At 50.9% G+C, this 72,089-nt stretch overlaps 1 protein-coding gene across 1 annotated transcript; it reads right to left on the bottom strand.

The window, feature by feature from the left end:
* Window positions 1-38,298: 38,298 nt before the first annotated feature.
* Window positions 38,299-68,602, bottom strand: WDR90 (WD repeat domain 90). Its single transcript, XM_066576733.1, has 43 exons — window positions 68,535-68,602; window positions 66,994-67,085; window positions 66,595-66,771; window positions 66,300-66,438; window positions 66,047-66,217; window positions 65,727-65,850; window positions 64,256-64,320; window positions 62,269-62,378; window positions 61,998-62,183; window positions 61,854-61,910; window positions 61,703-61,771; window positions 60,897-61,007; window positions 60,172-60,317; window positions 60,007-60,064; window positions 59,301-59,419; window positions 58,931-59,092; window positions 58,724-58,854; window positions 58,518-58,634; window positions 58,185-58,420; window positions 57,968-58,107; window positions 56,985-57,115; window positions 55,754-55,884; window positions 55,308-55,469; window positions 55,098-55,226; window positions 54,879-55,012; window positions 54,692-54,768; window positions 53,368-53,496; window positions 53,112-53,294; window positions 52,877-52,953; window positions 50,789-50,891; window positions 50,442-50,563; window positions 50,212-50,371; window positions 49,345-49,535; window positions 42,736-42,904; window positions 42,547-42,658; window positions 42,187-42,358; window positions 41,982-42,104; window positions 41,742-41,907; window positions 41,534-41,664; window positions 41,305-41,448; window positions 39,157-39,276; window positions 38,959-39,043; window positions 38,299-38,609 (listed from the first exon to the last, which is right to left on the bottom strand). The coding sequence occupies exons 1-43, from the start codon at window positions 68,542-68,544 to the stop codon at window positions 38,452-38,454; spliced, it is 5,529 nt and encodes a 1,842-aa protein (XP_066432830.1). The 5' UTR covers window positions 68,545-68,602; the 3' UTR covers window positions 38,299-38,451.
* Window positions 68,603-72,089: the final 3,487 nt, after the last annotated feature.

Below are 72,089 nucleotides of genomic sequence, written 5' to 3'. Positions count from 1 at the left end.
GTGATATTCAGTGTCTACCGAACCGACTCCTCGTCTATATGATATCCACTGTTTACCTCCCGACTTCTGATCTATGTGATATCCAGTGTGTACTGCCCCAACTCCTCATCTATGTGATATTTAGTGTGCACCACCCCAGCTCCTCATCTATGGGATATCCAGTATGTACCGCCATGTTATAAATCACTGCCAGTCTGGATAATACATTCCTATTAGTTAATATATCAACCAGTGTGTAAAATAATGTATTGCAGATGTACTTACGCATTGATGTTCTCTGCTGCATCCATCATCGGGTTGTTGTTAATACCGATGGCCTGATCTTCTTCCTCCTCCTCCTCATCCTCTTCCTCAGACAACTCATCCTCAAATAGATCATAGTAGTCCAGCGGGACCCAATCGTCTGGACGGTCTTCATCATCAGGGCTCCTGTTAGAGAGTAAAGAAGATGGTGACGATCTTGGACATCGTCTCTACTATACAATACAGATACAAGCAGCCCTTCTGACAATGGTGAAGAATATCGGTGCCGTCCGCACCCCGTACCCGCACCGCAAGACTGACAACCCTCCATCCACATCACCCAAACCCATCTTGTACATGGTACATAGGTCTACATATAACTAGTCCTCCTAGATATAACATAGACTCCTCATCTATGTGATATCCGGTGTGTACCGCCCCGACTTCTCATCTATGTGATATCTAGTGTATACCGCACTGACTCCTCATCTATGTGATATCCGGTGTGTACCGCCCCAACTTCTCATCTATGTGATATCCAGTGTGTACCGGCCTGACTCCTCATCTATGTGATATCCAGTGTGTACCGCCCCGACTCCTCATCTATGTGATATCCAGTGTGTACCGCCCCGACTTCTCATCTACGTGATATCCGGTGTGTACCGCACTGACTCCTCATCTATCTGATATGCAGTGTATACCACCCCAACTCCTTATCTATCTATTGTGTACTGCTCCGAGTCCTCATCTATGTGATATCCAGTGTGTACCGCCCTGACTCCTCATCTATGTGATATCCAGTGTGTACCGACCCGACTCGTCATCTAACCAGTATGTACCGACCCAGATACTTATCTCTACAGTGTGTACCGCTGCGACTCCTAATCTATACATTGTGTACTGCCTTGACTGCCCATCTATGTGACATCCAGTGTATACCGCCCAACTCCTCATCTATGTGATATCCAGTGTGTACCGCCCCGACTCCTCATCTATGTGATATCCAGTGTGTACTGCCCCGACTCCTCATCTATGTGATATCCGGTGTGTACCGACCTGACTCCTCATCTATGTGACATCCAGTGTGTACCGCCCCGACTCCTCATCTATGGGATATCCAGTGTGTACCGCCCCGACTCCTCATCTATGTGATATCCAGTGTGTACCGACCTGACTCCTCATATACGTGATATCCAGTGTGTACAGAGCCAACTCCTCATCTATGTGATGTCCAGTGTGTACCGCCCCGACTCCTCATCTATGTGACATCCAGTGTGTACCGCCCCGACTCCTCATCCATGTGATATCCAGTGTGTACTGCCCCGACTCCTCATCTATGTGACATCCAGTGTGTACCTCCCTGACTCCTCATCTATGTGATGTCCAGTGTGTACCGCCCCGACTCCTCATCTATGTGATATCCACTGTGTACCTCCCTGACTCCTCATCTATGTGATATCCAGTGTGTACAGAGCCAACTCCTCATCTATGTGACATCCAGTGTGTACCGCCCCGACTCCTCATCTATGTGACATCCAGTGTGTACCGCCCCGACTCCTCATCTATGTGACATCCAGTGTGTACCGCCCCGACTCCTCATCTATGTGACATCCAGTGTGTACCGCCCCGACTCCTCATCTATGTGTGATATCCAGTGTGTACCGCCCTGACTCCTCATCTATGTGATATCCAGTGTGTACCGCCCCGACTCCTCATCTATGTGATATCCAGTGTGTACCGCCCTGACTCCTCATCTATGTGTGATATCCAGTGTGTACCGCCATGTTATATAATACTGCCAGTCTGGATAACACAGTCTTATTAGTTAATATTTCTAACGTTGTGTAATATATGGTGTGTAAAATAATGCATTGCAGATGTACTTACTCATTGATGTTCTCTGCTGCATCCATCATCGGATTGATGTCATATCCGATGGCCTGATCTTCTTCCTCCTCGTCTTCCTCACTATTGTATAAACACATAACATATATAAAGTGTAGTTCAGACCCGCTGCAACTATGTAACGCAGATTTCTGCTGTGGATGCAGTGGGGATGAGCTTAAAATTGTATTTAATTGCATGCGGGTGACATGCAGATGCCGCCCCCATAGAGATCAATGGGGACCATCCGGAGTGTGATCCGCACTTAAATGGAGCATGTCGCGTTTTTTTTTCCACGCACACAAAATTTTAAAATCACTTTAAATACCATTCGCGGCTATTCATATAACCGCGGGGGGTCATTACATTCCTACGGGACATTTTACATGCGGATCACGCTGCGGATTTGAAAATATATTTTCCCCGTGGACATGAGGCCTTAGACTGCTATGGGAGCCGTCTGGCAAAGCGAAGGTGTGGGAGGCGTAGGAAGGTAGAGTGGCATACTTGTGAAAGCTAGCCGCAACGTGTTTGCAGTTGGTCTTATTGCACACGATGAAACTCTCAGATAGTTGCAATATTTTAAGCCCTCCCTCCGTCTCCCGCTTAAATGCCACAATGGGTAGGAGGCACGGTACCAGCTGGGTTGTCAGTAGACAGTCGCCACCCGACCTGCTGCTGCTAGATTATAGGAGCTTTAAGCCCGCACTGTAAATTTACTATAGAGCAGGTGTGAAGCCCAGAACCAAGCATTGTGTATTTACAGTACTTGGTCACTAAGGGGTTAAACAACATCATCTGCATCATTATGAATATAATCCTGCTATATCTATATACTTACGGTATTGTCTCGAGGGTGGTATAATATCGAGGGGTTCCAAATTCAACCGGTCTAGAAGAGAAAACACAAAACCAGTTATAATGGAAGAAATGGCGGCTACCAAAATATGGTGTATAATATGCCGGTCCGAGATAAACCCGCGGCCGGAGGGTCTGCGATCGATAAGTATTCCCGTAGATGATAGGAGTGATTGTCCTTTATGTGGACATACTAGTGCTCACCCCAGGAATACTCCGACCCGTGTAACAGCGCTAACTCATCTCGCTAACGCAGCGCGGCTACGCTATTTACAGGGCATGGCTGCTATTCAGACTGAACGACAGCGGCCGCGGTACCCAAATAGTGTAGTGGCGCCTGGAGAGTAAATGTAGCATGCCATCCGTGAAGCATGGCGCTGCTACATCTATGTACCCTCTGCACGAGATCCAACCCCAAAGACCTTATGGTACGTAGAAGATACTTACGGGAAATACACCACCCAGTCTCGAATTGTCTGAAGCCATCTGTGGAAGAAGGAAGAGAAGAAACAATTACAAACATGACATTTACAGGGTATAAAGCACTCCGGGAAAGGAAGAGTTCATTAAAAACTCTAGAACTATGACTGGGGTCCGACAATAAAGACCAGACTAAGGGCACCAAAGGGTGATGCCACACGGGGCAGCATGCAACCCTAATCCCCTGATGGTGGGGGTCCTACAGGAATACTTACATCTCATCCAGGATGTCATCAAGGTTTTCTTCAATCATGTAATCATCATCGTCATCAGTGAGATCCAGCGGGACCCACTCTATCTCCTCCTCCGATGTTCTAGTAGAGAGTAAAGAAGATGGTGACAATCTCAGACATCTCAGAGCCGTCCGCACCCCATTACCGCACTGCAAGGCTGACTGCCCACAGTCTGCCGTCCACACCCCGTACCCGCATCACAAGGCTGACTGTCCTCAATCCGCCATCCACACCCCTTACCCACACTGTAAGGCTGACCGCCCACAATCTGCCATCTGCACCCTGTACCTGCACCGCAAGGCTGACCCAACCACAAGCTGCCATCCACACCCCGTACCCACACTGCAAGGCTGACCCCCTAAGACATTGCGATCATAGCCAATGGCAAAGCAGAACGTCTGTAGCTGGTGTCCTGTTGCCATGGCAACCCATCGGTCTTTCAATGATGTCACAGAGGAAGCACCCTCCCTCTGTGAACCCTTTATATGCTGCGATCTACATAGATCACAGCATATAACAGTTAACAGTGGGGGCTGCTGTCCTTATACACCCCTACTGTTAAAGTTGGAGGTTGGCTATCAGTAACAGTCAGTTCCACTGCGGATGGCGCGGACGCTCAGCTTCTGATCCTGCGCCATCCACATGACATAAGGTCCTGCGGTGTTAAGGGTTTAAAGGGTTAATGAAGCCATTCCAGTAGTCCTGATCCTTGTAAGGTGGTGGAGGGGCTGACTTGCTCCTCCACTAAAGAAATGATTCTCCAACGGTTGCTTATAACGCCAAACACAAGCCCAGCCCCAGGTGACATGGGTAAAAGAAGTCCCACCTCCAAGATGACATAGGTAGGGGAAATCCCACCCCCAGGTGACATGAGTGAGAGAATTCCCGCCGCACAGGTGACATAAGCAGGAGAAGTCCCACCCCCAGGTGACATGAGTGAGAGTAGTCCCACACCTCAGGTGAAATGAGTGAGAGAAGTTCCACTATCAAGGTGACATGGGTAGGACGAGTCTCAACCCCCAGGTGACATAGGTGTAAGAAGTCCCACACCCCAGGTGACATGGGTGTAAGAAGTCCCACCCCCAGGTGACATGAGTGAGAGTAGTCCCACACCTCAGGTGAAATGAGTGAGAGAAGTTCCACTATCTAGGTGACATGGGTAGGACGAGTCTCAACCCCCAGGTGACATAGGTCTAAGAAGTCCCACACCCCAGGTGACGTGGGTGTAAGAAGTCCCACACCCCAGGTGACGTGGTAGGAGAAGTCCCACCCCCCTCGGTAATGAAGGCCTGGTGTAGCCAACCTGCTAGAGTTGTTCAGGCTTATATTTGCAATATTAAACGTTTGTGTTCTCTTGTGGAGTGAAGGAATGTATTTAATGTACGGAAGTAAAACTTTTTGTATTGCTGTACCCCATTACATTCTGACCAAGCAAAATTAGTGGATCTTAGACCTTCAGCCCCATTATATATACATATGTATGGGTGGGTGGTGGTTATATGGATTGGGAGCTGAACCTGCTCTATACATGGTGGGTGCTGGCTGTCTGACATCTAACACCCTACAGCAACAGCCATGATCAGCGTTCATACCAATCATGTCTGTTAACCCTTTTAATATCTGATTGAAGTTTGGGAGTTCAAAGGCCCCGCCCCCACGATAAGAAAATTCCCTTGCTAACCGGAATGCATCCTTTAAGCCTTATATCTTCTGCTATTTGGAATATAAGCATTGCTTTAGGGTGCGTTCGCATATCCATGATTTTTCACAAATTTTGGTGCAGATCGGCAGCAGATTTCACCCTTCAAATTCAATTTTACTGAAAGGGTCAAATGTGCTGCAGATCTGCGCCAAAATCCACACAAAATCTGCAGCCAATCAGCGATGCGTGAACGCACTCTTAGGGCTTTTGCCCACTAACAATTTTTTTTCGCTGCGTTTTTTTTTTACCAAATGCCAATGGGACTTTCTAATGTTACAATCGCATCGCACAGAAATCGCAGCAACGCAAACTTGTGATTTTTGTGCGATTTTAACATTAGAAAGTCCCATTGGCATTTTGAAAAAAACACAGCGAAATCGCAGGAGGAAAAAAATACTAGTGGGCAAAAGCCCTTAGGGTGGGTTCACACGGGACTGAAATCCCGCAGAAAACTCGTGGAATGATCGCAGGAAAATACAGCGACATTTCCACGGGAGGAACGCAGCTTCAGAAAACGGCAAATCTTTTTTGCAAATCTTGTCCACTTTGCCAGCTAATCCCAGGATTAAAACCGCGGGCGGAATTTTTGTGCAGAAAGTCAGCACGACGTTCCGCAGCAATTACGCCCCGTTAGAACCCAGCCTTATAGCAGTCATGGGGTCATACAGTAAACTACTTACATCTCCGCTGGGATCTCGTTATCCATATCTAGAACTCTAGAACTCGCTTTCGCACAGTGTTTTTCTCTCCAAACTATTAAAGAGTAAATAAAACAGTGAGATTTTTAGGATCAGCCATTATTCTATAACAACCCCCCCATGAAGAAAGATAATGATGGAGACAACAGGAGCTCCACATCCAGTGAACCTACCTCCAACCACTACAACACTCAAGGGAATGTTGGCACTGCAGCTCCTTATATCATGCTCGTGATGTCATAAAAGCCATGATGCCATAATATGCATGATGCCATAATATGAATGATGTCATACAATGAGGGGGAGGAGCCAACAATCACCACATTCTGTGACATCACAGGCTGCAGCCATCTGAGACCAGACAAGGCCAAGCAGCCAATCAAATTCCATATAGATAAAATAGTCTCTATAGTCTCCCCCAGCCCACAAAACCTTATACAAGTGGCCACATTATCATTATGTGCATCAGTCATGTTAAAGCCTCTTGTACCAAAGACACAAGTATTATAAACCAAATAAATGATATATGATCCCTGCAAGCCATCCAGGCCACTTAATGGCCTTCAGTAACAGTATGGCGGTATTATTCCATCACTATGTGCTCGTGGTGTGGTGGGATTATTAGGCCTTCTATAACGGGATTATTGCTAATATTGGTTATTCAGTAACGCTGTAATCATTTTTGGTCAGTATTAGTAGTGATCGCGGTGTGGCGGTATTATTTGGACTTTGTATAGTAGTATCATTGGTCATGTTGTCCCCTGTATAGCACATTTTGTTCATTAACCCCTTAAGAGCACGGCCTATTTTGGGCTTAAGGATGCAATGATTTTTCAGATTTTCATTTCCACTTTTCAAGAGCCATAACTTTTGTATTTTTCCATTATTACGGCCGTCTAACCGCTTGTTTTTTGCGTGGCGAACTGTAGTTTTTATGGGTACCATTTTTGGGGGTTTATAACCTATTGTACAACTTTAATTATTATATTGAAAGCAGGGAGAGAAAACACATGAATTCTGCCATTGTTATTTTTAACTTTGCTTTATTTGCACCAATACAATTGTACGGTCCAGAATGCAAAGAAGATTATCAAGAGTAGAACATTCAGCATAAAATTGTGTTATCCCAAAGGGTGAGGTGTGGCATCACCCCCCGGTAACCCTGTAGTCATTTAGCTTCCCTCCAAACACTAAGCGCCCACCTGTGTAGTGGTAAGGTTTCCGATGAATTTGTGCAATTTGGGAATTCTGAATAGTTTAGTACGTTTTTGCCTGTTACTTGCATTGCTAAGTATTGATCTGCAGTGGGCATCTCTTGGGTTAGAAACCACGATTGGATATTCCGTAATTGTCCTGCCAGGTAATATAGGCGGACGTCTGGTAGGGCCATTCCTGCTTGGTCTTTAGGTCTTTGCAGCGACGAAAGGCTTAATTTGGAGCGGGCAGAGTTCCATATAAATGATGTAATCAGGGAACTAAAGGATTGAAAGAAACATTTTGGGACCTGGAGCGGCATGTGTTGTAGATATATAAACATTTAGGTTGAATCGCCATTTTAGCCAGATTTATACGGCCAGCCACTGATAGTGGTAGTTTGGTCCGTTTTTTGAATTTATGTCTAAGCTTCTCCTGTAGGGGTACGATGTTGTCATCTATGGCATTATGGTGGCCCCTAGACATAATTAATCCCAGATATTTAAATTTAGTGACTACGGCCAGATCGTATTTAGATACCCAGGGGTCCTTTTTTCAGTCATGCAGCATAAATGACACAATACGTTTTTTCTGCGGGTCGGTATGATTACAACAATACCGTAAACATTATAATTTTTTATATATTTTTCCCCTTTTGCAAAATAAAACCCTTTTTTAAAAATTATAATTATTTTTGCATTGTTGTGTTTAAAATCACACATCTTTTTTATTTTTCCATGGATGGAGCCCGGTGAGGGCGCGTTTTTTGCGTCAGGAGCTGTAGGATTTATTTGTACCATTTTGGTCTTGTTACACTCTTTGTGTCCCTGAAGGGGACCTGAACCATAGCAGCTGTGATCGCTATGATAATGCATTGCAGGATTTATGTATTGCCATGCCTTATCGCTTGTTATAGCAATTAAAGGCAAAGCAGGACACCTGTATCTGGTGTCCTGTTGCCACTGAAACCCGTGGGCTCTCTGCAATTACATCACAGGGGTCCGGTGATGTATTAGAGGGAGCGCTCTTCCTCTGTGAACTCTTTACATGCCACACTCTACATAGATCGTGGTATGCAGGGGGTTAACAGCAGGGGTCTCTGTCCTCAAGGACCCCCGCTGTTGCAGTAGGAGACCGGCTATCGGTAACAGCCGGCTCCCACTGCAAATCCTGCACCATCCAAATAACATAAGGTTATGTCACGTTGTGTTAAGGACCCTGCTGCGATGGTATAACCTTAGGGAGGGGGTTACCAGTATGGACATATGCGTACCGCTAGGGGTTGCAATTGTGACCTGGCCCCTGCGCTGAGGAAGCCCAGAAGCCCCGCAATACACAAAATGCACACTAACTGCATTGCCAACCGGTCGCGCTGTTGGCCACATAACTAGTGCAGCAGCCAGTGTGTGGCTGTTGGAAGAGGAAAGGAAGGGGAGCCGCTGCCATGCACAAAGTAGAGCATAGCCGGATGATGACGTCATCATCCTGCTGCTCCTGGGGACTAAGTGCACGGCGTCTGCGCACTCTGCCCTCCTCTGACTGCGACAGAAGTATACAAGATGTGATACAGGTGGGCATGAAGGCTCTAGTACACTGCTATATTGTCTCTAGCTTGAATACAAGACGTGATACGGTTGGGCATGAGGGCTCTAGTACCCTGTTGTACCACCTCTAGCCTGGATACAATATGTCATACAGGTGGGCATGAAAGCTCTAGTACCTTGCTGTGCCCCCTCTAGCTTGGATACAAGATGTGATACAGGCAGGCATGGATGCTCTAGTACACTGCTGTATCGTCTGTAGCTTAAATACAATATGTGATACAGGCAGGCATGGATGCTCTAGTACCTGCTGGGCTGTCTCTAGCTTGGATATAAGATGTGATAGAGGTGGGCATGAACTCAAGTACCCTCTTGTACAGCCTCTATCTTGCAAACAAGATGTGATATGGGCATCCATGGACGCTCTAGTACCTTGCTGTACAGTCTCTAGCCTGGATACAAGATGTCATACAGGTGGGCATGAAAGCTTTAGTACCTTGCTGTGCCGCCTCTAGCTTGGATACAATATCTGATACGGGCGGGCATGGATGCTCAAGTACACTGCTGTACCATCTCTAGCTTCAATAAAAGATATGATACAGGCAGGCATGGAGGCTCTTGTACCTTGCTGTGCCACCTCTTGGTTGGATAGAAGATGTAATATGGGTGGGCATGGAGGCTCTAGTACCCTGTTCTACCGTATCTCGCTTAGATACAAGATGTGATACGGGCATGCATGGAAGCTATAGTGTTCTGTTGGGCTGCTTCTAGCTTGATTACAAGATGTGATACAGGTGTGCATGGAGGCACCAGTACCCTGTTGTACCACCTTTAGCTTGGATACAAAATGTGATACAGGCAAGGTTGAAAGCTTTAGTATCCTGCTGTACCACCTCTAGCTTGGATACAAGATGTAATACGGAAGGGCATGGTTGCTTAAGTACCTTGCTGTACCACCTCTAGCTTGGTTACAAGATGTGATATGGGCATGCTGGAGGCTTTAGTACCCTGTTGGGCTGTCTCTAGCTTGGATACAAGATGTAATACGGGTGGGCATGGAGGCTCAAGTATCTTGTTGGGCTGTCTCTAGCTTGGATACAAGATGTGATATGAGCAGGCATAGAGGCTCTGGTACACTGCTGTGCTGTCTCTAGTTTGGATACAAGATGTGATAGAGGTGGGCATAGAAGCTCTAGTAACTTGCTGTGTTGCCTCTAGCTTGGATACAAGATGTGATACAGGCAGGCATAAAGGCTCAATACCCTCTTCTACTGCCTCTAGCTTGGATATAAGATGTTATACGGGCATGCTTGGAAGCTCTAGTACCCTGTTCTACTGCCTCTAGTTTTGATATAAGATGTGATACAGGCAGGCATGGAGGCTCAAGTACCTTGCTGTAGCACCCTAGCTTGATTACAAGATGTAATACAGGCGGGCATGGAGGCTCTTGCACCTTGTTGTACCACCTCAAGCTTGGATACAAGATGGGATATGGACATGCGTACAGGCTCTAGTACCCTGTCGGGCTGTCTCTAGCTTGGACTCCAGTTGTGATACAGGTGAGCATGGAGGTTTTGGCACCCTGTTGGGCCGCCTCTACCTTGGATGCAAGATATGATGCAGGTGGAAATCAAGGCTCAATACTTTGCTGTACCACCCTAGCTTGATTACAAGATGTGATACAGATGGGCGTGAAAGGCTCTAGTACATTGCTGTACCATTGTAGTGCCCCAGAATTAAGGGGGCTCCTCCATAAATTTGAATGTATTTGTCTTGTGCATTTGTATTGTCAGTGTCTTTTAATGGGTCACTGTCTGGATTATGTCTGGAAAATGTATCTTGTTGTGTGTCATGTGACCATGATATATATATATATATATATATATATATATATATATATATATATATATATATATATATATATACATAAAATGTGTGTGCGTGACTGAAAGCTGTAGTGGAAGGGTCTTCTGCTTGAAAGGGTCTAGGACAGTGGTGGTAAACATATGGCATGCGTGCCAGAGGCAGCATGCAGAGCCCTCCCTGCTGGCATGCGCCACCGTGGGCCACTCACTACGTTAGGGAATATCGGCAGGGTCCACGGCTGCCCTGCCGGTGTTGACTCAGCTGCACTGCTAGTGGCGCTGATCCCGGAGCACACTGTGATGTCAATATTACTACTGGGGCCGCTGTAGGCTCTCAATATTACTACTGGAGGCCACTGTGGCATGTCACTATTACTACTGGAGGCCACTGTGGCATGTCACTATTACTACTGGGGCTGCTGTGAGATGTCACTGTTACCGCTGGGGCCACTGTGGGATTTCACTTTTACCGCTGGGGCTGCTGTGGGAAGTCACTGTTACCACTGGGGCCGCTGTTGGGGTCACTGTTACCACTGGGCCGTTGTGTGGGGTCACTGTTACCACTGGGCCTGCTGTGTGGGGTCACTATCACTGCTGGAGTATATTTACATGTGGCAGAAATGCTGCAGAATGTCCTCAGCGGAAAATTTCCTGGCAAATTCTGTAGCATTTCCGCATCCAAAAAGCAGTCAAAATCTGCACACTGTCTATTTTGAAACAGCCTTGTCCATTTTAGAACAACAGAAGTAAAATCATACGTCGTGATAAGTCCCGCCCCCTGACGTGTTCGCACTTTGCTATACATAAGTGGGTTTTGGGTTGCGGTTTGGGCACTTGGTCTCTAAAAGGTTCACCATCACTGGTATAGTCCATTTAAAGTAACAATAACATGAGTACGGAGGGGTATCATCTCTCCTTAGGGAGAGCTCCAAGAAGCTGAGTGAGAAGACTTATAAGGCCATGCCTACTCCTCTGGGTAATATGCAAATAAGAAAGATGGATGGAGGAGCATGGATAGTCTTATAAGTCTCCTCACTTATCTTCCTGGTGCTCTCCCCAAGGAGTGATGCTATCCCTCCCGACACATGTCACAGGCCTTTCACTAGCCAAGCCAGAATCCTACTGCACACCGATGAGGGGCAAAACCCTGAAACAGCTGTCTGTGTATGGATTCTGGCTTGGTTTTCAATTCTACTTTAGTCTCAATGCTCTACAAACCTGTATAAAGGGTCAATAATTGATTTGAAGGAATGCAGCTATCCAATACGTGGCGCTGCAGAGGTGTTGTTCCCTCTTCCTTATAGGAAAATGAGTAAACAACAGGGCTGAAGTGCATTTATCCCATTTTGAGGAAAAAAATCCTTCCCGCCTCCATAATGGCAGTCAGAATAATCTCTGGATCAACATTTGAAACTTCCTACCTGACTCCAAGACCGGCAGTAGGCCGATACCTGGATCAACAACCCTTCTGATTATTAAATGTCTATATCCTGTAATATCACAGCACCCTAAAAAGGCATCTAGGCCTCTTAAATTCCTCTATGGATTTTGCCATCACCACTTCCTCAGGCAGAGAGTTCCACAGTCTCACTGCTCTTACAGTAAAGAACCCCCTTCTATGTTGGTGATGAAACCTGCTTTATTCCAGATGTAGAAGGCACCCTCTTGTTACTGTCGCAGTCCTGGGTATAAACAGATCATGGGAGAGATCCTTGTATCGCCCCCTAATGTATTTATACATAGTCATTTGGTCTCCCCTTAACCGTCTTTTGTCCAGGGTGAATAATCCCAATTTCGATAGCCTCTCGAGGGTATTCCAGTCCTCCCGTTCCGTTTATTAATTTAGTTGCCCTTCTTTGAACCCCCTCAAGCACTGCTACATCTTTCCTGAGCACCGGTGACCAGAACTGTACGCAGTATTCCATGTGGGGCCTGACAAGTGCCTTATATAGTGAGAGGATAATGTTCTCGGCCCTCGCCTCTATACCTCTTTTAATGCACCACAAGACTTTATTTGCTTTTGCAGCAGCTGACTGGCATTGATTGCTGCAGTTAAGTCTACAGTCCACTAGTACCCCCAGGTCTTTTTCCATATCACTTTTCTCTAGCAGTACCCCATTCAGTGTATATTGGTGACATCCGTTTCTCCTGCCCATGTGCATAACCTTACCTTTATCAACATTGAATCTAATTTGCCATTTTCCTACCCAAGCCAACACAGGCCTTGTACACAAGGATACATCCTTGAAGGGACACTGCTCAACTCTGAGCTCCATAAACTACATTGTGGGGCTTAAAGATGAGGGAGTCCAGGGGGATTTTGTACTCACTAGGCACTCTGTTCCAACTTCGTGTCTCCTCAAAGCTGGTGTGCCAATAGTTTGACTCTTTGGTACACAAACCTCCCATAGAGATGAATGGGAGAAGCGTATGCAGAAAGAATCAAGTTGTTTGCGCGCTCCATCTTGTGGAGATACAACACCGGATGGAGACCCGTGGAGCAGGTCAGTATGTGGTTTGTCTTTATGTTAGTCATCTCTGAGCCACTGAAATGTTATTTGTAAGTCTTGGAATATCCCTTTCATTCATGTGATGTGATGGAGAGCATCCAGCGGGTCCAGGAAGTCTTCACACCTTTCAATTTTTTTCAAAAATTTTGTTATGTTGTGGCCCCATTCCTTTTACCCATCATGCTATGCTCAATACCCCAAAATGCCAACAAAATGTTAGACATTTTTATAGTTTAAGAAACTGAAAAGCTCCCATTTTGCATTGACATAACTATTCACACCCTGTGCTCAGTACTCATATGAAGCACCTTTGGCAGTGATTCCAGCTTCTTGGGTCTGATGCCACAAGGTATGTAGAGGATTGCCCTCTTCAGGGCAGAAGCTCCTCTTGATAGAAACCAGGCTAGGGCCTGAGAGGGTTATAATTAGGGATGAGCGAGCATACTCGTCCGAGCTTGATGCTCGTTCGAGTATTAGGGTGTTCGAGATGCTCGTCACTCGAGATGAGCACCACGCGATGTTCGAGTTACTTTCTTCTCTGAGACATTTGCGCGCTTTTCTGGCAAATAGAAAGACAGGGAAGGCATTACAACTTCCTCCTGTGACGTTCCAGCCCTCTACCACCCCCCTGCAGTGAGTGGCTGGGGAGATCAGATGACACCCCAGTATTAAAATCTGCCCCACCCGCGGCTCACCACCGATGCATGCTGACATAGATCAGGGAAAGTGCTGCTGATGCTGATGCTGCTATAGGGAGAGTGTTAGGTGTTATTTTAGTCTTCAAGAACCCCAACGGTCCTTCTTAGGGCCACATCTGACCGTGTGCAGTACTGTTGAGGCTGCTTTTAGCAGTTTTGCACAATATTTTTTTTTTTGTATATCGGGCGTGCAGACCATAGTGTCCTCAGTCTGCAGTCATTTTACAGAGTATAGGGGCAGTACTGGTGAGGCAGGGACAGTGGGAAAGGTGAAAGAGATATACTGGCTATATAGGCAGTGGGCTTTTTCCCAAAAAGTTCAAAAAAATACTGTATTTGGCCTGCCTGTCACTGCCTTCAGTTTACTGCGTCTCTGCTGGGGGGAGTAGTTGGTGAATTAATACCCAGCCTTGCGCATAATTGTATCCTGCCTCTGCAGTGCGTTACGTTCGCGAAGTCAGCCTCCAACAGGGAAATCGAAATACAGTGTATATCACAGGCAGTGTGGTTGTTCCCAAAAAGTTCAAAAATATACAATATTTGGCTTGCCTGTCACTGCCTTCAGTTTACTGCATCTCTGCTGGGGGTAGTTGTTGGTGAATTAATACCCAGCCTTGCGCATAATTGTTGCCTGCCTCTGCAGTGCGCTACGTACGCGAAGTCAGCCTCCAACCACAGGCAAATAAGCGGCACATTTAATTACAGCGTTCTGTTTCTGCACTACTGGTAATACAGCATGCTGAGGGGTAGGGGTAGGCCTAGAGGACGTGGATGGGGGCGAGGACGCGGAGGCCCAAGTCAGGGTGTGGGCACAGGCCGAGCTCCTGGTCCAGGTGTATCGCAGCCGACTGCTGCGGGATTAGGAGAGAGGCACGTTTCTGGGGTCCCCAGATTCATCTCACAATTAATGGGTCCACACGGTAGACCTTTATTAGAAAATGAGCAGTGTGAGCAGGTCCTGTCGTGGATGGCAGAAAGTGCATCCAGCAATCTATCGACCACCCAGTCTTCTAGGCCGTCCACAGCTGCAACTCTGAATCTTTTGGCTGCTGCTCCTCCTTACTCCCAGCCTCCTCACTCCATGAAAATGACACATTCTGAGGAGTAGGCAGACTCCCAGGAACTGTTCTCCGGCCCCTGCCCAGATTGGGCAGCAATGGTTCCTCTCCCACCAGAGGAGTTTATCGTGACCGATGCCCAACCTTTGAAAAGTTCCCAGGGTCCGGGAGATGAGGCTGGGGACTTCCGGCAACTGTCTCAAGAGCTTTCAGTGGGTGAGGAGGACAATGACGATGAGACACAGTTGTCTATCACTCAGGTAGTAGTAAGGGCAGTAAGTCCGAGGGAGGAGCACACAGAGGATTCGGAGGAAGAGCCGCTGGACGATGAGGTGACTGACCCCACCTGGTTTGCTAAGCCTGCTGAGGACAGGTCTTCAGAGGGGGAAGCAAGTGCAGCAGCAGGGCAGGTTGGAAGAGGCAGTGCGGTGGCCAAGGGTAGAGGCAGGGCCAGACCGAATAATCCACCAACTGTTTCCCAAAGCGCCCACTCGCGCCATGCCAAGCTGCAGAGGCCAAAGTGCTCAAAGGTGTGGCAGTTTTTCACTGAGAGTGCAGACGACCGACGAACAGTGGTGTGCAACCTTTGTTGCGCCAAGATCAGCCGGGGAGCCACCACCACCAGCATGCGCAGGCATATGATGGCCAAGCACCCCACAAGGTGGGACGAAGGCTGTTCACCGCCTCCAGTTTGCACCACTGCCTCTCCCCCTGTGCCCCAACCTGCCACTGAGATCCAACCCCCCTCTCAGGACACAGGCACGACCGTCTCCCGGCCTGCACCCACACGCTCACCTCCGCTGTCCTTGGCCCCATCCAGCAATGTCTCTCAGCGCAGCGTCCAGCCGTCGCTAGCGCAACTGTTTGAGTGCAAGCGCAAGTACACCACCACGCACCCGCACGCTCAAGTGTTAAACGTGCACATAGCCAAATTCATCAGCCTGGAGATGCTGCCTTATAGGCTTGTGGAAACGGAGGCTTTCAAAAACATGATGGCGGCGGCTGCCCCGCGCTACTCAGTTCCCAGTCGCCACTAATTTTCCTGATGTGCCGTCCCAGCCCTGCACGACCACGTCTCCCGCAACATTGTACGCGCCCTCACCAACGCGGTTACTGCCAAGGTCCACTTAAGAACGGACACGTGTACAAGCACAGGCGGGCAGGGCTACTATATCTCCCTGACGGCACATTGGGTGAATTTAGTGGAGGCTGGGACCGACTCAGAGCCTGGGACCGCTGACGTCCTACCCACCCCCAGAATTGCGGGCCCCAGCTCGGTGGTGGTATCTGCGTCGGTGTATGCTTCCTCCACTAAACCACCCTCCTCCTCCTCATACGCAACCTCTGTCTCACAATCAAGATGTCTCAGCAGCAGCACATCGCCACCAGTCGGTGTCGCGCGGGGTGGCAGCACAGCGGTGGGCAAGTGCCAGCAGGCCGTGCTGAAACTACTCAGCTTAGGAGAGAAGAGGCCCACGGCCCACGAACTGCTGCAGGGTCTGACAGAGCAGACCGACCGCTGGCTTTCGCCACTGAGCCTCCAACCGGGCATGGTCGTGTGTGACAACGGCCGTAACCTGGTGGCAGCTCTGCAGCTCGGCAGCCTCACGCACGTGCCATGCCTCGCCCACGTCTTTAATTTGGTGGTTCAGCGCTTTCTGAAAAGCTACCCACGCTTGTCAGACCTGCTCGGAAAGGTGCGCTGGCTCAGCGCACATTTCCGCAAGTCCAACACGGACGCTGCCACCCTGCGGACCCTGCAACATCGGTTTAATCAGCCAGTGCACCGACTGCTGTGCCACATGCCCACACTGTCGAATTCTACGCTCCACATGTTGGCCAGGCTCTATGAGCAGCGTTGAGCTATAGTGATTGGTATTCGGAGGAAGAGCAGCAGGACGGTGAGGTGACTGACCCCACCTGGTTTGCTACGCCTACTGCGGACAGGTCTTCAGAGGGGAAGGCAAGTGCAGCAGCAGGGCAGGTTGGAAGAGGCAGTGCGGTGGCCAGGGGTAGAGGCAGGGCCAGACCGAATAATCTACCAACTGTTTCCCAAAGCGCCCCCTCGCGCCATGCCACCCTGCAGAGGCCGAAGTGCTCAAAGGTGTGGCAGTTTTTCACTGAGAGTGCAGATGACCGATGAACAGTGGTGTGCAACCTTTGTCGCGCCAAGATCAGCCGGGGAGCCACCACCACCAGCATGCGCAGATATATGATGGCCAAGCACCCCACAAGGTGGGACGAAGGCCGTTGACCGCCTCCGGTTTGCACTGCTGCCTCTCCCCCTGTGCCCCAACCTGCCACTGAGATCCAACCCCCCTCTCAGGACACAGGCACTACCGTCTCCTGGCCTGCACCCACACCCTCACCTCCGCTGTGCTCGGCCCCATCCACCATTGTCTCTCAGCGCACCATCCAGCCGTCGCTAGCACAAGTGTTGGAGTGCAAGCGCAAGTACGCCGCTACGCACCCACACGCTCCAGCGTTAAACGTGCACATAGCCAAATTTATCAGCCTGGAGATGCTGCCGTATAGGGTTTTGGAACGGAGGCTTTCAAAGGTATGATGGCGGCGGCGGCCCCGCGCTACTCAGTTCCCAGTCGCCACTACTTTTCCCGATGTGCCGTCCCAGCCCTGCACGACCACGTCTCCCGCAACATTGTACGCGCCCTCACCAACGCGGTTACTGGCAAGGTCCACTTAACAACGGACACGTGGACAAGCACAGGCGGGCAGGGCCACTATATCTCCCTGACGGCACATTGGGTGAATTTAGTGGAGGCTGGGACAGAGTCAGAGCCTGGGACCGCTCACGTCCTACCCACCCCCAGAATTGCGGGCCCCAGCTCGGTGGTGGTATCTGCGGCGGTGTATGCTTCCTCCACTCAACCAGCCTCCTCCTCCTCCTCCTACGCAACCTCTGTCTCGCAATCAAGATGTGTCAGCAGCAGCACATCGCCAGCAGTCGGTGTCGCGCGTCGTGGCAGCACAGCGGTGGGCAAGCGTCAGCAGGCCGTGCTGAAACTACTCAGCTTAGGAAAGAAGAGGCCCACGGCCCACGAACTGCTGCAGGGTCTGACAGAGCAGACCGACCGCTGGCTTTCGCCACTGAGCCTCCAACCGGGCATGGTCGTGTGTGACAACGGCCGTAACCTGGTGGCGGCTCTGCAGCTCGGCAGCCTCACGCACGTGCCATGCCTCGCCCACGTCTTTAATTTGGTGGTTCAGCGCTTTCTGAAAAGCTACCCACGCTTGTCAGACCTGCTCGGAAAGGTGCGCTGGCTCAGCGCACATTTCCGCAAGTCCAACACGGACGCTGCCACCCTGCGGACCCTGCAACATCGGTTTAATCAGCCAGTGCACCGACTGCTGTGCCACATGCCCACACTGTCGAATTCTACGCTCCACATGTTGGCCAGGCTCTATGAGCAGCGTTGAGCTATAGTGATATACCAACTCCAACATGGGCGGCGTAGTGGGAGTCAGCCTCCTCAATTCTTTACAGAAGAGTGGGCCTGGTTGGCAGACATCTGCCAGGTCCTTGGAAACTTTGAGGAGTCTACCCAGATGGTGAGCGGCGATGCTGCAATCATTAGCGCCACCATTCCTCTGCTATGCCTCTTGAGAAGTTCCCTGCAAAGCATAAAGGCAGACGCTTTGCGCTCGGAAACGGAGGCGGGGGAAAACAGTATGTCGCTGGATAGTCAGAGCACCCTCCTGTCTATATCTCAGCGCGTTGAGGAGGAGGAGGATGAGGAGGAGGAGGAGGGGGAAGAGACAGCTTGGCCCACTGCTGAGGGTACCCATGCTTGCCTGTCATCCTTTCAGCGTGTATGGCCTGAGGAGGAGGAGGAGGAGGATCCTGAAAGTGATCTTCCTAGTGAGGACAGCCATGTGTTGCGTACAGGTACCCTGGCACACATGGCGGACTTCATGTTAGGATGCCTTTCTCGTGACCCTCGCGTTACACGCATTCTGGCCACTACGGAATACTGGGTGTACACACTGCTCGACCCACGGTATAAGGAGAACCTTTCCACTCTCATACCCGAAGAGGAAAGAGGTTCGAGAGTGATGCTATACCACAGGACCCTGGCGGACAAACTGATGGTAAAATTCCCATCCGACAGCGCTAGTGGCCGAAGGCGCAGTTCCGAGGGCAAGGTAGCAGGGGAGGTGCGGAGATCAGGCAGCATGTACAGCGCAGGCAGGGGAACACTCTCCAAGGCCTTTGCCAGCTTTATGGCTTCCCAGCAAGACTGTGTCACCGCTCCCCAGTCAAGGCTGAGTCGGCGGGAGCACTGTAAAAGGATGGTGAGGGAGTACGTAGCTGATCGCACGACCGTCCTCCGTGACGCCTCTGCTCCCTACAACTACTGGGTGTCGAAGCTGGACACGTGGCCTGAACTCGCGCTGTATGCCCTGGAGGTGCTTGCTTGTCCTGCGGCTAGCGTCTTGTCAGAGAGGGTGTTTAGTGCGGCTGGGGGAATCATCACGGATAAGCGTACCCGCCTGTCAACCGACAGTGCCGACAGGCTTACACTCATCAAGATGAACAAAGCCTGGATTTCCCCAGACTTCTCTTCTCCACCAGTGGACAGCAGCGGTACTTAAACAATACGTAGGCTGCACCCGCGGATGGAAGCATCGTTCTCTATCACCATCAAAAACGGGGACCTTTTAGCTTCATCAATCTGTGTATTATATTCACCCTCCTCCTCCTGCTCCTCCTCCTGAAACCTCACGTAATCACGCCGAGCTGGCAATTTTTCTTAGGCCCACAAGGCTCAGTCATATTACTTTAGTAAACAATGTTAATACGTTTCAATGCTCATTAAAGCGTTGAAACTTTCACCTGAACCAATTTTTATTTTAACTGGGCTGCCTCCTGGCCTAGTTACCAATTAAGCCACATTAACCAAAGCGATTAATGGGTTTCACCTGCCCTCTAGAAGCGCCGGAATATCAGCCGCAGGCGCATATATATAGGCAGCACATGACAGGGTTAACGGGGAGGCTAGGGTTAACAGTAGTGTAAGAGGTGGGGGGGGAGAATAGTGAGGAGTAAAGGGGGGAAGCAGTTAGAAAGTGCGGGGAAAAGCAGGAGGAGGAGTTTCAGTCGGCAGCAGAAGGAAGAAGGAGCAGAAGAGAAGAAGACGGAGACAGCGAGGAAGAAGAGAGAAGAAACCAAGAGTAAAGAAGAGTGAAGACGGCTGGAAGCACCGAAGAGCCCGAAGTGGAGCGTCTGGAAGAGCCCAGAAGACAACTTACCGGTATGGACGGCGTCATGGAGAGGATCCGGGCAGCGGTGGAGGAGCGGGGCTTAGACTGGCTGGTGAGCTTACTGGACGCAGGGGCCCCTGGCCCGGAGCACGTGGGAGCGGGTCCGGCACAGGTTGAAGGAGCGGAGGAAGCGGCGCCCGTTGTAGCAGCAGCAGCTCCGGGCAGAGGAAGAGGACGGAGTCCGGCTGCTGCTGGGAGCCGTTCGACGGAAGTGGCAGCGGGACAGAGCCCAGGGACAGACCATGGCCGCAATGCCTCAGCAGTGGGGAGGCGCGGGACACAGGCAGTGGAGAGGAGAGAGCCGAGGCCACGGAGGGCTCGCACTCCGGCGCGTCTAAGCCCTCATTTAACCCCTCAGCGTCGGCGCCGCATTGAGAGTCCCTCACGGGCCCCTCCGGGCCGGCTCCCAGCAGTTTCCACTTCAGCAGGTGGGGAGCGCAGGCCCGGGAGGAATCTCACCAGGCGGGTCGGTGCAGCGTCTGGCTCCAGGTCCCGTGCTGCCAGGGGGGCGGGGCCTGGTACCGGACTGACGGCGGAGAGAGCTGGAGCAGCGTGGGGCCACTCGCCGGGAGAGATGGAGGTCGGCGAGCAGCCTCACAGTTTTCTTTCAGTCCTACAGGACACGCGGCCCGCGGGAGCCAGTTCGAGCAGCAGAGGAGCGGCTGCGACTCCGGTGGGGTGACTGCAGCCAGATGAGGACCTCGAGTGCCAGCGCGGATCACCGTCTGACGAGGATTCGGATCCGCTGGAGGGAGGATCGGCGGCTGGTGGGACTACAGCCCCTACGCAGCCAGGTGAGCGAACACACGGGGACACACATATCGCAGTTAGCCGCGTTGCGCCAGCGGCAGATAGTGTGGGGGGGCGGACAGGGGGCGGGGGGCGACGGTAGGCACACGGGGCGCAGCGAGCTAGCTGGGGTTAATTTTAGGTGGATTATTGGAGCTTTGGCGCAAGCAACAGACAGAGCCAGGGCCGTCGCCTGTATCTGCCTGGACTTTACCGTCCAATGCGTTGAGCGGTCGCGATAGCGACACGGGGGGAGTTGCGATGGGATCGTCGGTGGGGCAGCAAACAGCTCCTGTTACGGTAGGCGTTCAGACAGAAGAGGAAGGGGACAGGATTCGCCTGGATGACAGAGTGAAGGGGGAGGTATATGTTTGCTTTGAGGGCCCCCTAGGTGCGCACTTGAAAAAGGAGGTTAGAGAAAAGATCTGGCGCGACAAGTACGTCGAGATCTTTTCCCTTCTCCCTTTAGAAAAATTTAATTTGGATAAAGGGAAAAGGATGGAATACAAGAAGGAAGAGGAAGAGAAACGTCGGTGGCGATTGATTCCACAGACTTTCTCTAATTGGATGCAAGCTTTCGCTATTCTGGCTAGCGTTATTGGTGAAAAGGCGCCGGAGAATTGCTCCGGCCTCTTTTGTTACCTCGACACGATAGGGGAGGCGTACAGGGTGTATGGGGGCCAGACGTGGCTTAGGTATGACGAGCAGTTTCATCAAAGAAAAGCGATCCGACCGTCTATTCGGTGGGATCAGAAAGATATAGGGCTGTGGTTACGGGTAATGGCCCCAGTTAGGTTCGGGCAGCCCTTTCAGGGGGGGGCCGGGACGAGCAGGTCGGCCAGTGGTTCCCAGGGAGGACAGTCGGGGAGCCATAGGCTCGGATTGTGTTGGCAGTTTAACGACGGCCAATGTAAATTCGGAAATAGCTGAAGGTTCAAGCATGTTTGTTCCCTGTGCAACGCTACGTCACACGGAGCAGCAAAGTGCTTTAAGAAAGGAAAAGGAAAGGGTTTCAGGGCAGCTGGAAAAAGGGATGACACCAGTGAAACTGGCAAAGATGGTGCCGTTTCTAAATAGGTACCCCGACCGAGACAAGGCTAGTTTATTGTTAGAAGGTTTTAGGGATGGTTTTAAAATTCCCGCCCCAGTTCATAGGGTTCCTGTCACTTCAAAAAAATTTACCGTCGGCACTCCGGTACTCGGCGGTTGTAACAGAGAAATTGCGTAAGGAGGTTCAGTTAGGACGCATGGCAGGGCCTTTTAGCTCCCCTTCGGTTGCGGATTTGGTGGTGTCACCGCTTGGAGTGGTTCCTAAAAAAGAGCCAAACAAGTTCAGGCTTATACATCACTTGTCCTACCCGAAAGAGGCATCAGTTAATGACGGTATCAATCCAGAAATATGTTCCGTGGTGTACACCTCCTTTGACGCCGCTACAAAATGGGTGCGCAAGTACAGGCAAGGGGCTAGGTTGGCTAAGGTGGACATTGAGTCCGCTTTTAGGTTACTCCCGGTGGCCCCAGAAAGTATTCGCTTGTTGGGCTGTTTTTGGGAAGGAAGTTACTTCGCGGATAGGTGTCTACCCATGGGCTGTTCTATTTCGTGCGCTTATTTTGAAGCGTTCAGCTCATTTTTGGAATGGGTAGTTAGGGATTGCACAGGGATTAGGTCAGTCATCCATTATCTGGATGACTTCCTATGTATAGGTCCGGCAGGTTCGCCACTTTGTGCAAATTTGCTGGGGTCCCTTCAATGGGTTACCGGTCAGCTCGGGGTGCCTTTAGCACCAGGGAAGACCGAAGGGCCCACAAAGTGTTTAAAGTTTCTGGGCATTACCATTGACACCGTGGCAATGGAATGCAGGTTGCCCGAGGACAAAGTGGCAGAATTAAAGGCCGAGATGAACAGGGCAAGGGTTGTCACAAAAGTTACGTTAAGAGAGCTGCAGTCGTTGTTAGGCAAGCTCAATTTCACCTGTCGCATCATGCCGATGGGACGGATTTTCAGTAGGAGGTTAGCATCAGCTACAGCAGGGGTTAGATTACCCCACCATTTTATACGGCTGGGCAAGGGCCACAAGAAGGACCTGGCAGTATGGGCGGCGTTTTTGGAAAACTATAACGGGAGGTCAGTAATGATGGAGGAGGTGGTGGACAATTTCGATTTGGAATTGTTTACTGACGCCGCAGGGAGTTCGGGTTTTGGAGCATACTTCCAAGGCCGGTGGTGCACGTCCGGGTGGCCGAGCGAGTGGTTTTCGTTGGGTTTGGTGAAAAACCTCGTACTGCTTGAGCTGTTCCCCATAATAGTAGCCGTGGAGCTATGGGGAGCTCAGTTTAGAGACAAAAGGGTGCGCTTTCACTGTGACAACCTGGGGGTAGCGCAGGCAATAAACAGATTGTCTGCATCATCCCCCCCTGTGGTGGCATTATTGCGCCACCTGGTGTTGCAGGCGTTGTCACTGAATGCTTGGATTGGGGCAGTGCATGTGCCAGGGGTAAGCAACTCAATAGCGGATGCTCTTTCTCGCTTTCAGTGGGAGCGATTCCGACGGTTGGCCCCAGGAGCAGAAGAAGAAGGGGTGTCTTGCCCGAGACACATATGGAGCGTGGTCAGCGAGCAGTGAGGCACTTGATAGGTGCCTCCTTGGCTCGGAGCACATGGGTGGCTTACAAGGCAGCATGGGTAGAATGGGAGGAGTGGTTGACGCAGTGGGGCGACGTACGGACGGACCAGGACGTGGTAGGGGCATTGTTGGGGTGGCTGGCTAAAAGCGCGGAGGCTGGTTGGTCTGTGGCTAGAGTTAACAAGTTTATGGGGGGGTGGCGTTTGGCGCTAAGTGGAGGGGTATAATGGATGTAACAAAGAATTTTGTAGTGAGGCAGGCGCTAAAAGGGTTTAGAAGGGTGCGGGGGGGGTCCAGACACGCGTCGCCCGGTTTCGTTTGAGTTACTACAAAAATTGGGGTTCGCGTTGCTGGAGGTTTGTGGGAACGGCTTTGAGTATTCGCTTTTTAAGTTCGCTTTTTCGTTAGCCTTTTTCGGGGCGTTACGAGTGGGGGAATTGGTTTCCCCCAGCAAAAATATAGGGGGGGTTTGAAAGCCGAGGACACTAGAGTTATAGAGGGGCGTTTGGAAATAGTCATTCGGCGTTCTAAGACGGATCAGGTCGGAAGGGGTCGTCGGGTGTCTCTTGGGCGTATTCCGGGGGAAAACATGTGCCCGGTTAGTTGTTGGGAGAACTACTGTTCTCTAGCGGGGGCCAGGGTTGAGCCCCTGTTACAGCATCAGGACGGTCGGTTTTTATCAAGGTTTCAGTTTGAGGCGGTGTTCAAAAGAGCGATAGCTGTTCTGGGATTGGATGGTTCGGGTTTCGGAACGCATTCGTTCAGAATAGGTGCGGCGACAGAGGCGGCAGCGAGGGGATTGTATAGTCAGGCGGTGAGGGGAATCGGTCGTTGGAAGTCGGAGAGGTTCAGACGGTATATTAGACCGCATTTGCTGTAAGGGCGGGTAGGGGGCACATGGTGGGGGCGTTATTTACGGTTAGTTTTGTTCTTTTTTGTTACAGATCTGCGTGCTGCACTCGTGTGGATAATGGGCCACTCGTATGTTTTTTGGGGGGGTGAGAGGGCAAGGATCAGGCCTAATGGGAGGCAACTTAGAATGAGTGAGGATACGGCGGTAATTCGCTGGATAGGAGTGCGGGGCATGGCCTGGTTCCGGGTTTTGCAGGATGTACAGCGCCTAGTCTCTCTAGACAGGACGCCAGACATCCTAGTATTGCACGTCGGGGGCAACAATTTGGGGCGTAGACCCTTCAGAGAGCTAGGCAGAGACATACGGTACGATATGCTACGGCTGTTGCAGATGTACCGGGGTTTGATCTTGGTCTGGTCCGAGATGGTCCCTCGTAAGGTTTGGCTGAATGTGCACTCGGTGCAAGGGATAGATAAAGCAAGGATCAAGGTGAATCGCGAGGTGTCTCGCTTCGTGGTGTGGAATGGCGGAGTCGCCGTGCGGCATATTGATCTCGAGAAAGGGGTGGGAAATTATTGGAGAGGTGACGGGGTCCACCTCAACGAAATTGGGACGGATCTTTGGTTAGAGGGGATCCAGGAGGGGATAGAGCACGCACTGGTTCTGTGGGGGGCTGCGCAGGCATGAGGTGGTCATGCCATGCTGGCTGTGGCAGTTGGAGGGGGGGGTGGAGTTCTCGGAGCCAGTTCGGATGCGGGGCGGGGGGGGAGGGGAGGGCCGATGGCTGCCTGTCCCCCCTTCCCGCCCCATTGTTGGTTTTACAGTGTGTGGTCGGTCTGTCGCCTCCCGCCTCTGTCAGGCCAGAGTCCCTGCGGAGACGAGTGGGCTGGCCTAGGAACGGCTAGCGGGTCTCTGAGTCGGGAGGTGGGCAACTAGGGGCAACCGTGTGTGTGTTGCCTCCTAAGTCGGCGGTCTGGCGACGGGAGGGCGGTAGCGGGAGGGATCTTCCGTCTCCCGAGTCGGATAGTGGGAGAGCGGCGGGAGGCAGTACGGAAGATCCTTTTCCCTGTAGTGAGGCGACAGAGGGGGTTGTAGGCTCCGGGGACTTCCCCCCTTTTGGTGGGTTGTCTATTCTTTAATGTGTTTTTTACCCATTGTTAAATTTAAAGTTAAATAAATGGCCGCTGTGGCCAAAATTATCCAAACTGGAAGTAGTAGCGTATTGTTTGGAGGGTTACAAGGAAGTGGGGGGATAGGTCACAGAGGCTCACTCCGTGACACCCGCGTCATGGTTGGGCATGGGCAATTTTTCTGAGGTACATTAGTACTGTTGGTACACCAATTTTTTTGGGCCCTCGCCTACAGTGTAATCCTAGTAATTTTTATGGGCTTCGCCTGCACTCATGGTACAGCAAGGTGTGTGGGGTTGGCCTACACTTTTGCTACATAAATGTAACTGGGACCTTGTCTATACTGCAACTACTGAAATGTGAAAGAGATTGTTATCTCCCTAAACTGCTGCAACGGGAATGTTACTGTGGCCTGTCTTGACTGCTACTACTACTGAAATGGAACTAATACTGTGCTCCCCCTATACTGCTGCTTCGGAATTGTTACTCTGGCCTGTCTTGACTGCTACTACTACTGAAATAGAACGAATACTGTGCTCCCCCTATACTGCTGCTTCGGAATTGTTACTGGGGCCTGTCTTGACTGCTACTGAAATGGAACTAATACTGTGCTCCCCCTATAATGCTGCTAGTGATATATTACTGGGGCCTGTCGCTAATGCTACCGCTGAAATGTTACTAATTCTGGGCTCTGCCTATACCGCTACTAATGCTATGTCACTGGGGTGTGGAAACGGAGGCTTCCCAAAGACATGATGGTGGCGAAGCCATTTCCCACCAACGCGGTTACTGTTAAGGTGCATATAACCACGGACACGTGGAGAGGACAGGTAGTGCCTCAAAAAAATCCCCCTCCTCCTCCAACAATGAAAACATTCTTGGCAAATACCTTTGCATTGGTCCGTCTGGTGGCAGTCCAAGAATTTCACCTTTACCGACACAGCAAAAGAGCCCCCCCCCACCATCCCCCCGTCACAGCCCACTTAATCCTGGCCACATTCCGAAAACCAACTAAATAAAACTGCGCTACTAGGTCCGCAGTCACCACCACATTCCCACCAACGCGGTTACTGTTAAGGTACATATTACCAGTCTGACTGGGGCATGCACTGTGGGCCGAAGCCCACCTGTATTTGACGTTAGCTCTGCTGAGCAGGGCACTGCAATGAGATTTATTTATGTACTGCCAATGGGTTCCAGGGAGCCACCCATGCTGTGGGTCCACAGGGACTTCACATTAGGGATTTGTACCTGCCAGTGTCTATGTATTAAAAACCCCGGTCAGACTGGGGCATGCAGTGTGGGCCGAAGACCACCTGCATTAAACATGACGTTACCTCAGCTGTGATGGGCACTGCAATGGGATACATTTATGTACCGCCGATGGGTTCCAGGGAGCCACCCATGCTGTGGGTCCACAGGGACTTCACATTAGGGATTTGTACCTGCCAGTGTCCATGTATTAAAAACCCCGGTCAGACTGGGGCATGCAGTGTGGGCCGAAGCCCACCTGCATTTAATCGGACGTTACCTCAGCTGTGCTGGGCAATGCAATGGGATATATTCATGTACCGCCGGTGGGTTCCAGGGAGCCACCCATGCTGTGGGTCCACAGGGACTTCACATTAGGGATTTGTACCTGCCAGTGTCTATGTATTAAAAACCCTAGTCAGACTGGGACATGCAGTGTGTGCCGAAGCCCACCTGCATTTAATCGGACGTTACCTCAGCTGTGCTGGGCAATGCAATGGGATATATTTATGTACTGCCGGTGGCTTCCTGGGACCCACTCATGCTGTCGGTCCACACGGAGTTGTAACTGTATGTCTCTACTTATAAAGAACCCCAGTTTGACTGGGGCATGCAGTGTAGGCTGAAGCCCACCTGCATTAAACCTGACGTTACCTCAGCTGTGCTGGGCACTGCAATGGGATATATTTATGTACCGCCAGTGGGTTCCAGGGAGCCACCCATGCCGTCAGTCCACACGGACTTCACATTAGTGAGTTGTACCTGCCTGTGTCTATGTTTTAAAAACCCCGGTCTGACTGAGGAATGCAGTGTGGGCCGAAGACCACCTGTATTTAATCTGACCTTAGCTCTACTATCCGGGGCACTGCATTGGGACAAACTACAGGAGCAATACAGCGCTAATGAGACGTGCACAACTACGCTAGCATAGGAGTCCGCTGTAGGCCCGCGATTGCTGAGGGTTTGTGCAGAGGCCTATTTCCTTGGTGCAGTGAAAGTCAGCTTCCTGCCTAGGATTGCTGAAGCTGTGGGCCGAGGCCTATGTCGTGGGCGCGGTGCAAGTCTGCCATGTTTGGCCGCTCAGATCAATTTTTTGTTCATGTCTTGGGTTTCCTAGGACCCCCCTATGATGTTGGTGCAAACTTAGTTCCCATCGCGGTGTTTGACCTATCTGGCACAAAGGCACTGACTGACTTGGGTAGAGGGCAGAGCGCTGACGGCTTTCCCCTTGCAGTGTGGATTGAGCTATGCGACACCTTGACAGAATGCTATGCCCACGTTGGCAGCTCCTGATGGAGGTGGCACAGGATTGGAGTTCTCATTGCTTCTGTACAGCATTGTGGGCTATCGCCCCACCCCTTTTAAAGAGGGTCGCTGCCTGGCCCTGCCAACCCTCTGCAGTGTGTGCCTGCGGTTCCTCCTCATGGCAGACGCACCTATAAATAGACATGAGGGTGGTGTGGCTATGAGGCCAGCGTGTGGCATGAGGGCAGCTGAAGGCTACGCAGGGACACTTTGGTGTGCGCTGTGGACACTGGGTCGTGCGGGGGGGGGGCAGCATGTAACCCAAGAGAAGAGGCAGGGGGTGTGTCCCACAGCAGTGCTTGTGCTTTGTTGGAGGTAGTGTGGTGCTTAGCTAAAGTGTGCCTTCCTAATGAGGGTTTGTCCGAAGCAAAAATTGGTAGGGTGGGGGGGGCACTCTTGCCGCTATTGTGGCTTAATAGTGGGACCTGGGAACCTGAAATGCAGCCCAGCATGTTGCCCCTCGCCTGCCCTATCCGTTGCTGTGTCGTTCCCATCACTTTCTTGAATTGCCCAGATTTTCACAAATGGAAACCTTAGCGAGCATCGGCGATACACAAAAATGCTCGGGTCGCCCATTGACTTCAATGGGGTTCGTTACTCAAAACGAACCCTCGAGCCTCGCGAAAAGTTCATCTCGAGTAACGGGCACCCGAGCATTTTGGTGCTCGCTCATCTCTAGTTATAATAGTGGGCTTCATGTTTCATATATTTTTAAAGAAACTGATGAATGTTATATTTTAATTAGAGATGAGCGAGCACCAAAATGCTCGGGTGCTCGTTACTCGGGACGAAATTTTCGCGATGCTCGAGGGTTCGTTTCGAGTAACGAACCCAATTGAAGTCAATGGGTGACCCGAGCATTTTTGTATATCGCCGATTCTTGCTAAGGCTTCCATTATGTGAAAATCTGGGCAGTTCAAGAAAGTGATGAGAACGACACAGCAACGGATAGGGTAGGCGAGGGGCTACATGTTGGGCTGCATCTCAAGTTCCCAGGTCCCACTATTAAGCCACAATAGCGGCAAGAGTGGCCCCCCCCCCTCCCAACAACTTTTACTTCTGAAAAGCCCTTATTAGCAATGCATACCTTAGCTAAGCACCGCACTACCTCCAACAAAGCACAATCACTGCCTGCATGACACTCGGCTGCCACTTCTCCTGGGTTACATGCTGCCCAACCCCCCCCCCCCCCCCCCCCGCACGACGCAGTGTCCACAGCGCACACCAAATTGTCCCTGCGCAGCCTTCAGCTGCACTCATGCCACACCACCCTCATGTCTATTTATAAGTGCGTCTGCCATGAGGAGGAACCGCAGGCACACACTGCAGAGGGTTGGCACAGCTAGGCAGCGACCCTCTTTAAAAGGGGCGGGGCGATAGCCCACAATGCTGTACAGAAGCAATGAGAAATAGAATCCTGTGCCACCGCCATCAGGAGCTGCACATGTGGGCATAGCAATGGGGAACCTATGTGCCACACACTATTCATTCTGTCAAGATGTCTACATGCCCCAGTCAGACCGCGTTTTTTTATAAATAGTCACAGGCCGGTACAACTCCGCAATGGGAATTCCGTGTGCACCCACAGCATGGGTGGCTCCCTGGAACCCACCGGCTGTACATAAATGTATCTCATTGCAGTGCCAATCACAGCTGAGGTAACGTTCGATTAAATGCAGGTGGGCTTCGGCCCAAACTGCATGCCCCAGTCAGGCTGGGGTTCTTTAGAAGTGGACACATGCAGTTACAACTCCATGTGGACCAACAGCATGGGAGGGTGCCAGGAAGCCACCGGCGGTACATAAATATATCCCATTGCATTGCCCATCACAGCTGAGGTAATGTCATGTTTAATGCAGGTGGGCTTTGGCCCACACTGCATGCCCCAGTTAGACTGGGGTTCTTTAGATGTGGACACATGCAGTTACAACTCCCTGTGGACCCACAGCATGGGTGGCTCCCTGGAACCCACCGGCGGTACATAAATATATCCCATTGCAGTGCCCAGCACAGCTGATGTAACGTCAGCTTTAATGCAGGTGGGCAAAAAATTAATTGGATTACACTGTAGGCGAGGGCCCCAAAAAATTGGTGTACCAACAGTACTAATGTACCTCAGAAAAATTGCCCATGCCCAACCAAGAGGGCAAGTGAAACCCATTAATCGCTTTGGTTAATGTGGCTTAATTTGTAACTAGGCCTGGAGGCAGCCCAGTTAAAATGAAAATTGGTTCAGGTGAAAGTTTCAACGCTTTAATGAGCATTGAAACGTATAAAAATTGTTTAGAAAAATTATATGACTGAGCCTTGTGGGCTTAAGAAAAATTGACCGTTCAGCGTGATTACGTCAGGTTTCAGGAGGAGGAGCAGGAGGAGGAGGGTGAATATTATACACAGATTGATGAAGCTAAAAGGTCCACGTTTTTGATGGTGATAGAGAACAATGCTTCCATCCGCGGGTGCAGCCTACGTATTGTTTAGGTATCGCTGCTGTCCGCTGGTGGAGAAGAGAAGTCTGGGGAAATCCAGGCTTTGTTCATCTTGATGAGTGTAAGCCTGTCGGCACTGTCGGTTGACAGGCGGGTACGCTTATCTGTGATGATTCCCCCAGCCGCACTAAACACCCTCTCTGACAAGACGCTAGCCGCAGGACAAGCAAGCACCTCAAGGACATACAGCGCGAGTTCAGGCCACGTGTCCAGCCTCGACACCCAGTAGTTGTAGGGGGCAGAGGCGTCACGGAGGACGGTCGTGCGATCGGCTACGTACTCCCTCACCATCCTTTTACAGTGCTTTGACTGGGGAGCGGTGACACAGTCTTGCTGGGGAGCCAGAAAGCTGTCAAAGGTCTTATAGAGTGTTCCCCTGCCTGTGCTGTACATGCTGCCTGATCTCTGCGCCTCCCCTGCTACCTGGCCCTCGGAACTGCGCCTTCGGCCACTAGCGCTGTCGGATGGGAATTTTACCATCAGTTTGTCTGCCAGGGTCCTGTGGTATAGCATCACTCTCGAACCCATTTCCTCTTCGGGTATGAGAATGGAAAGGTTCTCCTTATACCGTGGGTCGAGCAGTGTGTACACCCAGTATTCCGTAGTGGCCAGAATGCGTGTAACGCGAGGGTCACGAGAAAGGCATCCTAACATGAAGTCAGCCATGTGTGCCAGGGTACCTGTACGCAACACATGGCTGTCCTCACTAGGAAGATCACTTTCAGGATCCTCCTCCTCCTCCTCCTCCTCCTCCTCCTCAGGCCATACACGCTGAAAGGATGACAGGCAAGCAGCATGTGTACCCTCAGCAGTGGGCCAAGCTGTCTCTTCCCCCTCCTCCTCCTCATCCTCCTCAACGCGCTGAGATATAGACAGGAGGGTGCTCTGACTATCCAGCGACATACTGTCTTCCCCCGCCTCTGTTTCCGAACGCAAAGCGTCTGCCTTTATGCTTTGCAGGGAACTTCTCAAGAGGCATAGCAGAGGAATGGTGACGATAATGATTGCAGCATCGCCGCTCACCATCTGGGTAGACTCCTCAAAGTTTCCAAGGACCTGGCAGAGGTCTGCCAACCAGGCCCACTCTTCTGTAAAGAATTGAGGAGGCTGACTCCCACTGCGCCGCCCATGTTGGAGTTGGTATTCCACTATAGCTCAACGCTGCTCATAGAGCCTGGCCAACATGTGGAGCATAGAGTTCCACCATGTGCGCACGTCGCACAGCAGTTGGTGCACTGGCAGATGAAACCGATGTTTCAGGGTCCGCAGGGTGGCAGCGTCCATGTGGGACTTGCGGAAATGTTCGCAGAGCCGGCGCACCTTTCCGAGCAGGTCTGACAAGCGTGGGTAGCTTTTCAGAAAGCGCTGAACCACCAAATTAAAGACGTGGGCCAGGCATGGCACGTGCGTGAGGCTGCCGAGCTGCAGAGCCGCCACCAGGTTACGGCCGTTGTCACACACGACCATGCCCGGTTGGAGGCTCAACGGCGCAAGCCAGTGGTCGGGCAGCTCTGTCAGACCCTGCAGCAGTTCGTGGGCCGTGTGCCTCTTCTCTCCTAAGCTGAGTAGTTTCAGCACGGCCTGCTGACGCTTGCTCACCGCTGTGCTGCCACGACGCGCGACACCGACTGCTGGCGACGTGCTGCTGCTGACACATCTTGATTGCGAGACAGAGGTTGCGTAGGAGGAGGAGGGTGGTTGAGTGGAGGAAGCATACACCGCCGCAGATACCACCACCGAGCTGGGGCCCGCAATTCTGGGGGTGGGTAGGACGTGAGTGGTCCCAGGCTCTGACTCTGTCCCAGCCTCCACTAAATACACCCAATGTGCCGTCAGGGAGATATAGTGGCCCTGCCCGCCTGTGCTTGTCCACGTGTCCGTTGTTAAGTGGACCTTGCCAGTAACCGCGTTGGTGAGGGCGCATACAATGTTGCGGGACACGTGGTCGTGTAGGGCTGGGATGGCACATCGGGAAAAGTAGCCGCCATCATACCTTTGAAAGCTTCCATTTCCACAACCCTATACGGCAGCATCTCCCGGCTGATATATTTGGCTATGTGCACGTTTAACGCTTGAGCGTGCGGGTGCGTGGCGGCGTACTTGCGCTTGCGCTCCAACACTTGCGCTAGCTACAGCTGGACGGTGCACTGAGAGACATTGGTGGATGGGGTCGAGGACAGCGGAGGTGAGGGTGTGGGTGCAGGCCAGGAGACGGTAGTGCCTGTGTCCTGAGAGGGGGGTTGGATCTCAGTGGCAGGTTGGGGCACAGGGGGAGAGGCAGTGGTGCAAACCGGAGGCGGTGAACGGCCTTCGTCCCACCTTGTGGGGTGCTTGGCCATCATATGTCTGCGCATGCTGGTGGTGGTGAGGCTGGTGGTGGTGGCTCCCCGGCTGATCTTGGCGCGACAAAGGTTGCACACCACTGTTCGTCGGTCGTCTGCACTTCGGCCTCTGCAGGGTGGCATGGCACGAGGGGGCGCTTTGGGAAACAGTTGGTGGATTATTCGGTCTGGCCCTGCCTCTTCCAACCTGCCCTGCTGCTGCATTTGCCTCCCCCTCTGAAGACCTGTTCTCAGTAGGCGTAGCAAACCAGGTGGGGTCAGTCACCTCATCGTCCTGCTGTTCTTCCTCCGAATGCTCTGTGCGCTCCTCCCTCGGACTTACTCCAATTACTACTACCTGAGTGATAGACAACTGTGTCTCATCGTCATCGTCCTCCTCACCCACTGAAAGCTCTTGAGACAGTTGCAGGAAGTCCCCAGCCTCATCCCCCGGACCCCGGGAACTTTCCAAAGGTTGGGCATCGGTCACGACAAACTCCTCCGGTGGGAGAGGAACCATTGCTGCCCAATCTTGGCAGGGGCCCGAGAACAGTTCCTGGGAGTCTGCCTACTCCTCAGAATGTGTCATTGTAATGGAGTGAGGAGGCTGGGAGGAAGGAGGAGCAGCAGCCAGAGGATTCAGAGTTGCAGCAGTGGACGGCGCAGAATTCTGGGTGGTCGATAGATTGCTGGATGCACTTTCTGCCATCCATGACAGGACCTGCTCACACTGCTCATTTTCTAATAAAGGTCTACCGCGTGGACCCATTAATTGTGAGATGAATGTGGGGACGCCAGAAACGTGCCTCTCTCCTAATCCCGCAGTAGTCGGCTGCGATACACCTGGATCAGGAGCTCGGCCTGTGCCCACACCCTGACTTGGGCCTCCGCGTCCTCGCCCGCGTCCACGTCCTCTAGGCCTACCCCTACCCCTTAGCATGCTGTATTACCAGTAGTGCAGAAACAGAACGCTGTAATTAAATGTGCTGCTTATTGGCCTGTGGTTGGAGGCTGACTTCCCTTATGGAACGCACAGCAGAGCCAGAAAACAATTTTGCGCACGCCTGTAGTGAGACGTAGGTGCGTATGACTGAGCTAGTGGAATTCACAGCGCAGAAGCAGTCAAGTGGCCAAAGGCCAGTAGTACGCCTTAAGTATTTTGCTTCTATTTTTTTTAAATGCTGAGCTGATACAGCAGACAGATACTGTAGGCAGCGTATAATATTATGTATACTCTTTCCCTCTGGCGGGATGACGGCGATCATGTAACAGAGACAGCAGATCCAGGAAAGAATTTTGCGCAAGCCTGCTGTAACGCTTAGCTGCGTATTAATTATGACTACTACCCCCAGCAGACATGCAGTAAACTGAAGACGGTCACAGGCAGCCCAAATATAGTATTTTTCCCCAGTACTGGCCCCATACTCTGTACAATGACTGCAGACTGCGGACGCAATGCTCTGCACGCCCGATATACAAAAAAAAAAAAAATTGTGCAACACTGCTAAAAGCAGCCTCAACAGTACTGCACACGGTCAGATGTGGCCCTAAGAAGGACCGTTGGGGTTCTTGAAGCCTAAAATACTCCTAACGCTCTCCCTATAGCAGCTCCGGCACCAGCAGCACTGTCCCTGATCTCTGTCAGAATGCATCTGTGGCGAGCCGCGGGAGGGGCCGATTTTTATACTCGGGTGACACCTGATCTCGCCAGCCACTCACTGCAGGGGGGTGGTATAGGGCTTGAACGTCGCAGGGGGAAGTTGTAATGCCTTCCCTGTCTTTCTATTGGCCAGAAAAGCGCGCTAACGTCTCAGAGATGAAAGTGAAAGTAACCCGAACATCGCGTGGTACTCGTCTCGAGTAACGAGCATCTCGAACACGCTAATACTCGAACGAGTATCAAGCTCGGACGAGTACGTTCGCTCATCTCTAATTTTAATATTCTGAAAAGGAGAGGCGTTTATTCTGTGTTTTGTTTTTTTAACTAATTTGCTGCCATATCGATACTTAACCCCTCGGGGTATATATCTAGGTTCCTGTGATTTCTTAAATCGGTAGTAAAGCAGTAAAAGTGAAGGATTATGATGTGGAATCCCCTATACACCGTGTCACCAATGTTGTGAAACTACAATGCCCGTCATCCTGTAGCTGTCAGGGCATGCTGAGTTTTAGTTTTGTAACAGATGGAGAGCTGCAGATGAAGAGTAGTAATGACCGACAGCGCAGTGCCACCTGCAGGAGGAAGAGGATGAGAAGGTAGTAATGACTGGCACTGCACCTCTTCCAGCAGGAGGGTAGTAATGATTGGAACCACACTGCCGGCTGCAGGAGGAAGAGGGGTAGTAATGACCGCTGCCACACCACCACATTCAGGAGGGTAGTAATAACTAAAAGCGCAGCACCACCTACAGGAGGAGGCAGGGTAGTAACGACCTATAAGTGGTGCTGCGCTGTCGGAGAACGAGGGGTAGTAATAATCGATAGTGAAGTACAACCTACAGGGGAGGGATAGTAAAGACCAGAAGAACATACAGGAGGAGGCTAGTAATGACTGCTTTCCAGGGCAGTCTACCAAGATGAAGTAGTGCCACCAAGTCTGGAAGGTGGAAGGGGTTAAACATAGTCATATACACTTACATGCAATATGTCAGCACTGAGTCTTTGAGATGCTAAGTCTCTAATCCATCATACACTGTAGCTTCTTCACGTCTCTCCCTGCTGGACTCCAGTGCTTATAGTACAGTGAATTCCGAAACCCAGCGGGGAAGAAGAGTAAAGAATCTTCTATGCCCGATGGGTCAGAGACTCAGTATGTCAGACGGCAACACGTGTGAGTGCATGTTACTGCATTTAACCCCCTCCACCTGCCAGACTTTTAGCAGCAGGGCTGGGCTGCCCTAAACATGTACTGGAGCAAAGAGAAATCCACAACTAATTGTGGCCATTGAGAGGGTCACTATTACTAAGTGGGGCCACATACAACTTGACACACAGTGTGTCCACTATAGGTTTACCTCAGCGGAAACCGCACAGTGGCCAATGCTACACCTAAATGGTTTGCTGTGGTTTTCCTTGCAGATTTGTCTCAGGATTTTGACCCTTTCCAATGCACTGTCTGACGTCTGAAGACATTATGATTTAAGGCTGTACAGCTCCGATGTTGGAAGACATCTGTCAGGGTTCTCTTACTGTATATTGCCAGCCTCTCTGCTGTTGGGAGCCTATCCAACGTCTCCTCATGCAATACTGGCTCTAGCCAGCATATAGCGCTGTTGTATAACAGCAGAAAAAGGTTAAACCCCCTAGGAAAATCAGGATACAAAGTGGATTGGAAAGGGGTAAGGATTGAAATCTTCAGCATAGATAGGAATACTGCTGATTAAGGCTGCTTTCACGTGGCCGAGAAAATCGCGCATGATTTGTGCATTGTGAGACGCACTGAATGGGGTCATACACATGAGCTGTTTTGTTTTTTTTCCTAATGAGACCACAGCGCAGGAAAAAAAATCACGGCATGTCCTATCTTTGGGCATTTCCTTGGAACACCTCGATTCACTCATTGTTTCAATGGGACTGGCGAGGCATTGCACGGTGTGCAAGGTGCACGCAAGTACGATTCTAGGTTTCCCATAGAAAGCAATGGGAAAGACCCTGCAATCCTCCAGCTCAGCTAAAAGCTGCAGCCGAGGATCGCTAATCCCTCGAAGTGACGGTGTGGGAATCTGACTAGGGGCCCGTTAACATGATACAGACCAAGATTGGAAATGACCATGTAAATAGTCTAATTGGCTATAATGGGTCCATGAAATAGACCGCACATGGAATATGCCCACATGAAGGGGCCCTCAGAGCACATTCACACACTGCAGATTTGCTGTGGATTTTGTTACAGATTTTAGTGCAGTTCTGCAGCAGATTTTCCACTTTAAACTGAAATGGGTGAACTCTGCAGATGTGCACCAAGGGCTGCAACAAATCAGCGATGTGAGAACTCCCTGTAAACTTCCATGGGTGGAATTTTCTGCATTCTGCACCACAACTTGCAGTAAATTCCGCACCAAAATTCACCCCGCCCAGTGTGAATTTTGTTGCTTAAGGCCGCTCTCACACAGGTGACAATCATGTGATTTTCTCACCATGCGACAGCACTAGAAATTGCATGTATGTGAGGCCCATGCTTTTCGATGGGTTCCTTCACATTAGCAATGCTTTGTAGGCTGCTACATTGGCACTTGCTTGTAGTCTTCAGCAAGCGTTTCCTAGTCCCCCGAGAAGCGCTGGCTCTGATTGGTTCATTGGGAGCTGCAACGATTGGCTGAGCTGTGGCGCTCGAGAGCCAATCACAGTCATTCGATGCGATGCCTGTGATTGGGTCATTGAGCGCTGCAGAGATTGGTTATCAAGCGCCGCTGCTCAGATGATCAACTGGCTCCTTCCTTGATTTTCAGCGAGAATAAAAATGCTGGCTGTGTACGATTATAACCTCTGCCATGTGCCCACCCGACCCGTACAGAGTTGTACTGACAATCGGCTGAGAGAAGCAGGGGGGATCCACCTCTGCTACACCATGAACTGCTTTATAAAAAGGAGCCTTTTCCACTGCCTGATGATCGGGTAGAAGCAGTGGCGAGTACATTTATCTGTCCACCATGGGGCAGTATGGAGTGGCACCTCACCAGCCAGCGAATGAGTAACGGCTGGACTTGTCAGCTGACTGCTTGTTTCGTGCAGCTGAAAAAATAAATCATCGCTGCTTGCAGCACATCTCTCCGTGGGCTGCAGACAATGACGACCCTCTATGGGGGAAGAACAACTGTGAATGATGGAAATATTAGCGGTCACTCACCTTTCCCAGAGATGACGACACAGGGACTTAGAGCTACTAATTAGTCCCGCGGCTGCATTACAGTACAGTGATGACACACCGACTGCAGCGCTCGCTTACCCCCATCGCTGGAGGAGTTTTGTAAAACTTACATTTCAAAGTTTGCAGCGAGCGGCTCATTAATATTCATATATTCATTTCGGCCCCCATCGCTAATCGTCGGGTCTCTGTTACTGTACATATGGAGAGACTTGTCAGTCAGCGGTGGGGAGGCGGAGTCAGCTGTGAATATTAATGAGCCGCATCAGACTCCTCTCTGCCTCCTGCTGCAAACCTTAAAATAGGCATGTTGTAGTGCAGCAGCCTGGGCACCTTTACAGACCTGACAGGTCTCCTTTATGAAGGAATTTCCTAGTTACAACCCCTCCCCCCCCCCCCCTCGGCGAATAAATAGAATTGTAAAAAACATTAACAAATAACTTTTATAAAACATTTCCAAAAAGTTACAAAAAAACTTTCAGAAAGTATTTAAATTAAAACAGATTTCTGGTAAAAAGCAGCGAACAATCCTTGTATTTTACAAACTATGTACACGAGGTCACGTGACACGGGGGGGCTCAGGAGTTCTGGATGTCCCAGACCAGCACCTGGTTATAGGACGCGGTGAAGAGAACGTTTCCTGAAGGAGAGATCCGACACAAGTGAACTGCGTCATCATGGGCCGAGAAGTCCTGCTGAGTGCCGGCCGAGGAGTCAATGACGCGAATGATGCGCTCTGCGAACAGACAGGAAACGGTTAAACATCCCGGCTTTATGTAAATTAAGCTTCATTATCGTATAATGAAAAGTTCCACAAATTGCTAATATACATTGCTTTCATTTCCTCTGCCTCTTAAGGCCTCTGCTTGCTGTCAGTGAATGGGAAAACCTACAATGCTACAATGGATCAGTGCAGGTAAATAGATCAGCATGGAGACCAGTAGCAAACAAATGACAACTGCTGCATCCGTTCAGAGCGACTGGCCGCAATCTGCAGCCATTGCTATAATTTTTGCGCAGTTTACACTATTTTCATACATCAGTACTAATCCCCCAGGTATTATCTGCTATGCTGCCCGACTTACCTCTGAAGCCCACAACCAGGAGCGACGCTGCCGGCGACATGGATAGAGAGGTGGCAAAGTGAGACAGAGGAACCCTCAGCAGAACCTGCAGGAGCAGACGGGGAAAACTTCAGAGACCGGGCGTATGTTATATACTGGCAGGGTGTGATCTGGACACAGCACTGGCTCCGATTACTCCCTGATAAGATGGTACGTTACCTGCTTCTGTGCCAAGCTGTAGAACAGAGCCTCCTTCTCTATTCCAAACCCTGTATATACCACCGTGCCGGGCTGCCAGGGACAGAAGGATGCGAGTGTCGGAACTGGCGAATCTGCGCCCTGCATAGAAAGACTATGATTAATAATTGGGCATTAATGACATCAGTACTGTTGTATTTTGTCTCCACCAGAAGAATGGGTGGAGACAAGAAGCACGCCCACAAGCAACGCCCACAACTAAATTGGCTGGGCAGAAGAATGGGTGGGCCTCATCTTCCCTGCCGGTTCCTGTCAATCACCCCTCCGCCGCTCAGCCTTGTCCCTTTCCCAGCTGTTGCGCTAGGAGCATAATGCGAGGCCGGCGAGGAGACTGACAGCGGCTGAGCAAGTGCGCCGGAGCACGAAGGGCTGAAGGCAGAGCGGCAGGGCCATCGACAGCTGAGGCCATGGTAGTGTCAAAGTGCCGCAGATTTCGGAGCACTGATGGGAGGCTGCCAGGGACAGTCTGCATGGTGAAGGCGCTGCGCTGGAGCTGTTAGGCGACAGCTTCCAGGAGGGGGCATGAGGTCACAGCGTTGGAGATGGAACCGCCTGGGGGGGGACCAACAATTACAGCATGGGAGGGGAGATGGCAGAGTGCACCGCTGAGCTAAAGCAGACAAGCTACAAATAGAAGAGCAACTACAGCAGTCACAGGGAGGTGCTGAGTGGACATGGCAGACCGCCGGGGGGGAAGGGGGCGGACGGGGGGAGTAACAGAATCAGCGGACATGGGATGATGCAGCCGGGACATCTAAAACAGGGTACTGTTGTATCTTGTCTCCTACCAGCGCAGATGAAATTCTTGGCGGTGAGTTTACGTGGCAGAGGGGTGTCACACTGACCCTTCCCTACTAGTATACCCGGGAAATCCATGTCTCCACCCCTAGGTCCGGTGGAGACAAGATACAGCCAGAACTGCATTCACATTTATACTAACTGCCACCTGGAAAATGGTCATTAAATGTTAATGAGCCCAAACCACCAATTTCAAACAGACTAAAACAACCATCTAAAGTGTAATGAGGGGGAGGAAGGGGGGAGCCTAACTCCAGATGTAGGGGAAGAAAAGGATCGGAAGTTTGGATTTCAAGAAAGCTCTAGAAGGTGTGAACAGGAGTCGCGGGAGGGGGACAGAACAATCTAGAAGGAAATTAAACTGAAAAATCCAGAAGGATGGGGTGAAAATGCCTGATCCTTTTGTTCTGTGGAAGATTAGTTCCCAGAGGACTCTCGGGAGGTGAGACAGAGAAATCACATCACGTAAAGAGTCAAGTTAAAGAGTAGCCCATCGGTAGAAGGGAGAGCAGAGGAATCTAGGGTGGGTGGGAAAGAAGAATCTGGGGGTAACAGATGAATATAGGGAGGGCAGGCCAGAATAATCTAGAAGGTGGTGGAAGCACCTGATTCTTTGTTCTGTGATAGATAAGTTGCAAGGGGGAAGTAGAGAACTTGAAGGGGAAAGCAGAGGTATCTAGGGAGGGTGGGAAAAAAGAATTGGGGGTGAACAGAGGAATCTGGATGGGCAATGGAAGCACCTGATCTTCCTGATTGGTTGTAAAAGGATCTAGAGGGAAAAACAGAGAGATCTAGAGGTGGGGGCACAGAGGAGGGGGGGGGACAGGAGTTTAGGAGGGGGACGGGCCCAGAGGGAACTAGAAAGGCGGAGAAGGACATAAGTGCCGGTCAGCAGCTTATCTCCCCTCACTGCATTTAGAACACATGTGGAGCTGAATGTACATATATATGGGGGATGTTTGTGTATATTTGGGGGATGTTCGGGTAGGACAACTGTCAGCTGAAGGAGTTTTCGGCTGCCAGCTATGTACTTTGTATGGCCACCCAAATACTCCAGTTTAGTTGAGATCTCTGGTGCAATGCAGCTTGGGAGATGTACAAGTCTACCATATAACACCCAGGGTTCACACTACACCTCCCACAATACAGCACAGCAGAACACGCCGTACAGACACTAGATCAGCAGGAGGCTGCGGCCTCAGAGCTAACAGGAAACTAGCAGAACAGTGCATGCAGCTCTGGAGGTGACTGGAGAAGACATGAAGCAATTCTGAATCTACACATCTTTGGCCGTTCATCTTCACTCCTCACCTCGTCGTGGTCAGGAGCCGGGAAGCTCAACCAGTCCAAGAGCTCGCACTTATCCTTCGTCCAATCAGAGGCCCAGATGCTCACACGTCGATCTAAACTGGCAGCCAACCAGATCTCTCCTCCTTCCAGGCCGAGTTCTTCAGGCTTTATAAAGGAGGCAGAAATATAGGGTTAATATCTAAACCCCAACGTCTTGGGAGATGGGAATCTGAACTCTACCGCGCATTACCTTCCTGGGGGAGAACTGGATGGCACTGACAGGGGACCCCTTGTGGTCGCTCAGTATTCGTATGGTCATTCCTGTCCGCGGGCTGCTGACCGCCATCATCCCGTCCTTACCACCAGATAAGAGAACGTCACCTGTGTGATAACAACATGGTCACCACACAAGTCCCCTCATCTACACTGAACCGTGTGAGCTCAGCTACATCACCGACCAGTGAGAGAGAAAGCAACAGCCATCACGGCACATGGATGTGGGTGGATCTTCATCTCCATCTCTGTCTTAGACACGCTAAAGAAGCGGATGGTCCCGTCGCTGTACCCCGCCGCTATCCTCTGACCAGATGACGGGTGGCGGCTCCAGTCCACGCACAAGCAATTCTGTGGGAGATTACTGGTGTCAGTGAATTGCGATAAAGCCTACTGAGATATAGAGGGCAGTAGTGAGTCATTACCTGGTTAAGGACCTGAAACTGAAGGAGCAGCTCACAGCTGTGGAGAGACCAGACACGCACGCTTCCATCCTCCCCGCATGTGGCGCAGTGAGTCTCCCCGGGACCCACCACTAGACCCGTCACCTGCAGACACGCAGCGACATTAGATGACGTCATCACGCTCAGCCATCCATCTACTCCGTTCTGCCACCATCATGGTTCATACCTTGTTCCGGTGACCACTGATAAGACGGATGCTGGTGTTCTCCACCCAGTTGACGTACCACAAGGTGCCAGCCGTGGTGCCCACAATCCCCATCTCCAAGGCATCGTCAAAGGTGGCGCTGACAATGGCGCCATCTAGTGTCATCTCTTGTTCCATGAGGACAGAGGAAGAGCTAGAGAGACAAAATCATTCAGAGATTTAATTTCCAGGTGCTGCAATCATTCACTGTCCCCAAGAGCTGACAATCTAACTTCCTTATCTCAAACAATGCCAAGTTAATAGAATAACCCACGAAGGAAACCAGAGAACATACACACCCCCCGGCAGAAGTTGCCCTCGGACCGGTCCTGCTCTACGTACCTGGCGTTGGAGCCCTTTTCTCGCAGCTCCTGGACGGAGGCCACAGACCACAGCCTTATCCTGCGGGTGTTACTGCCGGTTAGCAGACGGTTCCCTCGGCACAGCAGGGCACCTTCGGGGCAGAGCGCAGCAGTTAATTCTTTGTACCTGGCATTACTGGAGCTGAGTGGGCGCAGAGCGGGCACTCACCTATCTCCCCCTGATCCGCTTCCCAGGTCATAAAGCAGCGGTGAGTCTGAGCGTCCCACACACACACCTGCCCTGTGCTGCACCCGGTGTACAGCAGGGAGGTCGGGTTATAGGTCAACGAGGTCAACTCTGCTGCACCGACCTCATCCGGAACTGCTGCTCTAAAGACCTAGAATGCAACGGACGGGACAATGCTGAGAACGAATGAAACAGCTGTAGGGAGCGCGATCTTAGGAGTAACGTTATCACAATCCCCAGTGATGCTGCAGAATGTAAAACCATTCTTTAATCCCTTCTTGTCTACATAACGTAAACGTACATCATGAGGTCATGAAGGGTGTGGGGAGGAGAGTCGGCTCCAATTGTAGTCAGTTATTACAATGCCACTATCAGAACTGACCCAAGCAGCCATCTGAAGGCAGAGCTGCTTCGGCGCCCCATCGCCTCCCCCGCAACACTATTGCAGGGTGCCAATGGGTTAGCATGACATCCTGGGGCCTAGTGAAGGCTCCCAGGGCTCCATGCACGGATGTCTAATAAGCCCTGCGTATGGTACAGCTTAATAGGAAATGACACTAATTACTCTATACTGCAATACTGAAGTATAGCGGTATACAGTGCAAGCAATCAAGTGATTGCAAATTCAAGTTCCCTATGAGGGCTAAAATAAATGTGGAAAAAGGTTTAATAGAATGTTTTAAATATTATAAAATATATCTGAGGCGGAGGACTGGCTAACTGCTAGACGTCGACTAGAATGACTGTAATGTATACAGAACTACCCCTTTTCTCCTTCTAGGTTTTGGGACTCCTGCCTGTTACATGGTCATAACACTAAATTATCCAGCTGCATTCTAGACACTTCACATTTGGTATGTTCTGAACATATTTGGACTTAAGATGACAAGACTGGGACTTTCACTGTCTATTGCGGGCCGCTGCGCCCTTCTCTCCTAGGGATAACAGTGAGCTGTCCCCCTCTGGGTATCCTTAACCCTCCTCCACATTTTATTCCCCCCCTCCCCCCGCCTTACCCCTCCCCCACATCCCCCTTCCCTCCTTTTCTCCAGGGGCCCACCTAGGTAACACTCAACAGGTTAATGTTGGTTTTTATTCTCGACCCGCCAATCTAATAGTACCTCAGGTATAGCCGAGGCTAAAAGCTATACTATGTAGGTTCCCCCTAATGTTAGTTTGCCACGAATACTAACTTTGCAGAGAGAGCGTTCAGCGTTTGTTTTCCTACGAGTTATTCAAGTTCTAAGTTGGCAGTATACTACCTCAATGTTACTAAATTGTATACATCAGATGCTCTATATTTGTCTTAAAGATGCACGGAAACATTATTACACAGTGTGTGATAAAGACCTTATCGGGTGTTGTGGAGGGGCACCTGACAGCCAGAATGATGAAAGAAATTCTATCCGGACCCGATTAACCTGTCCTTACCTATGGTGGAGGTAATCTTTGTGTCCTGGAATGTCAGGGGCATGGGATCAGCCAGAAAGTGATCAACAATTAGTTCCTTGGTGCGCTCCTGGAAACCACATATATTATGCCTGCAGGAAACCCACCTCACACCCCAAACTACAAAAGTTCTGCTAAAACCATGGGTTCAGTGGTGTGCCCACTCTTGTCACACGTCATACTCCAGAGGAGTATCGCTACTCATAGGAAGATCTCTCAGATGGGAAGTGGAACAGCTTAAAAAGGATTCAGAGGGCAGATTTATCTTCGTGAGATCCAAAATTAATAATGACCCTTATGTCCTTCTATGTTACTATAACCCACCACCCGCGTCAACAGCCCTCCTGGCTGATGGTATCCCATTTGCTTGTCTGCATGGGAGACACGAATATGGTAATGGATCCCCTCCTAGATAGATTCGGAGGTGGTGCTCGGAGGGAGACACAAGTGCAACCCGCTTGGCCTCCATGGTATCAGTGACAGGATGGCTGGATCCTGCCATGCAGCCCATAACCACGCACTTAGTCGTATACATTACATATTCGGATCTCCCTCATTATTCCCAAAAATCAACTCCATAGAATTCCTCCCCCAAGGGATCTCAGATCATTCGCCGATCCGCATGGCCCTGAGAAATCCAGGTCCTGCTGCCACTAAAAGACTGAAGATACACCCATTTTGGCTCATGCTGCGCCGCCCAAATGACCGTATACCGGATCAGATCCAACTATACTACGAGGCACATGGAACACACTCCGATATGATGCTGATATGGGAGGCGTTCAAGCCTTATCTCAGAGGCTGCTTCAGATCCTCAATCCGCAGCACGAGAGGAGGAACTCCTAGCGGAGCGATGTCAATCACTAGAAAAAAAATTTATCTCTGACCCATCAGACACTAAAAGGGATAGATGGCCACAGGTTGGTAGAGACTATCTACTATATTTGAGAGAAAAGGCCCAGAGGAATCTATTTTTCACCTGACAGTCCTTCTTCGAATTAGGCAACCAGTCTAGCAAACTACCAGCATTTATGGGACCAGATGGTCTGCCAGTGGAGGTCTACCTACACCAGAATGAAGAAATTACCCCACATCTACTTTCTTTATATAAATATATATTTGAAAAAGACCGCCTCCCAGAGTCGATGCTAGATGCCAACATAGCCCTTATTTCAAAGACAAAGACCCGGAGGAATGTGGTTCGTATAGGCCTATCTCTCTCAATACAGATTACAAAATCCTCACTAAAGCGCTTGCTTCTCAGCTGAATCAAGCCATAAAAGATATTATACACCCTGAGCAAACTGGCTTCATCCCTGGAATGTCCACTTCGGACAACATCAGAAGGACGCAAGTGATTACACAGGTGGGCTGGAGGTGGAGGGCAAACTGGGCCTTGGCCTCATTGGATGCGGCTAAGGCATTTGACTCTGTTGAATGGCCATATTTGATGGAGGCTCTCCGGTGATTCGGATTTGGAGATTCATTTATTAAGTGGATGTCTATTCTGTATAGAGCTCCGACAGCTAGGGTTGTGGTGAACGGCTTGGCTTCCGCCTCCTTCTCACTTCATAGGGGAACCCGACAGGGTTGCCCGCTCTCCCCTCTCTTGTTTGCGATCGCTATAGAACCCCTGGCCCTGAAGATCCGACAACATGCAACATATAGAGGGATCCAGATTGGGCCCATAGAATTTAGGATAGGGCTATACGCAGACGATATAATATTATATATGTCGGACGCCAAATGCACTCTGCCGTTGGCCATCTCTCTAATAGATCAATTTGGAAACTTTTCAGGTCCACGCATTAACTGGCAGAAGTCTGCCCTTATGCCCCTAAGACCAGAGGGATGGTTGATGGGAGATGTAATTTGCAATTTACAAGTCATCCCTCAATTTAAATACCTCGGGATCCATATCACTAGAGACTACACCCTGAGCTTAGATCTAAAGGTTATCCCCCTACTGACATCCCTCCAACTTAAATTGAAGACTTGGAGCTCCTTGCCACTATCAGTAGCTGGCAGAATAAACCTCCTTAAAATGATAATACTCCCCAAATACCTATACTGTCTAGAACATGCAGAGACAACTGTACCACAGAAATTCTTTAAAAAGACCAATTCACTAATAGCATCATTTATTTGGGGGAAGTCTAGAGCCAAACTCATTTTGGAAACTTTGCAGCTACCTAAGGAGATGGCGGGACTGGCATTACCAGACCTTAAACTCTATTACTTAGCAGGACAGGTTAGATACATCCATCACTGGCTGTCGGGCTCTCCCCTCCCAAACTCCGAGCCCCACTTGATGTTCTTTCTTTCAGAGGCATCACTTTGGATCCCTCTGGAAAAGCCAGGGCTACTAACTAGATGGATGTTACCCATCCATAAACTTGCAGTAAATGTGTGGCAGGCATGCAAGCTATTGACTAAACAGGAGAGTACTCCCCTGGAAACCCCCTTATGGGACAATAGAGCACGGCCGCATTTCATGAACTTACCAGACAGACAGTTTTGGTCGAACCTGGGAATCACTACACTGGAGCATTTGTACATTGATGGGGCTCTGGCCTCCTTTGAACAATTACAGCAGCTATACCAAGTTCCAAGAACGGGCTTTTTCAGATATTTACAGCTTAGACATGCCCTGACAACACAATTCCCAGAGCCCAGGCAACCTCTCTCTCTATACCCACTGATAGGCATACTGCGCACCCAAGGACCCAAAGGCCCGATATCGGTACTATACACACCTATTACACTCCAAGATCCCTGACGCACCGATGACAGTGCTGGAGAGATGGAGAGAGCTCATTCCCTCCCTCCCTAATGAGGATTGGGAATCTGCAATGTCTACATATACCATGGTATCACCAGCCGCAAATAACAAATTAACTCAATTATATATCCTACATCAGTGCTATTTGACACCGATCAGGCTTCATAAAATGAATAGGACAGCCATGAGCCAATGTCACTGCTGCCGGGCACCCAATGCAAATTTCAATCACTTAATATGGTACTGCCCGGACATTAATATATATTAGGGAGAAATCACAGAATTCCCAATTGCTGGGAATACCGGTGCCACTTGATCCAGCCACGTGCCTACTGGGTATTCTGGACGAGGAGCAATGGCAATTTCATGATAGGATATTCCTCATCAAGGTATTATTCTACGCCCGCAAGGTAATAGCCCTACGCTGGATGGACAGACGCCCCCCCGACGCTGTTAAAATGGCAAAATATTATTAACTCGGTCTTGCCGTATGAGAGAATAGTCTATAAAAATAGGAAATGCCCGGAAAAGTTTGACAAGGTATGGGGAAGATGGTGTGGTTCAACAAACACAATCTTTACACGAGATACATTTCAAAGCCTACTAAGGGGAGCTGTGTCCAGGGCTACCTCCTAAAGAGAACACTAACTGCTGCTCTCCGCCGATATCCTGGGTAGATGAACCAACACACCAGGTCAATATATATATGATGTGTAATGTATCTATGTATCTATCACTCGATCTTAGAGAGCTTATGATGTACGCAAAGTTATTCACCCATATATTGTATGTTATATACATTGTTCAATAAAACGAGTTTAAAAAAAAATATATTATAATATATATGTATATTAAAAATAAAATAAAAGTTACGGCTCTTGAAAGGAAAGGGGGTGAGAGAAAAAACGATAAAGAAAATGAAAAATCTCTGGTCCTAAAGGAGGTTAATATTGGACTTCAGATATCTGATCGCTGGAAGTTACAGGCTGCACTACTGAGAGCGATTGAGGAGTCATCCCCATGCTGATGTCAGTCAGGTGCAGTGATGTCATGGGGACAGCCAAATTACCATCCGCATCAGTCTCTACATTTAGCCTCACTTGTGTTATTAGTGCTTAGTATTACAGATGTGGAACTAATCCTACATCCACATGACAACACTTCCTGTCTGTGCCGTGACCTTCTGCAGTCCTGTATAACAGCTACCAACTTAAATAGCGTCAGTTGTGTATAAGTGATGAGGATGGGTATTTTAATTCACAGTGACAGGGCAGGAAGTGTTTTCTTGGCGACCTGACTGAAGACTTTGGTAGTTTTCCTTTAAGGAATTCTTTGGCCAGTGCAGGGGATTACACTCCTTATTTAGCCTAGCAACCCCTCAACCTGAGAACTTTTGGGGTCCCAGTTAGGGTTGCCACCTTTGTTATAAAAAAAATATCAGCCAAAGTAAAAGGGGGCGTGGTTTGAGGAGTGGCTTATGATGACATATGTTTTTTATCTCAGCTATTCCAGTGGCCTCAGTAGTAATAGCGCCCCCATTCAAAGGGTCCAATAATTAATAGTGCCCCCTTTAGTGGCCTGGTAGTAATAGGACCCCCTAAAGAGGTCTCAGTAATAACAGGGCCCCTTTAGTGATCTCAGTAGTAATAGTGCCCATTCTCAAAGGACCCAATAATTAATAGTGCCCCCTTTAGTGGTCTCAGTAATAACAAGGCCATTTTATTGATCTCAGTAGTAATAGTGCCCCCTCTCAAAGGACCCAAAAGGAATAGTACCCCCTTTAGTGGTCCAGTAGTAATAAGTGCCCGCTTTAGTGCTCTCAGTAATAACAGGGCCCATTAGTGCTCTCAGTAGTAATAGTGGCCCGTCTCAAAAGGTCCCAATAAGTAATAGTGCCCCCTTCGTGGTCGAAGTGATAATAGGGCCATCTTTATTAGCCCCAGCGATAATAGGGCCACTTTTATTGGCCCCAGCAGTAATAGTTTTTCCCCTTTAGTGGACCAGCAGTAATAGTGCCCCCTCTTGGTGTCCTCTCCATCCTGAACCTCTGGTCGGCAGCACCCCTATCATCAAGCACTAGAACTCCTATTCAAGCTCCGGTCAATACGCCGCTGCAGCTCAGAGAGGATCCTCAACTCCTCCTTCCAGCATATGTGCTGCGTACAGCGACTGCTGCCCGCCGGAGGTGCCCACACCAGGTGACTATTTCTTATCAGCAAAAAATAAACACCAGCCTCTAGGGGAAATTACCGTCTGGATTGCAACTCAAGTCCCAGCAGCTTGTCAGGCAGATAGAAAGGTGGAACATTCCCCCCTTGCAGTGTGACTAACCAGTCGCAGCAATGCATCATGGGCCTCACCTTCATCTGACTCGATGCTCCATTGTCTTCCACTCGCCAGAAATTCACAGTCCTGCTGCCGACACAAGCAAAGGTGTCAGCGTGTGATGGGTTAAAGATGGCGGCATGTGCGGGCTGTGGCAGCTTAGTGCTCGCCAGCATCTCGTAGGTCCTGGTGCTCCACAGCGCGAGGGTCCCGTCTCTGTAGTCACCTGCATCAGGTAGAAAGGCTCATGACTTACTGTAGACTCTGGGACATACAGAGGAGCGGGGGCTTCCAGGGCTGTAATGATTCTCCCGCAGGGCGGTCTGGAAGCCGAATCGCAATACGTTTGTATGATCAGCATTAAAGGGACTCTCCGTGCAAAGCATGTGCGCAGTCAGGTCTGGTTCAGGTGAAGCCGGACATGCCAACCTCTTGTGACTACATAGAATAAGGTACTATGTATCATCTTAACCCCAACGACCAAAAGTTTTTAATCCTATATAACCAGACACACGGTGGCTTTAACTTCCTTCCTGACATCTTTCGTAAATGTACAGCAGACGTCGGAAAGGCGCAAGAGCTGGCTGTGTTATAGGATTGGAGTGTGACTGTTTAACCCCTTAGATGCCATGGTCAATAGTGACCGCAGAATCTAAGGCTCTAAGGCTATGTTCGCACAGCTGTGTATGAGGCCGATTGGTCTGGGGAAATTATGATGCAGGTCCGCCTCCTAAACTGCGGTGGTAATTGGGACAGATTCTACATCAAGTTGGCTATAAGATCCACTGTATGAACACGGGCTAAGCGGTTATACAAATGTGGGGGTTCCCTCTGACAACTGATGGCAGCTCAGTGCCTAGTGAAGGTCAGCCATCTTGGTACTCCCATTACACCCTACTCACCGACAGAGAGCAGCAGCCGGTCGTCCCTGGAGAAGCTCATGGCCTGGACCTCAGTGCTGTGATGCTGCAGGACTTTTACGCAGGTTCCTTCTTGTGCATCCCAAACTCGGATCTGACAGAGAGAAGAACCGTCTCCGGAGCCCGAAGACGACGCCAGGATCTGTGCGCACAAGGGGGAAACCTCAGCGATGAGTGCGCCTGGCTGATGGGAAGAGCAGGGGGATACTTACCAGACCATCATGGGTGAGCGCCAGGGTGGAGATCTCCTCCGGGTGACCAAGCCAGTGACGCTGCGACCCAGAATGCAGATCTTCCACCACAATCACACAGCCACACGTGTAAGCGAAGAACCCTGCGACAGAGACCAGCAAGTCTCAACTACAGCAGCTCCAATATAAATGGCCGGACATACTTGTTGTTTAAGTTCTTTAAGACCTCTGCTTGCCCACAGTGAACGGAAACATTTTTTTTTCACATTGAGAGCCATCAGCCCTAATACTTCTTGGAAATGGTGATGATTATTACTTATAAAACTTGGAACCCCTTTATTTATGGGCTGATGGCAGCGACATCATACCTGTGTCCGGGTTCCACACCATGTTCCCTCTGCCGTTACCATTGTACCCGATGACTGTTCTGAGGACCAGCCTCTCCTGCCCGGCTGAAGGATGACACGCCACCTAGAAAACAAACCACCGCCATGTCATCGGAGGGAACGCACCTGCCCTGCAGAATACAGGGGGGCTCCACAGTCAGGAAGGTGACGGCCCTTTGTAGGGGGGTGCATTCACTAAGTACACAGGCTTTGAATTCTAAAGTTTCACGTATCAAGATATAATAAAAAATCTGGTCCTTAGAAGGAGTTAAAATTAGATGCACACGGCAGAGCCGGATTCCGCTTGTGGAATCCCGAGTAGAATCCGGCTCTGACAGCAGCGGCATCCGTGTGTACCTGTCATTCAGACGTCTTTTCTGTACTGCGGATGGACCCGGCGGCTCACCATCGTGCATGCGCAGCACAGATTTTTTTTTCAACCTTTTTCTTCCCTGCACCGTCGCTAGGCGATGGTGTGGAATTCGCGACCTGTCCGCTGTATTCATTGTGGATGGGCCACATATCGATGGCTTCCATTGACTTCAATAGAAGCCATCTGCGCGGAATCTACATGAGAATGGAGCATGCTGCGATTTTTCCTCCGCCAGTGGATAAGAAGCAGCGGATCTCCATAGGAAGTAACAGGCAGTATTTGCTGTAGATTCGCGGTGCCGACTCCGACTGCGGATTCCGTAGCAAATATTCGCCCATGAGCAGGAGTCCTTACTGCTTCCACAGTTATGAAAAGGGCAAGTAGCAGGCAGGTGCTGCTAATGAAACGACCTTTACCAATTATCAGCAAGCGTGGCCACTTCTATAAAAGCAGATGTTATAACAGCTTGCTGGTGTGGAGCATTCAGGTGTGTTAACACAATGGTGCACAGTCAAGAGTATTCGAATACAATGTGGGGCTCCAACCAGCGAACACATCTCACTGTTCCATAGTACAGATGGACTAACAGCAGATGACCGGTTCCAGCTTCGTTGCGTCTAACGGCTGGGGGGGGGGGGGGGGGGGATTATATCTCTGAGCAGCGGAGAAACATCTTCTGATCAGATGGATCCAGATTTCTGTTGCTGATGGGAGGTCAGAATTTGGCACAAGCAGCATGAATCGATGACCCCTTCCTGTCAGCTGATCAGAACATGTTAGCACCTCCATCTCATCTGCAGCAACTACAAGAAGCTTCCTGTCCGCAGGGGCCGATATTCCTGCAGGAGGATTTCATCACCGAGTGGACCCTACACCACGGCGAATTACTGCAGATCTGAAGGCTAAAGGAGTCCAACGTGTTACTGGATGGGGGTCTAATAAAGGGCATTCAGTGTAGAAGATCAAACTGATATTAAGTGTCTTGTATATATGCAGGCGGTTCATAACTTCTCACTCACCCTGTACACCTAAGGGGGCGCTGTATGTCAGGCAGGGCAACTATTTGGGATGAGAGCTTGTAAATATCATTTAAAGAGACGCTCTCCAATTTTATCAAAGTAAACCCTATTAGTTGAAAACATCTGATGACCCGAGCTCTTCCGATACTCTAATGTTCCCTGTACCGCATTAGCACTCCCCCGAGCCTGTCCCGATCTCTTTGCAACTACATGTAGACAATGTCAATGTTCTGCAGACATCTAAAGAAGACCTTTACACGGGCCGATTATCACCTGCACAATTGCGAGAAACAACGAATTTGGGGGTCAGATGTCCCGTGTACAAGCCGCTGAGTGAGAACTGAATGCTAAGCGACTGTCAGGCCGTGTGAACAGGCAGTTGATAATCTATGAAGGACTGCCTGTTTACTGTGAATGGAGGAGGCTGGAATGATCCCCGGCCTGCTCCGCCTCCATTCACTGAATGACTAACACTGCTGTGTAAAATACAGGACCAATAATTGGGTAGTAGTCCGTGTACAGGCATCTTTACTCACCTGATAGTCTGGAGATTCTGATAATCCCACATGCCGGATTACCAGACAGTAGAAGAAAACATGTAATAATCTTAGACTTGAGCTTCTCTATGTATGGAGAACTGTCTGACGGGGCAGGTAGGTGGTCCGGGCATTGACGTACCTTGGCAGGGCTGGAACTTTTGAAGCGAGGGTTGAAGTGTGTGTAGATGTCAGGACACAGGGGATCCGGCCTCAAATCTAAGAAAGGAAGAAGCACGTTACGAAGATGACTGCTAACCAGTCTTTACAGCTTGTGGCTACACAACTCTCACAAAACTACAACTCCCAGCATGCTCTGACAAAACTATAGCTATAGGCTGTGCTCCTCAGTACTGGCCAGGAGGTAACTTCCTTACCTTCCCCTTGAGCGGCAGCGATGCCCCCTCTGCCCCAGGGCAGCTTTGTCCTGTTCACCTGGTTTTCTATGATAATGAGAGACGAGTGGCCAGCGCTCTCCCCCGGATCTTGGACCTCCACCTCTTCTACCTTCGACGTCTCATGGTGAACTTTTCCCAGACCTTCATCGCCATCATCTGACTCTGCCCAGAAGAACGATGATTAGGGCACAGCAAGTATCCAGGACTGGTGATGAGGGGCTGGAGAGGGTCTCACCTGTGTGCGCCGCACCGTGCACTGGGCTGATATCCAGGCGCGGAGGGGAGGAGATGCAGGGACGAGGGACCGACACCCGCGGCATCCCACTGGAGATGAAAGTGGAGTCTCTTCTCTGATCCGCACAATCTGTTATTTAACAAAACAGCAGGTTCTGATACTTTCAAATATACTTGTGGTTCAAGATCTCTGCTTGCTGTCAGGGAGGGGAAACCTTCCTTTATCTGAGGCTGAAAATGCGTCTTGATCATGTCCACCTCACACAGTTGCAATGTATCAAAGTCTAACAATACCGGTGTCAGATGTATACGATCAAGACAGAATTCTATTATTTCCATTCACTGCCGGTTAGCATGGATCTATGATAACACAAAGCGTCAGTGTCGACTAAATGCAGCGGCAGCTCAAATCTCTCTTCTGTCATTATGATACAAATGACACCATGTAACACTTTGTGAGCAGAAGTAACCTGGAGGAGTTTTCACTCTCTGAATGTAAACAATAAATGCCCCTATTTACTAACAGCAAGCAGAGATCTTGACAACAGCGAGGAAAGTATATTAGAAAGTTACACAATGAATAAATTTAAGAATGTAAGGGGTCTTGAAAGGGGGTTTTCATCGGTAACAGCCAAGCAAGAAAAAGCTATGCCTTTTCTGTAAGTCCTATAGAAGTCGTCGGAGTTACGCAGGCAGAGATCTATGCTGTTAAGCTGTTTGTGCAAATAACATCGACTTCTATGGGAGTTATGGAAACGGTGTAATGAAGCACACTAAGCTATTTCCATACATCCTGACCACCTCTGACCACAGCATACAACCAGACTGGGGGCTTCAGCTCATGTCAGGTCCTGTTTTGTCCAGGATTTTCGGACAGATCTTCATAGGAGGCACAAATAAAGCCCCCAACACTTAAAGGGTATTCCAGGCATTTAGTCCCTTGCAGTACTGATTATCTATCCTCAGGATAGATCATCAATAGTTGATCAGAGGGGTCCGCTGCGCGGCATCTCCGGTGATCAGATGATCTCAGTCACTACACTCATGGCAGCGGGGCTAGATGTCCACATTGGGCTCAGAGCTGGAAGTGCAATAGAAGGTATTGCTCCCAGGGAAATCAATGGGCGCTATACCTTCCAATGCACTTCTGGCTTGGCTGTGATCAATTGATTGCCAGAAGTCCCAAGCGGTGGAGCCCCACCAATCGCCTACTGATGACCCGTCCTGGGGATAAGTCATCAATACTGCAAGGGGTTAAACGCCTGGAATCCCACTTCAATATAAGGCCCACGATCAGCTTGTAAGATTGCTGACATCGCACTTACCAATGCTGGAATGTAGGGGGAGGGGCAACCGCCCCATGACGCTAGACGGGTGAGCGGCGGGCACACATCCTGCAGAACTGCAGATGGGAAAATAGTACATTATCCATACAGCTGGATTAGTCATATAGCAGGCAGTGAATAGAATCCGCACCGTAGATCATTCCTATTTAGTATGGCAAGAACCCACCTGACATCTAGAGCGTCAACTTCAGGAGCCGCTTCAAAGTTCCAAATAAAAATGGCGTCTCCGGCGGTGATGACACACTGCTGATCCGGAGAAAAGTCCACTTGCTGAATAGGTTCGGAGTGGCCAATGAAGACCTGAAGAGAAGCAGGACGTAGTAATATGAAGACACGGGTAAGGGGGAGCCCACTGTCCGCAATCAGTCAGGCACCACAAAGTTACCTGCGGGCGCGAGCTTCCGGCCAGGCCGTGGTCCCATACTTTTAGGATCCGCTCACCAGCTGTCACCAGGTACTTGTTATCCTCACTCACCGCCACCGAGGAGCAGTATTCTTTGTGCAAGTGTGTGACCTGGGGGTAAGTAGACATGTCATGTCAGGCCTAGACGGCAGCAGACCCATCACCCCCAGAGTACAGTGGTAAGGCGCTCACCTCTCTAGTCAGCTGACCAGTAGTCGGGTCCAGCCACAGCATCTTGTTTCCAGAGGTGAACACCAGGAGGCGGTAAGGACGGCGAGGACTGAAGGCAAGACCCAGAGCGCAGTCCAGTTTGATGCTGTCCAGGTCCAGTATGCTGACATCAACCCGCAGAAGCTGGAAAACACCAGGAGAAGGTGGAATGAGGAACCAAACCCAAGAGCAGCACTCCCTTAATGAGGTTCTCAACATGAACATCCCTATAAAATGGTGAATGGTTAATACATGGACATGTGCCTATGCTTCTAGCTAGTAGAGCCCAAATATTGCCCCCCCCCCCCCCTCAACTGCATCCATATGACTTACCATAGAAAGGGTGCGCCCCTATAACTGTCTGACACCACTGAGATATGCGATGTCCAGAGGGCCACATATTAACCAGTTCCTGCCTGCTGAATTACCTCATCTAAAGAGCGTCCGTCCATGATGGTTACTGTGTATTCTGTAGGTCCAACAAAGGCCAATAAATGACCGTCCCTGCTGAGGGTCAGCGCCTGCGGCCCCCGCTCAGAGTCCTTACACACCACGTTACCTGAGAGGCAGAAGAAACACAAGTGAAGACTATATTATGTATCGGCTCATCCAGGCTTATAGAACTGCAACAACTAAAATGCATGTACTTTCTTTCAATTTCTCCAACATCTCTGCTTACTGTCAGGGACTGCAAACTTCATTGTTTATATCCTGACCTAGTCTGGTACACACAAGAGGTTAATTAAAGGCAATGAGGTGTATACTATACTACCAAAAGTAATTGGAGACCAGAACAAGAATCAAACGTAGTATTTACTTCCATATGTTAATACTTAGTGGGGCTCCTTTGGCTCTAATGACATTGGATACTCTCCGTGGCATACTTTCTACTAATGTCTGATACACTTCAGCAGGTATTTCCCCCCATTCATCCTGCAAATGTCTGGCAAATAACGTCAAAGGTGCATCGACTTATCTACAATGGAGTAAAAAGGGTTATCATTAGACAGGTGAGCAATGGAAGAACGTTCTATGGAGTGATGAACTGGCATTGTCTCCGTTTGTTGGTTGTAGTGACAAGAACTATGACCACAGAGGTGTACCCTGACAATAATGTGCTGCTGACAATGTGGTAATACTCTGGGAATGGTCGGCCATACTTCCAACAAGACAACGTGCCTTGTCACACAACCAAAGATGTTTTACATTGGTTTGAGGATATGGATGTTCCACGGCTGGACATCTCTGTGACGAGCTGGAATGTCACTGCTGAAAATATGAATAGTATCCATCTTCTTGGAGACAACTCGCCAGACATTTGCAGGATGGATGGAGGGAAATATTAACTAAAGTGTATCGGACATTAGTAGAAAATATACCACGGAGAGTATCCAATGGCATTTAGGACCAAAGGAGCCCCACTAAGTATTAACATATGGAAATAATGACCATTTTTCATTTTGCTCAGATGTTCAATTACTTTTGGTAGGACAGTTTATTTAGAAGCTGGTCTGCTGATGCATTTAGTTGATAGAGGTTTGCCTACACTGACACACTGTACCACGTCCATCAGTTGTATACGAAAAAGTACTCCACAGAATCCAGAGCCATCACGGTCAGGAAAAAAGTGATTACACAGTAGATGTTTTTGCCACTCACCAAGCACCCGCACGACATGCTGTTCTCTGTGCCCAATGCCGTAGAGGGCCAGCGATCCCGCCGAGCAGGAGCTATACATCAGTGCTCCGTCCGGAGAGAAGAGAAGGCCGGTAATGGCTCCTCTGTGCTGCCTGAAAGGAGAAAGGGAAGTCAGAGATAGAAGGAAATCATAAGACTATTATATACACTGAACAGCCCTCTTTATTAGAGCCCTCAACCCTCTTACAATTCGTGCTTCCCTGTAATGGAAAGTCTCCCCATGACCCCGGAGTGCAGCATAAAATCACGTGACAGGTTCTCCGTAGATCAGTTTCTGTGTGAATCCATATTAGAGTATATGGAGAATGGCATGATCGAGAAAAAACACCCAACAAAAGGAGATCCTATTGGTTGGAAACAACTCATTGCCAAAAGGGGTCAGAGGAGGATGTCGGGAATCGTTGCGACCAACAGATACTGCATAGCAAGGAGCAGTCGAATTCAATGCTGGTGCTCCGATTAACGTGTCCGAACACACAACTCGTCGCTCCTCCGCACGGATAGCCTATACCAGCAGACAACCAGTTCCAATACCATTGTGTCTAAGGGAAACAGAACAGCGAGACTCCGAGGGGCAAAAGAGCGCAAATCTTGTATCACTGAGCAGCAGAAAACCATCTCCTGGTCAGATGGATCCAGATTTCTGTTGCCCCGTGCTGACGGGAGGTCAGAATTTGGCACAAGCAGCATGAACCGATGACCCCTTTCGGTCGGCTAGTCAGAACATGTCAGCACCTCCATCTAATCTGCAGCAACTACAAGAAGCTTCCTGTCCACAGGGGCCGGTATTCTTGCATAACGACTTCATCACCTAGAGGAATCTACACCATGATGAATCACTGCAGTTCTGAAGGCTGAAGGAGTCCAACAGGTTACTAGATGGGGGGGTCTAATAAAGGGGGCATCAGTGTATATCTGGCACTGGTCCCCTCCTCCATTCTCACTTGTGTTCTGCTTGTAGAGCCGTCACTGCCACATCAAAATACCGGATGGCGCCACTGCTGAAGCCACAGGCCAGGGCCTGCCGCATGGGGTGGAAGGTCACGGTGCACGGGGTCTCCTCGTTGGCTGTGAAGTCGTACAACTGCAGAAACAGGAGCAAACGGTAACATGTAAGCCGGCCTGAACATCCAGCTCCATCACCGCTGACCGCACCAGTACCTGCTGCAGAGAAGCCAAGTCCCAGATCCGGATCGTGTTGTCGCTGGACACGGTGGCGAGCTGAGGATACGACGGGTGAGTGGAGAAGGCGAGCAGGGACTCTGTGTGAGAGCGCATTAGGGTCTGGTAACCTCGCGAAGGAACATCCAGGACCCCGAATTCTCCAGTGCTAGTACAGGACAGAACACGCAGACCCTCCGGACTGATGGCCACACAGCTCACCGGACCCTCGTGTTCTGCAGGGAAGTCACGTATGAACAATATCAGGCATGGCACCCACTGGTACAATCCTAGAAACCAATTCTATACAGGTAAGATCCAGTATCCACTCACCTGCCTCTAGGAAGACCCCAGAAAAGTCCAAGGGCCACAGGCGCATGTAGCCGTCCTCAGACCCGGTGGCGCAGTAGGTGGCAGAAACACATAGGCTGTTTATTGCAATGCCAGGTCCTGAGTAATGGAGACCCAAATTACTACAATAATCAGATTCACCATGCTTTCAGGACAATATGGCCTTCAGCAATACATGGTGGTCTTACCAGAATTAAAGGTCATCTTCTCCCTGCGTTCGCCATGTTGGAATGGGGCAGACTGCAGGCGACGCACATTACACAGCAGCACATTCTTGTAGTCTATCTCCAGGATGTGGCCGCTGCGGCTGCAGACATAGCTGAAGGGGACAAGGTACAAGTCAGCCCCAAGCCCTGGTTTACAGCAGCCATAGTCAGTCAGTCACCCCCACTTACAGCGTCCGCTCTTCAAGTTCTCGCTCCGGACTGTGTCCAACTTCAAATGCCAGGTCTGTGAACTCCAGGTTGTGGTACTCCCCCAAATTAACCGGGCAGGAGCGCAGTGCTCCGCTACGTACCCTCCACAAGCGGACATTGTCCCTGCCACAGGACACCATCCTGCAGAGAGAGAAGACGGGTCACAGCATGCTGAGGAAGAAGGTGGAGGGAGTCATGCAGCAGTAAAACAGCCGAGACCGAGATCTAATTGTCCGCATTCTCATCCAAAACATCACTGAGGGATGGCGCAGAGCCTACATCACATGACAGGATAAAGGGGTCTATAAAAGGCATCATCACCAACAATACACCGCAGCCTCTCACATACCTAGTGTCGTCAAAGAAGGCGATCTTCATAGTCTGGATATCCACGTCTGTATGAGCCTTCGCCAGGACAACGACCTCTCCACCACGGCTCGCCTGAGACGTGTTCCACACAACCACCATCTGTGGAGAGAAACCGATACCAAAGATATTGTAGAGTCACTATATACATACATTACTTATCCTGTATTATACTCCAGAGCTGTGCTCACTATTCTGCTGGTGGAGTCACTGTGTGCATACATTACTTATCCTGTACTAATCCATAGTTACAACCTATATTATACTCCAGAGCTGCACTCACTATTCTGCTGGTTGAGTCACTGTGTGCATACATTACGTATCCTGTACTGCTCCTGAGTTACATCCCATATTATACCCCAGAGCTGCACTCACTATTCTGCTGGTGGAGTCACTGTGCACATACATTACTTATCCTGTAATGATCCTGAGTTACATCCTGCATTATACTCCAGAGCTGCACTCACTATTCTGCTGGTGGAGTCACTGTGTACATACATTACTTATCCTGTACTGATCCTGAGTTACAGCCTGTATTATACCCCAGAGCTGCACTCACTATTCTGCTGGTGGAGTCACTGTGTACATACATTACCTATCCTGTACTGATCCTGAGTTACATCCTGTATTATACTCCAGAGCTGCACTCACTATTCTGCTGTTATACTCCCCAGATCGCACACACTTACATTTTTCCCATGTTTGTCTTTCCCGACTCCACAGAGAACAGATCCGCTGTGTGAGAAGCTGGAAGAGACATTACAAGAATATGGTCAGTACAAAGCCATGAGTCACTTGAAGCTCCGCCCAGAAGATGGTGGAGACCCCCTTTAAGATGGAACCCCTTAACTGACCTGAGGCAGGACACGGAGTGGGCGTGCGTTCTGAACATGACAAGACAGTCGCCTTTCTCAAAGTCCCAGAGCCGCACCATGCTGAGGGTGCCAGTCTGTGCAGAGGCCAGGAGGGTGCAGCTGCCGTTAAATGCCAGGGCAGACACCTGCAAGAGTAGGGAAATATTGTCATTGAACATAATTGGCAGAGCCAGTGGGCGCTCACGGCATGGCACTACATAACTGGCACAGCCAGTGGGTGCTCACAGCATGGCACTACATAATTGGCAGAGCCAGTGGGCGTTCACGGCATAGCACTACATAATTCGCAAGGCCAGGGGGGCACTCACAGCATGGCACTACATAATTGGCAGAGCCAGTGGGTGCTCACAGAATGACACTACATAATTGGCAAGCCCAGGGGGCACTCACAGCATGGCACTACATAATTGGCAAGGCCAGGGGGTGCTCACAGCATGGCACTACATAATTGGCAGAGCCAGGGGGGTGCTCACAGCATGGCACTACATAATTGGCAGAGCCAGGGGGCGCTCACAACATGGCATTACATAATTGGCAGAGCCAGGGGGCGCTCACAGCATGGTACTACATAATTGGCAGAGCCAGGGGGCGCTCACAACATGGCATTACATAACTGGCAGAGCCAGGGGAAAACTCACAGCATGGCACTACATAATTGACAAAGCCAGGGGGGGCTCACACCATGGCACTACATAAGACATTACCTTGTCAGTGTGACCCAGGAGGAAGCGTTGCTCTCCGCTCTCTACACTCAGCACCACGATGACAGCGTGACAGGGATACACCACCGAGCAACCGGCACGGGTCCAGAGAGCCTGCGACACACAGAGGATGGTGAGAGTGGTGGTAATACTGGGGGGAGATGGACAGGACCCCACAGAGGATGATGGGAGTAGTGGTAATATTGGGGTGAGATGGACAGGACCCCACAGAGGATGATGGGAGTAGTGGTAATATTGGGGTGAGATGGACAGGACCTCACAGGGGATGATGGGAGTAGAGAAAATAGCTGGGTGTGATGAACAGGACCCCACAGGGGATGATGGGAGTAGAGAAAATAGCTGGGTGTGATGAACAGGACCCCACAGGGGATGATGGGAGTAGTAGTAATAGCCAGGTGTGATGGACAGAACACTAATAGAGGATGATGGGTGTATTAGTAATATTACTATGTAACGGACATGGCATTGTAGAGGATGATGGGGGTAGCAGTAATATCAGGGTGTGATGGACGGTATTACAGAGCATGATGGGGGTAGCAGTAGTACCAGGGTGTGAATCATGGCCCTACAGAGGATGATGGGGGTAGCAATAAGACCAGGGTATGATGGACGGCCCTACAGAGGATGATGGGGGTAGCAGTAATACCAGCGTATGATGGATGGCCCTACAGAGGATGATGGGGGTAGCAGTAATACCAGCGTATGATGGATGGCCCTACAGAGGATGATGAGGGTAGTGGTAATGCCAGGGAGTATTATTAGGACACTGCGGCAGGACCATCACTCACACTTCGCTTGGTGCCACCCCCGAAGCCGATGATTTTCTGCAGTTTCAGGATGGGATCCGGAAGAAGCTTCTGGAAGATAAAACAAGGGTGTAAATGGACGTGACTGAGAGGCCACCCCCACTTACAGCGCACACGCTCCTCTGCAGCTCACCTTGCCCCCGGGTTCCGCAGATAACTTTGCTGGTCTGTGGGTTGTGGTGCAGATGACCTGTGATACCAGGGACAGGGAATAAATAGCTGTAAATGGGAGAATCCGGCAAACACAGTGTGATGTCATCCAGGACCCCCGACTCACTTTCTCAGAGTCGGCCTTATGTCTGTGGATGGCGAGTTTCCTTCCTCTGTGTGCGTATACATGGACCCCGCCATCGTCCTCCTCTCCGGCACTGCTCTGCCTCTCAGCGTCTCCTCCAGGTCTCCCGCTTACAGACAGGTAGCGCTCAGGGATGGCGTCGGCCTGCAGTGGAGCACGACGAGGAAGCTGAAGGACAGAGAAGGAGATAAGTGGAAAGAGACACAAGGAGGTGACAGCAGGCAGGTGAGGAACCATGGAGAGAAGGTCTGACCGGTCTGGGTGTCGTGATCTGCTGGATGAGGGAGACCCTGTCCTGCACCGGTTTACTGACAGTAACACAGCGGGGACGCTCCCGTACAGGACTGCGTGACGGAGGGGCGCCTGCGAATCACACAAGAAAGAGAAATGAAGCTTTGAACATCCAAAGCTGTAGTCACAATTCTACTGGTTGCCAATGGAAACAATCAGCAAGCTTGCGGACAAACAAACCACTACAGCTAAGCTGAGATCCTGTAATGTAGGGGAGGCACAGTACTTCCTAGATCAGGTAGTGACACTTCCTAGGATGCAAATCACCAGAACAAGCTCTCTGTAGACACTGAACAAGTAGCGGTTACAGCAAGATTTCAGCTCTGAAGAAAGCAGAATAGTGAGTGCAGCTCTGGAGTATAATATAGGGTGTAACTCAGGATCAGTACAGGATAAGTAATGTATGTACGCAGTGACTCCACCAGCAGAATAGTGAGTGCAGCTCTGGAGTATAATACAGGATGTACCTCAGGATCAGTAATGTATGTACACAGTGACTCCACCAGCAGAATAGTGAGTGCAGCTCTGGAGTATAATACAGGATGTAACACAGGATCAGTACAGGATAAGTAATGTATGATTAATTCTGTAAACTGTCAATGAGAAATGTCCACCGGGGTACAAATATTCTCTGTTAGTCTATATCAGCAAGATACCTGCCTGCCTATGGTCTCCCTTGGAAAACTTATTCTATAAACCAGTGGTGGCGAACCTATGGCATGCGTGCCAGAAGCAGCACGCAGAGCCCTCCTTGCTGGCACGCGTGACCAACAGACGCTCACCACGTTAGTGAACATCGGCAGGGGCCGCGGCTTCCCTGCCGGCATTCACTAAGCAGCACTGCTATGTGCACTGATCCCGGCCACACTGTGACGTCAGTGTTCAGGAGGCGTCCGGCAGCACACTGACGTCAGTGTGCACCTGCTATCAGCGCTGCTGGAGGAGCGACGCTTCCACAAGGAGAAGGGGGTAAGTATGTGGGTCTTGGGGGGAATGGTGGGTGTCACTGTGCTACTGGGGGGGGGAGGGAGGGGGGGGGGGGGTCGCTGTGGGGTGTCACTGTGCTACTGGGAGGGCGGGGGTCGCTGTGGGTGTAACTTTGCTACTGGGGGGGGGGTCGCTGTGGGGTGTCACTGGGGGGCTGCTGCGGGGGAGGGGTATCACTGTGATACTGGGAGGCCACTGCAGGGGGTATCTGTGCTACTGGGGGGGCCCACTGTGCTACTGGGGGGCTGCTGTGGGGTGTCACTGTGCTGCTGGGGGGGTGCTGCGGGGGGGGGGGGGGGTCACTGTGATACTGGGGACCGCTGGGGGTGGGGCACTGTGATACTGGGGGCCGCTGTGGGGGAGGGGGAGGTCACTGTGATACTGGGGGCCGCTGTGGGGGAGGGGGAGGTCACTGTGATACTGGGGGCCGCTGTGGGGTGGTCACTATTCTTGCTGGGGCCGCTGTGGGTGGTCACTATTATTGCTGGAACCGCTGAGAGGAGGGGTCACTAATATTGCTCCGTCCGCGGGAGGCTGGGGGGGTGGTCACTATTATAGCTGGGGTATGTTTACATATGGTGGAAATGGGCAGGGCTGTTTCAAAATAGGCAGCGTGCAGATTTTGACTGCTTTCTGGATGCGGAAATGCTCCACAGTATTTTCCGCTGAGGACATTCTGCAGCATTTCCGCGTCCAAAAAGCAGTCAAAATCTGCACGCTGTCTATTTTGAAGCAGCCCGGTCCTTTTTAGAACGACGAGGGTAAAAAAAAAATTAAAAAATAAAAAAATGTAAAAAAAAAAAAAAATCGTACGTCGTGATAAGCCCCGCCCCCTGACGTGTTGGCACTTTGCAGAAAATAAGTGTGTTTTGGGTTGCAGTTTGGGCACTCGGTCTCTAAAAAGTTCGCCATCACTGCTATAAAGCCACAAAAGTAGGAGCATAGCAGAGTATTTGGATTACCTGGGGCCGTGGACTGTCCCTTCTGGATGGAGTCGTAGGGCAGCTTGGAAGCATCTGAAGGAAACCTGAAGGAAAAGAGATCAACTACTACCCAAAAGTGTGAAGAACAGGATAATACTAGTAACTATCTGACCGCTCAGTCCAGACTCTCTGAACCCCCCCGAGGAGAGCGGGAGGTGTGCTGCTGTAGCTTCTTCTCTAGTGCGCTCCTGGTCAGTACAGGCAGGGAGAGAACTTAAAATGTGGGAGAAGGTCTCGCTTTACAGCCTTGTGAGCCTGTAAGGAGGGAGGTGGGGAATAGATCTCACAAAGGCTTTTCCTCAATACTTTTTATGCATTCTTTCTATCACCTTAATGTTCGGATCACAAGAAGCAGAAATACTGCGGATCGGGGAGTGGCACAAAACTGGAAGAGATTTTAACAAATGTTATCCAGACGCTGCGGACAAATATCTGTGTGCAGGTTGACTTCCACTGCTGATTTGAGCACCTTAAGGACACGGCTGGTTTGGTACTTAAAGGGGTTGAACCAAATTGACTTTTTTTTTACCTATCCACAGGATAGGTGATAAAGTTTGATTCAGGTGGTATCTCACTGATCCCAAAAACAGGGGACCCCTCATCTCATCACCGCAGGCATATATTCATATTCCACAAGACTTCTGCTCCATTCACAACCTGATTGGTTGTTTGGTGAATCAGCCAACCCAAACAACCAATCAGGTTGTGAATCGAGCAGAAGTCTTGTGGAATATAAATATATGCTCCCCGCAGGGATCCTTCTGTCGCCTGCAGTGACATCACATTGAATGGAGCGCTGGCTGCACATCTCCTCCTCGGGGAGGATAGACTTGACTGTGCGTCCTTCTAATAACTGGTATAATACACTGCAATACTTGCAGCATATCATTTTCCTTTCACTCTATATTTGACTGTCACAACAGACATGGTAGCCGCTATTAGGCCTCCGTTTGCCATGGCAATCCAACAGCCCTCTGCAATCACATTGTCAAAGGGCTGATGTGCTAATAGAGGGAGCTCCCTCCCTCTGTTAACCACTTAGATGCCATGGTCAGCATCAACTACAACATTCAAATGGTTAAAGGGCCGGATTAGTGTCATCTCCAATCCTGACCGTCCATACGGATTGTCAGTGGTCGGCACCCACAAGTGATGGTACGGGCAGAGCTCCTGAGTCTGCGCTGTACCGTTATGTTGTTTCGTAGGAATGACCTTCTCGCAGTGATATAACAGAATGGGGCAGGGGGAGAGGGGTTAATCCTGCAGCACATCAATAGTTTCTGCGGATTTGCAGGGCAGGTTGGCGAAGCATAGGATGAAATCTGGGGTAAATCCACAACAAAATTTGAAGCGTAGATTTTACTGATTATGCCAAAAGACTTGCGGTGAAAACCATGACAGATATTCTCTGCACCAGGTGGACGGACCCCGATACGGTTTTCTTACTCACCTTATGAAGTCATACAGGTCATGCCATTTCTCTCCTTTAGGAACTGGAAATGCCAGCTCGCGGGGCATTGGGGTGGCACCATCTTGTAAAATCTTGGACTGCCTGGCCTCTGCGTAGGTCACCTCTGAAATGAAAGCCAGAATGTGGTTACCATTTAAAGGGGAAGTCCTCTTTGGACAATCCTGAGGGTAGAGGGGCAGGTTCCTCATTATAAAGAGTGGAGAATCATCCACACCCTTGCCTTACCCAGATGCCCATGTATTTCAAGGGGCACTATTTGACAGCAGCCAATGGCCAGGTGTCCCACCATTACTTCTTACCGGGGTTGAAGATGAGATCACTGGTCACCAGGTTCTTCACCAGTAGGTTGGAGCAGAGCTTGACGCTTCTCAGATGGCTGTATGTACGACTCAGGTACACGGACAGGATATAACGGAGGTCCAACAAGAGACACGTCCAGCGAGAACCTGACGGGGCTGGACCCACCAGACCTGAGAAGGAGATGGCGATGATGAATGATGGTCACCTATCAGTAGTGATGATGGTGGCATCACACACACTGCATGCACTCACCATGGCGGGCACCCTGTGCCGTACTGTCATACACCGACCCCTTTACTGCTCCGCAGACGAATGGGAACTGCAGCCAGGTGGCCGTAGACTTAAACTCCTTAAAGAGGTTGGAGAAGGAGATCCGGATACTCTGACCGTCCTGGAGGAGAAGGACGCAGGAAGTAGAGCAGTCACGGGGATGAAACCAAGCTTACCTGGCATGGGGGACAAATCCCCCTCCAATAACTTAGTTGCCCCCCTGCTTTCTAGAAGCAGATAAGAACAGCAAGTTATGCCCACCCCTCCGCAGTCTCACCTCAGCGCCCACGTCCACATGGACCACGAAATGCTTCCCGGGTAGCGGCCTGAACAGCACGTAGAGATGGCGCCCGGTCAGCCCCAGGCTCTGAGAACTGGTCTTGGGGATCTGGATGTAGTTTCCTGCTGGGATGGCCCCACGAATCTTGTAGACAGTGCATTTCAGGCTTCTGTCCTGCGGGAGACAGATTATGGGGTGTGACTAGGAAACATCTCATTCAGGGTACAAAAGAATAAATGCCAGAAAGTAAAGCTGCTGCAAATGGGACGGAAGGGACTGTGATGGCAGCACACATGGTCCGTAGCACACGCAGTACGGGACGCACAGGCGCCGTCACATGACACGCTGCTGTCACCACGTATATGATATAAGCAGCAAAAATAATGTGCCGGTTACCATAAGGGCGGTGACGTCGCCTTCCTTGCTTGATCGCTTCCATTCCTCCAGCTGAACGTGCTTAAAAACATTCACGAACGGATGCTGCCAAACTGCGCAAATGTGGAACGTAGCAAATTAGAAAACAAAGGGTAAGCAACCCCCAATATTACATACAGTCCCCGCCCCAGTGATCCCCTATATTACATACAGTCCCCCGCCAGTGATCTCCTACATTACATACAGTCCCCCTCCAGTGATCCCCTATATTACATACAGTCCCCCACCAGTGATCCCCTACATTACATACAGTCCCCCGCCAGTGATCCCCTATATTACATACAGTCCCCACCAGTGATCCCCTACATTACATACAGTCCCCCTCCAGTGATCCCCTACATTACATACAGTGCCCCACCAGTGATCCCCTACATTACATACAGTCCCCCGCCAGTGATCCCCTATATTACATACAGTCCCCCGCCAGTGATCCCCTATATTACATACAGTCCCCCGCCAGTGATCTCCTACATTACATACAGTCCCCCTCCAGTGATCCCCTATATTACATACAGTCCCCCACCAGTGATCCCCTACATTACATACAGTCCCCCGCCAGTGATCCCCTATATTACATACAGTCCCCACCAGTGATCCCCTACATTACATACAGTCCCCCTCCAGTGATCCCCTACATTACATACAGTGCCCCACCAGTGATCCCCTACATTACATACAGTCCCCCGCCAGTGATCCCCTATATTACATACAGTCCCCCGCCAGTGATCCCCTATATTACATACAGTGCCCCACCAGTGATCCCCTACATTACATACAGTCCCCCACCAGTGATCCCCTATATTACATATAGTCCCCACCAGTGATCCCCTATACTACTTACTGTTTCCCACCAGTGATCCCCATATTACATACAGTCCCCCACCAGTGATCCCTAATGTTACACACAGTCCCCACCAGTGACCCCCTATACTACATACAGTCCCCCACCAGTGATCTTCTATATTACATACAGTCCCCCACCAGTGACCCCCTATATTACATACAGTCCCTACCAGTGACCCCTTATACTACACACAGTCCCCACCAGTGATCTCCTATATTACATACAGTCCCCCACCAGTGACCTCCTATATTACATACAGTCCCCCACCAGTGACCCCCTATATTACATACAGTCCCCCACCAGTGACCCCCTATATTACATACAGTCCCCCACCAGTGACCCCCTATATTACATACAGTCCCCCACCAGTGACCCACTATACTACACACAGTCCCCACCAGTGATCTCCTATATTACCTACAGTCCCCCACCAGTGACCCCTTATACTACACACAGCCCCCACCAGTGACCCCCTATACTACATACAGTCGCCCACCAGTGACGCCCTACACTACATACAGTCCCCCACCAGTGATCTCCTATATTACATACAGTCCCCCACCAGTGACCCCCTATATTACACACAGTCCCCCACCAGTGACCACCTATACTACATACAGCAGTCGGCGCCCCCGATGTCACACAGCCCCCCGCCCACCTCCAGCCATGCTCCACAGTCCGCAGCTCAATCCTCCCGCCGCGACCAACTGACTGTACACACATGACGTCACCCCGCACCCCTAACGACCATTCCAGAGCGTCGCTCCGCCCCCTGGAGACCGGCGCAGGGTGATGACGTATGAAGCTGCTGAAGTCTGGACTCGGGGAGAGGCTTCTGCAGACACACGTCTGCCGGCTGGCATAGTAACATCCTCATCAGCACGTCTGCCCTAATCATCCGAATAGGACCAGAAGTGCTGACGAAGATGTTACTATGCCAGCCGGAGAGCCCTATCTCTTCAGCTCCCAGCATAGCCGGCAGCATATTAGCATCTTCATCAGCACTTCTGGCCCTGTTCAGCAATTACATACAGTCCGCCTCCGGGGGGCAGTAGATGGGGCCGGGAGGAGGTGTGGAGGCTCGGGGGATCTGTAGGCACATGGCTGCCGGCTGAGGTGGGCACTGAAGAGCTAGGGGCCTCCAGCAGTAGATGGGGCCGGGAGGAGGTGTGGAGACTCGGAGGATCTGTAGGCACATGGCTGCTGGCTGGGGTGTGCACTGAAGAGCTAGGGGTCTCCGGCAGTAGATGGGGCCGGGAGGAGGTGTGGAGACTCGGGGGATCTGTAGGCACATGGCTGCTGGCTGAGGTGGGCACTGAAGAGCTAGGGGTCTCCGGCAGTAGATGGTGGCCGGGAGGAGGTGTACAGACTCGGGGATCTGTAGGCACATGGCTGCTGGCTGAGGTGGGCACTGAAGAGCTAGGGGTCTCCGGCAGTAGATGGGGCCGGGAGGAGGTGTGGAGACTTGGGGGATCTGTAGGCACATGGCTGCTGGCTGAGGTGGGCACTGAAGAGCTAGGGGCCTCCGGGGGGCAGTAGATGGGGCCGGGAGGAGGTGTGGAGACTCGGGGGATCTGTAGGCACATGGCTGCTGGCTGAGGTGGGCACTGAAAAGCTAGGGGCCTCCGGCAGTAGATGGGGCCGGGAGGAGGTGTGGAGACTTGGGGGATCTGTAGGCACATGGCTGCTGGCTGAGGTGGGCACTGAAAAGCTAGGGGCCTCCGGCAGTAGATGGGGCCGGGAGGAGGTGTGGAGACTTGGGGGATCTGTAGGCACATGGCTGCTGGCTGAGGTGGGCACTGAAAAGCTAGGGGCCTCCAGCAGTAGATGGGGCCGGGAGGAGGTGTGGAGACTCGGGGGATCTGTAGGCACATGGCTGCTGGCTGAGGTGGGCACTGAAGAGCTAGGGGCCTCTGGCAGTAGATGGGGCCGGGAGGAGGTGTGGAGACTCGGGGGATCTGTAGGCACATGGCTGCTGGCTGAGGTGGGCACTGAAGAGCTAGGGGTCTCCGGCAGTAGATGGGGCCGGGAGGAGGTGTGGAGACACGGAGGATCTGTAGGCACATGGCTGCCGGCTGAGGTGGGCACTGAAGAGCTAGGGGCCTCCGGCAGTAGATGGGGCCGGGAGGAGGTGTGGAGACTCGGGGGATCTGTAGGCACATGGCTGCTGGCTGAGGTGGGCACTGAAGAGCTAGGGGTCTCCGGCAGTAAATGGGCCGGGAGGAGGTGTGGAGACTCGGGGCTTCTGCAGAAATGTGGTTGGCGGCTGAGGTGGGCACTGAAGAGCTAGGGGCCTCCAGCAGTAGATGGGGCCGGGAGGAGGTGTGGAGACTCGGGGGATCTGTAGGCACATGGCTGCTGGCTGGGGTGGGCACTGAAGAGCTAGGGGTCTCCCGCAGTAGATGGGGCCGGGAGGAGGTGTGGAGACTCGGGGCTTCTGCAGAAATGTGGTTGGCGGCTGAGGTGGGCACTGAAGAGCTAGGGGCCTCCAGCAGTAGATGGGGCCGGGAGGAGGTGTGGAGACTCGGGGGATCTGTAGGCACATGGCTGCTGGCTGGGGTGGGCACTGAAGAGCAAGGGGTCTCCGGCAGTAGATGGTGCCGGGAGGAGGTGTGGAGACTCGGGGCTTCTGCAGAAATGTGGTTGGCGGCTGAGGTGGGCACTGAAGAGCTAGGGGCCTCCAGCAGTAGATGGGGCCGGGAGGAGGTGTGGAGACTCGGGGGATCTGTAGGCGCATGGCTGCTGGCTGGGGTGGGCACTGAAGAGCTAGGGGTCTCCGGCAGTAGATGAGCCGGGAAGAGGTGTGGAGACACGGGGGATCTGTAGGCACATGGCTGCTGGCTGAGGTGTGCACTGAAGAGCTAGGGGTCTCCGGCAGTAGATAGGGCCGGGAGGAGGTGTGGAGACTAGGGGGATCTGTAGGCACATGGCTGCTGGCTGAGGTGTGCACTGAAGAGCTAGGGGTCTCCGGCAGTAGATGGGGCCGGGAGGAGGTGTGGAGACTCGGAGGATCTGTAGGCACATGGCTGCTGGCTGAGGTGTGCACTGAAGAGCTAGGGGTCTCCGGCAGTAGATGGGGCCGGGAGGAGGTGTGGAGACTCGGGGGATCTGTAGGCACATGGCTGCTGGCTGAGGTGGGCACTGAAGAGCTAGGGGTCTCCGGCAGTAGATGGTGGCCGGGAGGAGGTGTACAGACTCGGGGATCTGTAGGCACATGGCTGCTGGCTGAGGTGGGCACTGAAGAGCTAGGGGTCTCCGGCAGTAGATGGGGCCGGGAGGAGGTGTGGAGACTTGGGGGATCTGTAGGCACATGGCTGCTGGCTGAGGTGGGCACTGAAGAGCTAGGGGCCTCCGGGGGGCAGTAGATGGGGCCGGGAGGAGGTGTGGAGACTCGGGGGATCTGTAGGCACATGGCTGCTGGCTGAGGTGGGCACTGAAAAGCTAGGGGCCTCCGGCAGTAGATGGGGCCGGGAGGAGGTGTGGAGACTTGGGGGATCTGTAGGCACATGGCTGCTGGCTGAGGTGGGCACTGAAAAGCTAGGGGCCTCCGGCAGTAGATGGGGCCGGGAGGAGGTGTGGAGACTTGGGGGATCTGTAGGCACATGGCTGCTGGCTGAGGTGGGCACTGAAAAGCTAGGGGCCTCCAGCAGTAGATGGGGCCGGGAGGAGGTGTGGAGACTCGGGGGATCTGTAGGCACATGGCTGCTGGCTGAGGTGGGCACTGAAGAGCTAGGGGCCTCTGGCAGTAGATGGGGCCGGGAGGAGGTGTGGAGACTCGGGGGATCTGTAGGCACATGGCTGCTGGCTGAGGTGGGCACTGAAGAGCTAGGGGTCTCCGGCAGTAGATGGGGCCGGGAGGAGGTGTGGAGACACGGAGGATCTGTAGGCACATGGCTGCCGGCTGAGGTGGGCACTGAAGAGCTAGGGGCCTCCGGCAGTAGATGGGGCCGGGAGGAGGTGTGGAGACTCGGGGGATCTGTAGGCACATGGCTGCTGGCTGAGGTGGGCACTGAAGAGCTAGGGGTCTCCGGCAGTAAATGGGCCGGGAGGAGGTGTGGAGACTCGGGGCTTCTGCAGAAATGTGGTTGGCGGCTGAGGTGGGCACTGAAGAGCTAGGGGCCTCCAGCAGTAGATGGGGCCGGGAGGAGGTGTGGAGACTCGGGGGATCTGTAGGCACATGGCTGCTGGCTGGGGTGGGCACTGAAGAGCTAGG

The sequence above is a fragment of the Eleutherodactylus coqui genome, chromosome 8, assembly GCF_035609145.1.
Source record: "Eleutherodactylus coqui strain aEleCoq1 chromosome 8, aEleCoq1.hap1, whole genome shotgun sequence".
Taxonomy (NCBI): Eukaryota; Metazoa; Chordata; class Amphibia; order Anura; family Eleutherodactylidae; genus Eleutherodactylus; species Eleutherodactylus coqui.
Note: the sequence above shows the minus strand (reverse complement) of the source record. Positions and strands in the feature narration are given on the sequence as shown.

Bases quoted from the DNA above. Each gene is read 5' to 3' on its own strand.
- WDR90 (XM_066576733.1), bottom strand. The intron at 49,536-50,211 runs GTGAGTAGGGTG...TACCTGATGCAG, and splicing joins CCGGCTGCTGCTCTCTGTCG to GTGACTACAGAGACGGGACC. The intron at 42,905-49,344 runs GTGAGGCCCATG...GTTGCATTCTAG, and splicing joins GAGCATCGAGTCAGATGAAG to GTCTTTAGAGCAGCAGTTCC.